A 72,089-nucleotide genomic window follows, 5' to 3' on the forward strand; every position below is an offset into this window, starting at 1 on the left:
ACCTGCCCCTCCCGACCTCCCTCGCTCGCGTGCGTCTGCACGCTGCTGCTGCAGGCAGCAGGCTGCAGCTCTTGCGACGTGCCGGCGGCCCCCCTCTCTCGCCTCGCTAGCAGGGCTCGCATCTCGCCGTGCGCTGCCCGCTCGCTGGCCACCCTCCCTCTGCTGCGTTGATTTTTGGTTTGTTCGATGACTGTAGTATCCTGTTCGGTTAATGGGCACGGGCGACCCGTGGGCGACCCGAGACCCGAATGGGCACGAGTCTGGGCATCAAAATGAACTCGTGACGGGCATGGGTTTTTTAGCGGGTCTAATTCCAACGTCGCGGGCATGGATCTGGGTGGGCAAACCCCGACGGGTTTGTGCCCGTTGCCAACCCTAGATCATGTACTCCATAGTGGTGGACCCTTTTCATAGTAGCCAATAGCTATTGCAAAGTCCACAATTTTCTTGGTAAAAGTAGGTAGTAGTGAGCTGACATGGAGAAAGAGAAGGAAGGAGAGAGAGAAAGGAGGTGGGAGTGAGATAAATTGATATTATATTTTTTTATGGGTAGCCCATATGTATATGGGTACCTTTAGCTATGAACTGCTCTAAGTATCACCTCCACAATGGTTGAGGTAGGTTGAATGAAATAATTTAATCCTTATATGAACTGTTTTTGGAGCATATTGTGGTCAGCCTAGTCGTTGCGCACTTTAGTGCTGGCTAGTGGCTCCAGCCGCTACTAGACAGCTCCCAAAGACACGGTTGCTTAGACATGGTATTAAATGTGAGTGTTAGTACCAGCTAAAACTGAACCTAATACTAAGGGCCGCAGATGAAACAGTACCATCGGACTCACGCACGCACACACTCACCTGCGTACACCCACGCACAACAACACAGCCCGGCACCGGTGCGACCCGAGCGTGCTACCACAGAGCCTCGTTCGCACATGAGTAGTGTACCGAGGAGAGAGAACGAGCTAGAGGGAGCGGAGCAACAAGGCGCCGTGGAGCCAAGATTCTCAGGTCTCTCTCTCTCTCCCTCCTTGCCTAGCTTGATCTTTCCCATGTTGATGAATTGAAACTGAAAGATCTCTAGTCCAAGGGCAGTTGATCCATCCTATGCCTGGCTTTGTAGCAAGTCCCGTCCTTGGGGTGCTTGATGGCGCCGTGGCACGCGAAGCAGTAGCGGGCCCCATCAGCACGGATGCGAACTTCCCACGGCTCGTCGTCGATCCCACCGACCCGGTCGTCCTCCGAGTCGAGGGAGCGGAGGCAGGTCGGGACCATGGTGTCCCTGTGCAGCTGCCCGTGCACCTCGGCGAAGAAGAGGCGCTCCTTGCCGGCGCCGCCGCATGGCCGGGCGACGAAGTTGACGTGGCCGTACCACTGCTCGGCCAGGATGTAGTTGCTTTCGGTGGCCTCGACGAGCTCGTACTTGATCGCGTTGCTCGGGTCCGCGTTGTAGTGGTGCAGAGCGTATCCGGCCAGCTTCTCCGCCTGGCGCTGCGCCGCGGCGGGGTCCGAGGGGAGCTCCTCGTACTCGTACAAGCCGTCCGGCCCCGCCTCGTCGTCGTCCGACGAGGAATACCCGCCTGCTGCGGCGTCCACCATGTCGTCGTCGCTGTCGTCCCAGATGGGAGCGGGACTGCGACTGTATACCGGCGAGGTCGGAACTTGTGGCCCGTCAGCTGCTGCGTACAAGGCCTTGTCCTCCTCGTCGTCCGACATGTGGTACTGCACCGGCGGCGGTGCCGGTTCCTCCCCGTGGCCTCCCGGTCCTCCGCCTGCCGCCGCCATTGCTACTGCTGCTCGGATCCAAATACCTAGCAGATCGATCGATAGCTTGATGGGAACTACTAACTGTGAATAAGATCTGTGATTGACGATACCGCGGCGGCAGACAAGACATCCTCTGCGTTCCATTAGTTATATAGGCCCCACGGACACGCGGGAACTGGGATCGATCGACGCCGAGTCGAAGACGAGTTCGAGTCCGATTCAACGTTGAAACTCAATTCTAATGTGAAATAGGGATTTTGGATGGACCGATGTTGCGGGTTAAAGGGATCGCGCGACCTCTTCTCTCACCTTCCATTTCATCTGTTCCTGTAATGACAAACGGACAACAGCCAAGTCGCTTTCACAAGTCAGGAGGCTTTCACAAGTCGGGCTGATGGGGAAGGGCGAAATTACTATAATACCCTTCGGTACATCAAATTAATTATATATCACGGAAGGAACCAAGATAACGAGGCATTGGTGTAAAAGAATTTTTTCATTTATCTATCTATCTATCCATAAAAAGTTGAAACAATTGAAATATTTTCTCATTAAAATTAGGTCCACCGTATTCCTCACGGAGGTGCCACTTATCAGGCCAACAAAAGGAAGGGGGAGATTGGTTTTAAATCACCAAAAGCTAAAACCTTTTTTTACCAAATCCTTCTACATACCCATCCCGCGTATTACTTTTCTTTAGCACATATTTTACTTTTCTTCGCACATGTATTCACTCATAATTCGTGTCATTATTTGTTTTGGAAGAATATTAATTGAATCATTATTTTATGGAAGGAAAAAAAGTCGTGTATTATTGTTGAAAGGAAAATAAATAATATCGTTGATTGATGGAAGGAACATTAAATGGCACGTAAAGAGAAAAAAGGTTTACAAGTGTCTGAACAAAAAACTAAAAAGACAATTATAACAAAGCATCTAGCCAGCAGTGTATAATTGCAAGAAGATATCTCGGTTTCTCCCTATGGATAACCATGGCGAACCCTTTTTTGAAGAAACTTTTTGCCCCTTGGATTGATAAACTTTTATTCTTGAATATAAGATTATTCTTTGAATTCCAGATAGTCCAAGACATTATGATCAGAATTCCCATGAAGAATATAGCTGAGTCGGGATTTGCTTGTAAGCCAATTGAATTCCAGCAAGCTTGAACAAAGAGACAAGTGAGGAAAAGGTGCTCAATAGTCTCATCACCTTGATAAGAGCACAAGGCACAGCTATAATCATCAAGATGCATTATTCATCTTCTTAGCATTCCTCGGACATTCAATCTGTCTATTAGAAGCAACCAAAAAAAGGCCTTATGTTTAAACTGACAACAGGTCTTCTGAAGCATTTAAAAGAGGGATGAATTTCTCTGTGACCTTTCATGAACTAGTAAGCCTTTTAAGATGTATAGTTAGCTGATCCCCAGATATATGTCCAGCTATCGTGTGTTTGCTGTAGATGACAATTATCCATATCATCCAGAAGAACTTCCAGTTGGGCATAAGCATCTGAAGAGATTGGGAGGTGGAGAAGGACATTAAGGTCATCAACTAGAAACACTAGTAGAAATAGTAGCTCCAATGATGTTTTGCTCTTGACGTTTCAAAAATTCATCATTGAATAGACCCTATCTATAAGAAAAAACAGGGTTTGTCATAGCTCTTCGGTGACGGTCCACAACCCCTGTTCAACTATGATGAAAATAAAACCAACATCACAGAACAACATCTATCTCATTATAGGGCATCATCGCATCCCTCATCCGATGCAGAACTGTGCCGAAAGTAAGACGCGTGTCGCAAAACATCATCTAATAGCATCACAAAATGGCTACCACATGTAGCGACGTGGACCCGCCGGTCCTCGTGCCACGCTTGTTGGTCAACTATGTCAATGCGGGTTCACTGGAGAGGTGTGGCCCGGGCATCCACGTATACGAGTGCAGGCCCAGCAGGCTAACGTGGCTCACACGTGCAAGTGTAGGTCCTGTTTGACTGGTCCAGTAGCAGCAACATGTGTTGACTAGACCCCAAGGTTGATGTGTCAGGGTTGTGGGTCAAATATGTCAATGAGGGTTGCACTGGATAGGTGGACCCTGGCCGTCAACGTGTACCACTACGGGCCCATTAGGCCGCCGTGGCTAACACACGTAACTGTAGTCCCCGTTGGGTGGGTCCCAGAGGTCCACGTGTACATGCAGTGGGGTCTAGTGGATCGTGGTGGAGGCCTCAGCCTATTTCAATGTTAGGCCCAAAATGAAATTGATGTTTTAGGATCCAACTTGATCCGGCCCAGGAAGACAAACACGTGCACGGTTTGTGCCGAACGAGCCCTAAAAGATAGAAACAATTCTTCTGCCACACGGGTTCGAACACGGGACAGGGTAGTTCGGCAGTATCTATAAACCACTGTGCTAGTTAATTGTTTTCGCACTTGTATTTTTTTATAACAGCATACGACATATCTTTGGTTGACGATATTTCGCCAGTTCCTGCGTGACGGTTCCTTTTCCCGTGCACCTACGTGCGCCTCCTGAACTTCCCGGCAACGAATTTGAATGGCGCCCCTTCCTCTTCTCCATCAATTCCTTTGTGGCTATAAATACAGATCCCAAGTAGAGCAAAGAAAATCGATCTCTATCTTCTCATCTTCTCTAGTCTCTCTGATTAGGAGCATGGGTAACAACAAGCGCCCAGCAGAAGGAGCTCCGGAAGGCAATCTGTCGCTCTGTGCCAACCTTCACCGCCAAGGGTAAGAAGATCTTTATCGTGCATGGCCTGATGCATGTTCGTACAACTAACTCTCTTCTGATCATATAGGGCCACCTCAATGGCGGCTTGGCATGCAGTGGTGCTCGTGGCGCCGAATCTACAGCTGTATCAAGCTCCTACAATAGAGACGACGCTCGGCGCTACCTCCGTTGGTGGAAGGGGACCCGCGACCACTACTCCGAGGCAATTCGTGAGGTTGGGCATCTCCGCCTCCGCTTGGAGGCCACCCTAGCAGCCGCCGAGGATGAGATATCTGCCGCTCAGGATATGTTGTCCGATGCAGATGGCATAGTTGCAAGTACGGTTCTTCTCTTTAAGCATAATTTGTTCTCAACCAACAAAGATTCCATAATAACTGTCTCTCTTTTTTCTGCATGGAAAGCCCTGGAGGCACAAATTCAGGTCCTCCACCAAGCGGTGAACGTCGCCGCCACCATAGTGAATGCCAGAGGCAACCTGCTCGTGGACCGACTGCAGGATATCCCCAACCACGCGAGGGACATCGCCACCCATAGGGTCCGCCAGGGGGCTGCAGCTGCTCTGGCTGTGGCGCAAACTTGTACCAGGCACAAGCTTCACCTTTTGGAGCCTGTGTTCCTTGAAGGAGAAGACCGAGCAGGCTTCAATGATATCGTTATATAGTTTCATGTTGCCTGTCTTCCTTGTTTGCACCGATAGTGTTGTAAAAAAAAGGTCTTCCTCAGTGAAGATTAGATTGTATTTGGAAGATTATGAATGAATAATCTAATCTTTTGCTTATGTAAATGTGTTATTCTTCCAGGACAGCATCATCACAGTGCAATCAACATTATAAATATTATTACAATACAACAACATAACAATAAATAACACCTACTTGTATTTGCATGTCTGAAAAAAGGCAACAACGACACACACAGCCAAAATCGATGCCCACTACTATAGATCATCATCGTCGTCTACAGCTACATCACCATCATCATCTACACCATTCCTATTGGTGTCACTGGCATCACTATAATATTGAAAGACAGTGTCATCTTCTTCATCTTCCTCAAAATCATTTTCATGGACTACCTTCTTTGTTTCATAAAAGGTCTTCTAAATTACCTTCAATGATGATGGTATCTTCTCCATTGACTACATGGTGCACATCAGCAGCATGTTCATCACCCTCATGGAATGTAGTATCCAAACAGTAATCGTGTTGGTGTATGACGTCATCATCCATTTCAGGCACATTGTACATGCCCCTATATTCAAATTTTTGCCTAAAGCATTATACCGCCAGGAAAATATCTTTGTGGATTGTGTTGCTAGGATAAAGGGGTCAGACTTGTAGATAAAGGGGTCAAACTTGTACCGCATTGACTGGATGTTGATGGACTTGAAATATTTATCATCTCTAATGCCTACAGCCTTTCCTTCTTGATTGTACCAATCGCATCAAAATAGGACCACTGACCGATGGAATTCCAATGTAGAGTTATATTGCAACTCAATTAGCTTTTTGAGGACACCATAAAATTCAATTTGGTGGCCTCTATGTGTCCCCTCGTCCATGACACCACTATTCTATGTCTTTAGGTTTTTCTCACGGTCAAGTGTGCTATATCGGATTCCATTGACACTGCAAGCTGCACAGGTCTTCACTAGGAGATCAGGACCACAAGAGAGTGTGTACAATCCATCGCTGACCGCATTAGGTTCCTCTTTGCGTCGCTGCTCGATCTACAGTAGTTGAGCCTAGTGTAAGATAATGTCAGTGACTTGCATAAATGATAGGATGCCATTAACATACATTTTGCTTAAACCACTTGGCAAACTTTGTCTTGTCCCTTCTCTCAAAATCACGTACCCCTGCTTGCGCCAACAATTCCTTGTGCTTCAGTCATGACAATGTTTAAGCAATAGCAATATATTAGCAGTGGCCAACATATGTGTGTCGATATAATAAATAGGGACAAAGTAAACAATACTTACTCCAAATACGGCTCAACATCTTCGCAGTTACTTAGTACATACCAAACTAGCTTGTTAAAGGTTTTCTTATCGATGTATTGTACTCAATCCTTGCCAAGTTGAACACTATGCATGAAAATAGAGGTATCACCATCTAACGGCCCTTAAAAATCAGGACTTTTGTCACCATCATCTTCCGTGCACATAGAACAAAATGGCAAGACTTCACTTTCTATGTAGGCTTTAGCAATTGATCCTTGTTGATGTTCACTAACGCCCCCGATTTGTATACCGCAAGCGCACGGTTCGTGGTAGCTTTTCCCTTAGAGTATTCCCCCAAGGTTTATCAATCCGTGGATCGACAATGAACTTACTAGGGTTTTCCATCTAATCTAACGGATCTATCCTAACATGAAGCATTAATTGCATATAAAAGGTGAACCTTTGATAGATATGAGTGATGTACGAAGGTTGATCTCATCCATGAACATTGGTAAGGATAAAGCATGACCGAAGGCATGACTAAACCTATCACACGCATTCTAGTTGTAGTTCTAGCTAAACGAGTAAGCTCAACATGCATCTCATCCAAAGCCTCTTTAAATCAAAACCTCCAATCCGATCCCTCGATACCCAACCTACTCTGTGGAGACGGTCTGTCACGACGCCCCCCCTTTTCAATGGGATACCCTGAAGCAAGTCGAACCCCCTTTGGGTAGATCCGGTATGAACTCCTAGCCACCATAGCTACAAGAACACCCCATGCAATCTATCTCGAGAATAGATCTAGGAATAAGCGCACCCAAAGCAAGAACGAAATCGAAAGAGGAGAGACATGATCGCTAAATAGATCGGATGACATGAAGACATTACTCACATAATAGATTTGTTTGGATCGCCACCACCGCGTATACACCATTGACGACTCCAACTAGCTCATGAACTCCACCATGACACAACCACGCAGGGAGGCCATGGCGGATAGGGATGGCCTAAGCCATCTCCTAGACAACTTCGAAGACTTGCGGCGGCCGTCGTCTCCCTCCGGTCTTGGCCCTAGGTTTTCGTCGAGTTCTGGTTGGATGGATGCCTCGAGTTGAATAAGGTGCGAGCTATTTATAAGCCGAGGAAAACACCGGTCGAAGGGGAAGGCAAACCGCCTCAGAAAAGGGCTGGGCCGGCCGGCCCCATGGGCCTAGGCCGGCCGGCCTACCCCTTTTCGGGCTCGCCTCGGTCTCATTTTTGGCGTGTAGACTCCTCGCATCTTCTAGAGTTTCTGTCCTTCACGATTGCACCCCTTTGGACGTTATTATCTTGGAGATATCTTCGAGGAAAGGATAGGATAGGGAATCCTTCCTTAAATCTTCATTTGCTTTGCTTAATCCCGAAGTATCTTGATCTCATCTTCGTGGGCTCGGTCCTTTGGGCTCTCTTGGAGGATGGATGTGCATGAATGTGCTTCGAATCAACATGGGCTTTGGTCCTTTCTTTGGGCTTTGGCCTTCGTCTTTCTCCGTGTTAGCGCTCGATCACGGGCCTCGTCATTTCATGCTCCAAAATAGGCCAAAAACCTGCAAAAATGAAGTTCCTCCAAAATATATGTGCATATGTGAAAATGACCAATAATTAGGCCGGGGTTAGGACGGTTAGTGATTTTGATATTGAATTCATGCCATTATCAAGGATAAACAAGGGATAAAATGGGTACTTAAGGAGCGCCAACATTCCCCCCATGCTTAAACCTTGCTCGTCCTCGAGTAAGTCCAGGAGCTTTGCTTATAAAGAAATCAGCGTTGCCCCTCAATGTCCTCTCTGCACTTAGTCATACATAACAAGACATATTGCTCTCTCAAGTATTTAGCATTTAAGTTCATGTTGTGACCGGCTACTTTTTCATTATGGAAGATAGACTAGCAATTAAAGAACAAGCCACAATAATAAATAAATGCAATGCTCTCAAACTTAAGCGAACTTCAAACCTTTACCTTGTTTCATCGTGAAAAGTTTTCAAAAGAATGCATATCAAACATAAGTGAGGTTCTCTTGCAAAAGATCATGGAAATATTCATCTCATCAAGTCGCTCAAAACTACATTAGATTGTCTTCAACCTATTCTACTCATATGTAAAAGTGGAAGGCTTATGTGGAGCTTGGTAGGTAAAAACAATCCTAGCAAAACATTATATCTAAAATATTGTCAAACTAAGAGAGAGATCTATTGGATTTACTGAGACTAGTCAAAAAGGCCATTGGAAAATAATGTTGGAGAGGGGGAAAGATGAAATACACACATTTAGATAGGTGGACATGTGCAAGTAGAAAATGGATGATCCCGAGACACAAATGAAGTTCTCGTTATCGGATTGCACATGGTTGGAAGATTTGAGTATGGAATAATTCTTGAAAGTAACTTGGAAAATTAATGAAACCAAAAAGAACTAAGGAGCATTTTATTCTTCTCTTTTTTTTCTTTTCTTTTCTCCCCTTTTTTTCATTTTTCATTTTTTTCTTTCTTTTTGCTCCTTAGAACTTTTGATAACATAGAATACTTACCCAGCCATCCCCCCATGCTTGAACGAATGCTCGTCCTCGAGTATGAATAGTGGGAGAACAAACTAGCTAGGGTAAGTATCTCAAATTCACCTTCTTCTTCGTAGAACCACTTGAATCTCGGGGAGCCTTGTCTCCCAAAACTTTTCTTTATATGATGCCCTTGATTCTTTTGATTCCGTCGAAATGATAATCCATACTCAAAGTGGGTTGTGGTCAAGGAGGTAATCACAAAAAGATATTTTTGGTTTAGGGTGGATATCCAGCGAGGTTTGTAAAATTTCCGAAGTAGAAACTCACAATGCATGGATAAATAGGCTAGCAAAAAGAAGGTTACACAAAAAAAAAAATGGAATGACCAGCTTCTTAGTCTCGTACCAAAGAAATCAATCTTAATCCAACTCATCAAAATATAAGTTTGCAATCTAAAGGTTTCATCATGAAAGAATATGCTTCTATAGGCTTTGGTAGGTAGAACTTTGCAAGAGATTCACAAATGTAGATAGCATAGGAATTAAGTTTTCAAATTAAACAACACAAGGTTTAAGGTCATCGGTAGACTTAAATCAAAGAGCAACATATAATATGTGGGTTTAGAATTTAGTCATTTAACCTCCACAAATAAAAGAGCCGGTATTTAATCATTTTAATTCCATTTAATTGAGAGCAAATGGTCAAGTCATATACAACATAGCGTAGGTAAAACAAAGCGGCAACTTCCATCATTTTTCCATAAGCATAAGGCATTGCCAAAATATATCAATGTGGTGAGCACAAAGTGACGGTGATCCTACACTTATTGAAAACAAAAACAAAACTAGGTTGTCCTCCTAGAAGCCATGTGATAGGTTGAGAGATATATACAAAGGTTGCATCTATGGTTGAAGGCATATATGTACAAGCATTTAGAAAAAGAGAGAGTTGAGGAAGAATTACCGTCCTTCTCGATGCTCGTAATGAAGTGTAGCGCGGCCTCCCCCATACTTAAGCATTGTCCTAAGCATGGAAGAAGAATCATGAGCATCTTGTGGCAACCGTGATTATCTTACTCCATGAGATCTTTCTTCTTTGTCCACGAAATCCTCCCCCATGCTTAGCATGATGTTAGGCGTGGAAGGAGAAGATGGACCATCTTGAAATTCTTGAAGTCCTTCCCTCATGTGTATGAATATCATCTTTAATGTATCTTCACCTTTGTTGCCTCAATTTCCTTCAACTTCTTCTTGTACTAAGTCATGGTCCCAATCATTGCTTCATGTCGTCGTCGCCTCCTTCAATTCCTCGTTGTCCCATTGCTGCCTCATCTTCACGAATTTTTTCTTTCAATTTCCAGAACAGAACCTATACTGAAACATTACTCCATTGCGAAGTGCACGAATTTTCCTTTCCAACGAGTCCTTATTCGCCCAAAATTGATTCCGAACAAGAGAGTTATGTTCATTTTATCCCAGCACTGCAATCTGTCCCGACGAATTTCAGAATGCGCAACGTCCAATGTTCTTGTCATATCTCCTTGTACGGGTCTTCAAATTCATTGATCTTGAATGCGTTGGAATGAGAATTTGATGGAGCTTCTGAATATCAACTTTTTGCTTTTTTGTACAGCTCTGAACATGTGCAAAATTTGATGAAAACAGCGGGGCTTGCTCTCGAACTTTGGAGATGTTGACGAATTTGATTTCTTCTTTGATCATGAATTCACGGGAACACTTTGTCATGCCTGCAAAACAATTCAAGTGCACAATCTACCCCCAAGGTGACAGTCGGGAGTAGAGACAATTGCCAACAAACCTACCATTCCTAAGATCTCAAATTGTGGCATAACTAGCTTAGCGAAACTAGTGAGTGTACGTGTGTGCTAGTGTAAATGCAAATGAGAGGAAGGTATATAAACAAAGACAATATTTACACCTAGTTCTAAATACCATATTTACAACTAGGTTGCCGAACTTCTCCATAGCCAAAAGGACTTATTTAACCAAGGTCAAAACACCATGTCTATCCCAAGATCAATAGGCCTTCATAGCACAAGAAAAAATAAAGCGCATTGCAAAGCTTATAAACCAACCAAATGCAACCGCATAGCTTGGTAACTAAATGATGATGGTCTTCAGTCATGTATAAACACCATGTTTACACAAGATTGCACAAAGGAAAATGCTCACGTGAAGCATTAACATGGATATGAAAGCTTTCATCAATAAAGTTGAGACCAAGCTAGCAAAATGAGTGCATGAACAATGGAATGGATGCAAAGTGCAAATGCAAAGTTAGCAAAAACAAGTGTTAGCACGGTTGAAAGGACCTTTTGATGTTGTTCCACAACTAGCTTATTCAAAAACAATTGCTAAGAGTGACAAAAAGCTTTCGCGACACTTCATAAGAAGTGAGGCTTTTGTCAATGAAAAGGTTATTTATCGAAAAAGGATCAAGCAACCGAGCTAACAAGGTTTTAGAAGTGGGTTTATGGGTTTCCTATATTTTTGGCTTAAAACAAAAATTTTGAAGAGAGAGAGTGTTGGGTATAGAAATTCTATCTAAGGTGGTTTCAAAAAAAACTAGAGAGAAACAAAAGTTAGATTTTTTTTGAATGAAAAACATAACCTATGGTTTTAGGATTGCTCTATGAGTGGTTTTTCTAAGGGTTTTAGGATCTCAAAAGCGAGGCTAGTCAATGTTTTTAGAAAAGGTTTTTTTAAATGCAACATGCAATGCAATGCAAGGGTGAGACGAACAACATGGTATGCAATGCAACACGGGGTGGGTGAACAAAATGATATGACATGATGAGGTGGTCTAAAACAAAACAAAAAGTTAGCCTAAGTTAACTAGCCACAAGTTTAGAATCAAAGGGTGGTACAATGCTTCATAAATCTCTCTAAAAGGGACACAAAGAAAAAGACTCTAAACACTAATAGGCACACAAAAAGGTCTACAAGTTTCCCAAGATCAAATAACAAAGTGCTCCTTCAATAACATTTAGAAAGAACAACATGAAGTTGTGGTTTTTATTAGAGCAATGGTACAATGTTACTTGATATTCCGATTAAAGAGTACAATGTAGACGGTCATATTAATATATATAAAATAAAAGATCGGGTTGCCTCCCGCAAAACGCTTCATTTAGAGTCATAGAGCTCGACTTTCTTACCTTCAAATTAATGTGAAGCCATAGTCCTTCATGCAAGAGGTGAAGGTGTTCCATGCAGCTCTTATTCCACTTCCCATGTTGGACATGATCAATTACGCTTAATGGAAAACTTGCCCAATCGTCTCTCACATTATCGTCACCTCCTTCTTTGTTGTCCTTCGTCGCTACCTTTCTTTTCACGGATTTTCCTATCTGTCCAGATTGGGAGTTGCGCCAACCAATTGATCCAATGCAAGGTGCACGAAATCTTCTTTCCAACAAGTCTTCATTTGCTCAAAACGCATTCCAATTGAGGGAGTTATGCCCCTTTTTCCCCGTTACTGCAATCTGCCTCGTGCTGATTTCAGCACGTGCATCTCCGATGTTTGAGACATAGCTCCTCCCGTGGGTCTTCAATTGTATCGATCATGGATGCGTTGAACCGAGGACTTGATGGAGATCCTGAATATTCAACTTTCTTGCATTGCAAATCTTGGACTTGTGCACAAAATTGATGAGGCTTAGCGACCTCCGTTCTTGAAACTTGAAGATGTTGATGGTGGTGTTCAAAATTTTGGGCATAGTTTCCCTCCTCATCATTTGAGTTTCATGTCCTGCATGGTTAGTGAAATTCGGGGCTTCTCCCGACATGTGCTCTTTTAGGGTCATGAGCTTGACCAAGCGCAAAGCAAGATCGAGATTTGCAATTATTTGTAAACATATGCAACATAATCACATCATCAATTAAATTTCATCAACAAGGCATGGTGTAACTAAATGCAGCATGTGTTTCTTGCATAGCGCAGAGCTCATTATTAGGCATAGGTTCTTTAAGCATGAAATCAACCTTCTCAAGAAACTCTAGCCTATTATCATGAAAAGAACAAGGCATAGAATTTAAACTTTCATTCCGATTATTGGTTCGAGCATGAGATTTTTAACGATTATCAACAAAACCAATAGAAGCTTGAGAATTCACTGTATACCTTAGCCTCAGAGCTTTTTCATACTCATTGGAGTCGTGGTGCTTTGTGCGAGATGTCATCTTGATGCACTCCTCGTGGTCCGTCGTGATTTGCTTCTCACGTCTCCATGTGTTGGATGTTGCGCTCTTGTAATCCGACGTGGTTTGTTTGCAACATCCTTGTTTGTCGAAGGTCGACCACTTATGCCTTCATTTTCCAATGTCATTGGGGTTCTTCCTCTGCTCCAAGCCTCTGAATTTTATCATGTACGCTTGATGAAAACATTGCCCAAGCTCCCCTTCATTGTTGTCATCGTCATCTTCTCTATCTCGTTCTCATCGCGTTGCTCCTGCCTCTTCTTCGTGAAATATCTCCTGTATACTCAACAGAACATATACCAAAATATAGATCTATTGACATGTTTATGAAATTACCTTTCCAACAAGTGGTCATTCGCTTTAATCGGAGTCCAAACGAGAGAGTTATGACCGTTTTACTTTAGCGCTGCGTGTTGTCCAGAAATTTCAGAGTGCACGACTTTCGATGTTTTGGCCATAACTTCTTGTGGGAAACTTCGATTGACTTCATTCTTGATTCGTTGGAATCGGAACTTCGTGGATCTTTTGAATATCCAAAAATATACTGCAATTTTCTTCTGAGGTCGAGTAGAATATTGATGAGAATAGTATCTTCTTGTGAATTCATCCGAAGATGTCAATGATCTCAATCATGTGGTCTTTGGAGCGTCTTGTCGTGCGTCCTTGGCTTCAAGGTCATCACCATTGATTCACCAGCGAGTAGCATGGCTCCAATGGTCTATCTCCATGGTTCTTGCTTTGCCTAAGGTGTCGGGATCGAAGGAGGCTCCCGTGCTTTGTGTCGATGATCAGAGCGGTCTCTTTCTTTGATTGCACTCGACTAGAAGCTTCTTGAGCACCCCATGGAGAAGATGGCTGGCATCATGGTTCCTCTAATCTTGTTGCCTCTAGCATTGGTCAACTTCAAATCATCAACTTTTGTGCACAAGGTTCTCCAAACATCTTGCGACATCGTCATCACTTTCTCCATTGTTTGTTGCTGCCTTTTCTTCGTTGAATTCCTTGATCATCCTGCACAGAACATGTACCAAAATTCTACTCCATGGAAATCCTTATGAAATTACCTTTTCAACGAGTGGTCATTGATCCCAAACGGACTCCGGATGAAGAAGTTATGATCGTTTTACTCCGGTACTACACTCTGTCCTGAGACATTTCAGAACGCGCAGCGTTGAAAGATTTTACCATAACTCTTCACACCGATCTCCAAAATTTATGATTCTTGATGCGTTGGAAAGTAGACATGATGGAGCTTCAAAATAATCTATTATTTTCTCATGGTACTTCTCTGATCTTGGACGAAAAACTCACTACAACAGTAACACTTTGGAGATGATGATGATCCAATCGCACGATTTTCTTCGCGGGCATACTTCATACCTATTGCTTGAGCAAACAAATCTTCCCAAAAACATTAGTCTTTAAAACTAATTGACACGGCAGCATACCTTGTTTATCAACTTTTTTTTCTTGGGAGTGGGGACTCGATAGCGGATGCTGGGCCACTAACAAAAGTTAGCACCTACCACTAAAGAGCGAAATTTGATGTTATTCACATCTTGTCGAAGTGGATCTAGGGTTTTCGATGTTGATGTCAAGAACTCCTCGATTGTCTTGTCGTCAATTGTCGAAGTTTGTTGGAGCGGGTTGTGGACTTCTCGAAGCCCAAGTTTGGTGTCTAGCTTTTTCCACCTGCTTTCAAGGACACGAACAAGAAAACAAGGGTATATGAAATAATAAAATTTAGGGTTAGCCCAAAAAATTAGATAGATCGCCCTAGGGTTCGAGTTGCTGATCCCCGGCAACGGCGCCAGAAAAGCTTGTTGACGTTCACTAACGCCCCCGATTTGTATACCGCAAGCGCACGGTTCGTAGTAGCTTTTCCCTTAGAGTATTCCCCCAAGGTTTATCAATCCGTGGATCGACAATGAACTTACTAGGGTTTTCCATCTAATCTAATGGATCTATCCTAACATGAAGCATTAATTGCATATAAAAGGTGAACCTTTGATAGATATGAATGATGTACGAAGGTTGATCTCATCCATGAACATTGGTAAGGATAAAGCATGACCGAAGGCATGAATAAACCTATCACACGCATTCTAGTTGTAGTTCTAGCTAAACGAGTAAGCTCAACATGCATCTCATCCAAAGCCTCTTTAAATCAAAACCTCCAATCCGATCCCTCGATACCCAACCTACTCTGTGGAGACGGCCTGTCACGACGCCCCCCTTTTCAACGGGATACCCTGAAGCTAGTCGAACCCCTTTTGGGTAGATCCGGTATGAACTCCTAGCCACCATAGCTACAAGAACACCCCATGCAATCTATCTCGAGAATAGATCTAGGAATAAGCGCACCCAAAGCAAGAACGAAATCGAAAGAGGAGAGACATGATCGCTAAAAAGATCGGATGACATGAAGACATTACTCACATAATAGATTTGTTTGGATCGCCACCACCGCGTATACACCATTGACGACTCCAACTAGCTCATGAACTCCACCATGACACAACCACGCAGGGAGGCCATGGCGGCTAGGGATGGCCTAAGCCATCTCCTAGACAACTTCGAAGACTTGCGGCGGCCGTCGTCTCCCTCCGGTCTTGGCCCTAGGTTTTCGTCGAGTTCTGGTTGGATGGATGCCTCGAGTTGAATAAGGTGCGAGCTATTTATAAGCCGAGGAAAACACCAGTCGAAGGGGAAGGCAAACTGCCTCAGAAAAGGGCTGGGCCGGCCGGCCCCATGGGCCTAGGCCGGCCGGCCTACCCCTTTTCGGGCTCGCCTCGGTCTCATTTTTGGCGTGTAGACTCCTCGCATCTTCTAGAGTTTCTGTCCTTCACGATTGCACCCCTTTGGACGTTGTTATCTTGGAGATATCTTCGAGGAAAGGATAGGATAGGGAATCCTTCCTTAAATCTTCATTTGCTTTGCTTAATCCCGAAGTATCTTGATCTCATCTTCGTGGGCTTGGTCCTTTGGGCTCTCTTGGAGGATGGATGTGCATGAATGTGCTTCGAATCAACATGGGCTTTGGTCCTTTCTTTGGGCTTTGGCCTTCGTCTTTCTCCGTGTTAGCGCTCGATCACGGGCCTCGTCATTTCATGCTCCAAAATAGGCCAAAAACCTGCAAAAATGAAGTTCCTCCAAAATATATGTGCATATGTGAAAATGACCAATAATTAGGCCGGGGTTAGGACGGTTAGTGATTTTGATATTGAATTCATGCCATTATCAAGGATAAACAAGGGATAAAATGGGTACTTAAGGAGTGCCAACAATCCTTCAGGTCTAGCCCTGTTCCTTACAAGATTCTTCAATGTGCCAAGCCACCGTTCAATTGGATACATCTAGCCATACTGTACATGACCTCTAAGCAGTGCCTTGAAACGACCCGGATTTTCGAAAGAAGAACCCGAATCCCTGTATCGTCGTGATAGTCCCTGGATCAGTAGCTATCACATACAGAACTCATTTCAGGCAATAAATCAGTTCATACTCACTTAAAATAGGTTCGAACATGGATTTAATTATTACAAGATCCGTAGGATCTGCAATATGAATTTATTACAAGCCCATTGGACTAAAAGGAACAAACAGAAAACGGAAGCGGTAGCGGTAGCTGGTCTTCATGCCATCCTTCATCTCGAACTTCAACTCCACAGGCAGCACTTGAGCGTAGCACGGGCTTCTAAGTCTTCAATCTTACCATCCGTCGTTGTTGGTGTCGAACTCCTGATCGGATCATGTATCTTGCCAGACTATCCCCAAGGACGGGATAGGTTCACATCACCATCCGTATGCAAGCTTTAAGTGGATGCAAAGGTATAAAAAGTAGCCAAGGATAGGCTGAGGTTTCCTATGCAAGCACAAGTATTTATATATCTACACACATCCATAAACATGTCTCTCACCCATCCCAGGTCGGTGCAGGAACTCCCTCTGCCTGCACCTCATCTAACTCCACAGGGGAAAGTGGACTAGAGAGAGGTAGAAAGCTGGGTTTACTACTCTAAATGAAGTAACAGAAGTGTAGGAAAATATACATGTCCGAGTACACGGCTATACGTATAGATTTCACCCTGCAGTGATTGTACACCTGTACCCACTCGCCCCGAATCTAGCCGGCAAGCTACTCCAACTGTCTCCGAAGCACCGAAACAAGACTAACCGCTACGGCACCATTCCTGTCCCCCCAGGTTGGGATGCAACCCCCTCGTGGTTGGGGTGCCCTGGAGTTGTGTGGCTCTCCGCCTGCCATCCGAAGTTCCACCAAGCGCCCATGCTCCCCCAGCATCGGGCCTCCCCCGCACTACCCTACTCCTGACAGGTCTGGTGACGCGCATAGCTAGCTCGAACCGGATCCACCATCACAGTGGGTAAGTGGCATGCACGAAAAGTCCTACAAATCACAGATACCACATATGTCCATAAGAAGCCGGGGCAAGCACTCATCGCAGTCCTCCGCAGTGGTCCGCCAAAGGCACCCATAACAGGTCTCGCCTCTCCTTGGGCACCCATAACAGGTATCGCCCCTCCTTCTCTTCCCGCACCCGCCACAGGTGCTCCCCAGAATGTGCCCAATACACATTCCCGGCTAGTAGCTTGTCCCCACTAAAAGCCCTATCTCTGGCTCCTCACAAAGTAGGTCCTCAAGCATGCAAGACTATCATATCATGGCATTCCCATACCCAATCACTCTCATAGTAGCCAAAGTGAAGCGTCCCCTCATAAGAGAAGACTTAAATGTGTTACAAACATCAGCCCCAGGAGGCTGATGACACATTTATTACATCAGATGGTTCATTACCGTACAACTCTACGCGGTAGTGAGCAGAGAAGCGCCACAATCGCGAGGATTACAATCCATACACACGCAACGATAGTAAATACAAAGAGAAATTCATCAGAGTCTTGCGCCATGCGGTATCTCTTGCGGGTGACCCTAATCCACAGGCAAGGCTGGGTGCAGGACGGAACCCCTACTCAACGTCGTCGGGTACAAAGTCTGGATCTTCTTCTGTAAAAATAAAGAATGGGGTGAGTACAAACGTACTCAGCAAGTCCAACCACACCCACGGAGGGGGTATAACAGAATATAATGCACAGGGTAATTCAAGGAAAAGGCTAGGGTTTTGCGAAAAGCAATATTCTATGCAGGGGTTCATTTGAAAGAAAGCATTTTCAAAACCAGTTTTCTTGTACCGAGTAACACGAGGGGTTGATCCATATAGGATCCAAGTTTTAAGTTGCTACCGGACTCCTCATCCGCCGTAGCACACGGCACAACTACCGGAACACATTTTCCAAAACAAGTCACGCCAACCCATCCCATAGTAAACACTAGTTGTGAGACCACACCGTAACTCGCCCAGTACCGTGGGCACGGACTATTCGAATAGGTTTTTAACTCTGCAGAGGTGTGCAACTTTACCCACAAGAGGGGTACCACAACAGGATCACCTTAGTGTCGGTGCAGATCCCAGCAAAGCCATTACCCACCTTAGCTAGACCTGACTAGCCATCACGAGATGCACCAAGGGGTCAACGACCGTTCACCTTGGTTTAACCGGGGCATAAGTCACTCGGGACTTATCCCTACTCCTTAGTCACCCGTTGCTCTCAGCTCTGCTGATGGCTATCAGACTAACTAGTGGGATTTATGCTAAGCCGTTGCCCATACAACGGTCGAGTGGTTTGCACGATTGTGGAGTTAGGTGAGATGTAACACCAACTCGGTCCTTAGGGGTGACAAGATGGATATCTCCCTTCCTTTCCCTACCACACCGGCACGAGCACACCAAACGGCAAATCACACTGAAATGCCATCTATCCCGTCTAGACTCATCTTTCGAAAATCCACTTCTATCCCTTCCCACACACACACACCTTTTCTTTATAAAACAAGTTGTATAGGTAGCAGATCCTAAGCGTTCAAATATCGATTAACGTCCAAGCAAAATCAGACATTAATCTAGGTGGTCAAGGAATGGTTATCACAAATCAAGGGGTGGCTATCCAGCCGTGTTTTCATGCAAGCAAAACATATGCAATTTTGTAAAAACAGGTCAATAGGTTGTGTTTATAAAAACTAGGACAAAAGCATGCATCAAAGGATGGGATTGAACTTGCCGTCTTCAAAGCCTTCGGGGAGGTCCCGGTCGAATCACTGTCCTTGGGGCTCGGGGTCGTGGAACTGGTCCTCGTTTGTGGGATCGCGGTACTGCTCGTCAACGGGCTCTCCTTCGTTCTCACCGTGGTCTACGACACGTACAAACAAACACACAATCAAGAAAAAAGAAATAAAAGTTTTATCGTTGAGCTCGAATCGGAAATAATTAGGATATGGAGTTTGGAGTAATATTTTCGGGCTGTTTTCTAATGGCACGGCCCAAAACTATATTAGAAAAGGCGTGGTGAAGTTTCGGGTCAATCGGAGATGTTTTGGCGCATGAAATGATAGGTCAATGGGGTTTATAAGGATCCAGGGGCTCATTTGTAATTTGTCTGGAATGGAAAAGGACTTAGTTGTAATTTCTAGAAATATTTGTGGCTTTCTGAAAAGTGTAAGGGCTTAATTAGTATTAAGTTCCTATGGTGGAGGGTTTATTTGTGAATATAATAAAGAGCAGGGATGTTTTTGCAAAAAAGCCAAAGGGTGGAGGGATTCTTTAATAAATATAATAGAAGGGAGGGGGTTATGGGCAAAAGTGCCCTGTCTCCTTCCCCCTCACGCCGCAAGAAACAGGGGAGGGGAAAATTGAGGGCGGCGGCGCTCGGCGGCGCCTGGCCGGCGGCCCCTGGGCCATGGCGGCGGCTGGAAGTTGGGGGAAGTAGGGCAGGGCGGCACTGGGGACCGATCTCCCCCTCGATTTGAGGGGTGGCGGCCCGTAGAGGCAGCGCCACGGCGGTGGGTGGTGGCCGGCTCTGGTGCTCGCGGTGGCGGTGCCACAGGGCTCGGCGGCGACCGGGGTTAGGGGAAAAGGGGAAGGGAGGTGTGCGGGTGTGATTCCCGTCCTCACCTCGGCCTGGGGCGGTGCGCAGAGGCGGGCCGACGGGAGCGGGCGGCGGCGGGTGGAGGAGACTGCGGCGGCGATGGTGGGTGGTGGCGCTAGGAGGTCGGGAAGGCGGTCGTGGAGCGGAGGGGCGGCGCTGGGGGGTCTTTTATAGGCGCGCTAGGTCGGTGGAGCAGCGCGGGGTGGGGTGGTTGCCGGTGGGGCGGCCGGCGAGCGGTGCGGGGCGGAGTAATGGCGCTCCGGCCGCTTGCTTGTGTTGGGACGCGGCGGCGCGGCTGGCGAGGGCGGGCAGAGGTGATGCGACTCCTCGGGCAGGTTTGGTGAGCGGGCCAGCGGCGCTGTGCAGGCTCTGGGACGGCCGGCGGCGAAGCGGGTTGGCGCGAGCGGCGAGACGGCGGCTCTGTGGTGGCGCGAGCAGCAGGGAGGTGACGCGGCGTGGGCAGGCGCGCACGTGGGTAGCAAGGGTGAGCGGGACCGGGGCGCCTAGTGGTGATGGCGATGTTTGGCGTGGCGGTGAGCGAGCATGGGGGTGCGTGTCGCGGCGTGGCGTGCCGAGCGTGCGCGCGTGCGTGCACACGCGGCGTCGCGGCGGTTCGCATGGCGCGGGCAGCGACGGGGCGCGAGCTGGGCAGGGGTGCAGGGGCGGGCGTGCTCACAGGGTGGGCGGCCGGTGGCGGGGTGCGGGTCAGAGGGCGAGCGGGCGTTCGGGGCGCGCGGGTAGGCGGCGCCGAGCTGGTGCGCGCGCGCGCAGCCGGGGCGGTGCGCCAAGCGGGCTGCGGGGAGCGGGCCGAGCGTGCGCGCAGGAGGCGAGGAGGGGCCGGGCCGGGCGTGCGTGGTAGAGGGGAGAAGGAGAAAGAGGAGGAAGGAGAGAGAGAGGGAGAGAAAAAGAAAAGAAAAGGAAAAATGGAAAAAGGGAGGGGGAAAATGGAAAAAGGGAAAAGGAAAAATGGAAAAAGGGAAAAGAAAATGGAGAAAAGGAAAAAAAAAGGGGGAGAAAATAAAAAAAAAGAAAAAAAAGAAATGGATAAAAGATAAGAAAAATGGGAAAAGGAAAAGGGAAAGAAAAAGGGGGCGAATGCGCGTCGGCGGCAATCGCGGCCCCGGTCGGCCTCGCTCGGTGTTGGGCACGCGTGCGTGGGCCAGGGGAGGTGGGGCACGCGCGGCGCTTGCGGCCAAGCGGCGCTCGGGTGCATGCAGTAGGGACAAAGGGGAGGAAGGAGAGAGAGAAAAAGAGAAGAGAGATTCGCGGCGACGATCGCGACGGGCGGAGAGGAAAAAGAGAGGAGGGTTCGGTCGGCGTTTGAAATCGGATGACAGGATAGCGGAAAAACTGGGAGGGAATTAGGGTTTAGGGATCACTGAGCTCAACGATGAAAAAGGGTTTTGAAAAAAATATTTTTAGCGTGTGATTTATTTGGTGAATTTTTCGGGTCGTTACACAAAGCATTCAAGAATCCATCAAGGAGTCATAGGGTACAAGGAATAGGATAAGTAAGTAGGCCGTGCAGGCTATATCACATACACACAAGTAGAGCACTAGCATTTCTAGCAAGCAATGCCTAAATAGGAATTCAAATCATAGATGGGCGTGAACCTGAGTGCTCCTCGTAGAACTCCTGGGCCTCCTGGTAGTCCTGGTCGTCGGTCTTCTCTTCAGCAGCAGGACCTAATCATAATTAGAGATTACTATAGGGGCCAAAGTGCAAAAATGCACAAAACTACTCAAATAAGATCCAACTCACAACAAAACCTACTCTAACACGTAGATCATGATTTTAGAAGAATTATGAAACTGGTTTCATAATTTTCGGAGCTCCGGTTGATTTATTATGATTTTCTGAAGCTTAAAACAATTTCTGGAATTGAATAAAGGTTTTCGGAAAAACAAAAACACACACAGCTTGACACGTACCTGAGAGTGCCACGTGTCCTGTTGACGTCAGCACGGGGTCCGCCAAATGCTGATGTCATCATGGCCTTTGATGACGTCAGCATTGACCGGGTCAATGTTGACCAAGTCAACGGTCAAACTGGGTCCACGTCCAGGTGGGGTCCACATGTCAGCGGCGCATGTCACAAACCAGTGGGTCCCGCATGTCAGGTCGGGTTAAAAGAAAAAGAAAAAGAAAAGCCGAAGCGGTACTGGGCTCAAAGAGGATAGCGGGCCGGCTCAAAGGCCCAACTACTCGGCTCGGTCTGCGATCTGGCTTCGTGAGTCGGCTCGGCCCACGGCTCAATGGGCCGGCTCGGGATGGCTCAGACTGGCTTGTGTAGCGGCTTGCAGGCCGGCTCGCGGACTGGGCCGGCTTCGGCATTGGCGGCCCATTCTTCCTTTCTTCCCTTTCTTCTTCCCTTCTTCTTTTTCCTTCCGTGGTCGATGACGACGGTACCTGGTGGCGGCGACAGCTGTGGGCTTCCTCCGGTGGCGACGGCGACAGGGATCTTGCGAGGACAGGGCGGTCTGGTGTGTACGGGCGGCGGCGACTGGGTTCCTAGGGCAATGCAAGGCGAGGTCGGGGATTTGGCGGCGAGAAGGGCAAAGGCCCGGCTTCGAGCGCTAGTGCACGCGTCCGTGCGCGGCGCACGCATGGCGTGGCCACGACGGCGCGCAAGCTTGGTCAGGGCAACGGCGGCGAGCACAAGCAGGCCGGTGGTGAGCTCGGCTGGGCAGAAGGGCGGCGGTTCGCGCAGGCGGGGCGTGTACGTGATGCTCCGTGTGTGTGCAAGGCGGAAGGATACAAACGGCTTCGATGTCCCGCGGGCAAAGGTGAAGGCCAGGCGGAGCAGACGCTCAGGGCAGCGGGGCGGATCCTTCCCGGCGAAGCGAGGCCCGAGCTTCGCAAGGTCAAGGCAAAGCAGAGCAGGGCTGCGGCTCAGCGGGCGTGCGCGCGAAGCCCTGGCGTTCCAGGCTCGCGATGGCACGGCGATGACACGGTGTAACGAACATGGCACCATTTATGCCATTTCGAGTGTTTTTGGTGATCGAATGACAACACAACACTTGGACTAATATGATTGTTAAGATGATCATTCTCAGGCTTTTAGGTTCAAGTGATGACAAAGAGAAAGAGAAAATAGGCGTAGCAAGGCCCGAAGGGCAGCCCCTACGGGGGTTCCGCCATGGGCATCGGAGCATCCGATGGTAGTCGGAAGAACCGACGCCATGGTACTTTGGTGCAGAAGCCAAGTCAGCCTATAGGCACCGGTTGAACCGACGGGTCAAAAAGGGGCATCGGTGCATTGGCCGTCCTTTGTACCAGAGACGATGTCAGGTGCCCAGGAGAAGTGTCTTCAGCACCGGTTCAACCGATGGGGCATCGGTGCATACCACCGGTGTAATGACGTCAGCGTCCAGGAGAAGATTCCTTCAGCACCGGTTGAACCGGTGAGGCATCGGTGCAAAGCATCGGTTCAACCGGTGGTCTCTGCGTCAGCCATCAGGAGTCCAACGGCTACTTCGTGTTATGAGTGACCGGATGAACCGACGCTACCCTGCCAAGAGGCATCGGTTCTTCCGGTGGTACGCAGATTTTCAGCTAACCGTTGGAGCAACGGCTACAAGACTTGGTGGCCTATATATACGCCTCACCCCGGCCATTTGAAGATTGCTGGAGTTGCTGGACATCCCACACACACCCAAGAACATCTCCAAGCCATACAAAAGCATCAAGATCATATCCTTAGCCCTTAGCACACTTTGAGAGTGTTGTGTAAAGGATTAGCTCTTAGTGAGTGAGTTTGCAAGGCTTAGAGCCTTTGTGCTGTGGTTCATTAGTGAACCAAAACAAGAGCTTGGTGCGCCGGCACCTTGGAGCGTGGAGCTCGCCGGCAACGTCATCGACCCTCCGACTTGGTGTGGAGCGGCGACGACACCTTTGTGCGGGGGACGTGGAGACCCCCATCCTTTGTGGAGAAGCTCCTTAGTGGAACCCGGGGCCAAGGTGACCGTGATTGTGTTCACGGAAGAGACTTGGTGGCCGAGTAGCAATACTCTTAGTGAGTGCTACAACAACGTGGATGTAGGTGTGCCTTTGTGGCTAACCGAACCACGGGATAAACACCCGCGTCAAGAGTTTGCTATCTCCTATCCCGCTCTTTAAGCTTCCGCATTTATTACTTGCAACCTTTGTGCCTTTACTTTCATAGAGTAGTTTCTTGTTAGAAAAGGCTATAGGGTGCATAATTCTTTTGGGATAGGGGTTTCACACTAGAACAACCTAGTTGCACATCTAGATAGCTTGTTTTAGTTAAAGTTTTGTGCAAACTAGTTGGAGCCATAGGTCAAAGTTTTTATTAGAGCCTAATTCACCCCCTCCCCCTCTTAGGCTAGAGCACCCGATCACTTTCACACGGTGCGTGTGCGGGTGACCTGGTGCGTGCGCAAGGTGAGGGTGAGGCGGCCATGTTCGTGCTCGTGCGCGGGCCCTCAGCGTTCCAAGGCCACGCACGGTCGTGCTGTGTGCGAGACACCGGTACCTCGGGCATGCATAACGACACAGCGGCGACAGGATCTGGGCAACGGCAAGGCCAGGCTCTGGCTTGGCACGGGAACGCACTCATGCGCGAGCTCCTGGGATCCCAGGGTCGCAGCGTGGCCGTGCCGCGTTCGCAGAACATCGGCGACCCAGGTCTGCGGTGCGACGCGGCGGCGTGGAACGGAGACGGTGGTGAGCGGGTCACGACAACACGATGGGCTCCTGCACACAAGGGGGTAGCTGGGCCCTAGGGTTCATACGGCTCAACAGCGGCGAGGTGGAGGACGGACGGTGGCCTACCGGGTCGGATTGGGGAAGAAGGGCGATGCCGTGGCGAGGCGCTGCCGTGATGGGTCGACGCAGTGCAGTGCCGCGCAACTACGCTGATGGAGTCGTACGGGGCGCAGGCTCGACGAAGTTCTGGCGAGCAGCGGCGTCGTCCTCCTCTCTTCCTCCTTCCTTCTCCTCTTGGGCTCCCTCCTCCTCTGTTCTGACTGTGGCGGCGGCAGAAGGGGAAAAATTCCCCACGGCTAGGGTTTGTGGCGGCCGCGGCGGGGGTTTATACGAGGCACGGTTAGGGTTGGGGCTCACGGTGGGCCCGGACGCCTAGGAGCGGCACGGATGGGATGGGCTCGGTGTGGGCGACGTGGAGCACATCCAGGCGGTCCGCTATGGGGGCTTGTCGCGCAAGCAAAAGGGGGACAGGGCAGCGCGGTTCACGGCGGGCATCGCGGCGCGCATACCGGGCAGTTGCGGTGCCCTGTCGTGGAGCGGGGGATGGGAGGTGCACGCGGCGTGAGCGAGCGGACGGCGGGATAAAGCAGAGGAGGCGGGGTCGTGCGGCGCCGTCCACGCGAGAGAGAAGAACAGGGGAGAGAGGGGAAAGCTGCGGTCTTGGTTCCGGGCTGCCAGCCAGCGTGGGTGAAAGGGAAAGTCGTACGGGCGGTGATGCTGAACTGAGCTGGGGTGCGTGGCTTCAGGCCGGCGTTAGCAGGCCGGAGCGGCATTTAACAGGCTGTGAGGGGTGAGCAGGCCGGCGTGGGATAAACGGGCCAACTTGGACTGAGCGGGCGTCCGCGTGCGTGGGTGCGCGCGAGCGCGGGTTTAGGCCTCATAAGGGAAGTCTGGGCCGGCTGGTCAGGGAACTAAGTGGGTTTGGTTAGCAGGTTTAGGTTAGCTTTTGGGAATTCATTTGAATGGCCAAATTCAAATAATTCCCCACACAATTTCAAACAAGCTCGAAAACAATTTGGATAAAATCCAACAAACAATTTTAAACAACGTAGATTCGATAACCCCAAATAAATCCAAATATTTCACACTAACAATATTGTCCTTATATTTAAATAGCTTTTAAAATCTAGGAATTTAGAGGGAATTAGAGGACAACCTTATATTATCCTAGCTATTTTCACATTCACACAAAAAGTTTTTGAAAACTCGTATTTTCGGAATATATAACATTGTGTAAAAATTACGATGTTACATGCCTCCTTAGGTAGATGGACTGCCAAGTGCACGATCACATCAAAGAAGGCAGGAATGACGATCTTCTCAAGCTTGGATAGAATCAATGGGATCTCTTTTTTGAGGTGTTCCATGACATCTATAACTGCTTCATATACATCAGCTTGCACAACCTCCTTAAGCCGGCAAGTATGATTCTTTGTAAAAGGGCATGACAAGAATGAGTTTTCATCCGATTATGGACCTTTGAACCATCTGGAGTGATGTAGCTTCCTAGGTTGGCTACATATCCATCTGGAAACTTTACACCTTTGAGGAACTTACAAATTACACTTCATTGTGCTGGTTGCAACACATAAAAAGTTGGTAGAGTTTTTACCATGCTACCATCCTGGTAACAGTGTAAATGATGTCTTATGCCCCTATCGGCCAAATCTAGCCTAGCATTCATTGTGTCCTTTGTCTTGGCCTCCATTTTCAGCAATGTGCATCACATCAAGATTGTGGGGCAGCAGCAAGAATTGTGGGGCAGCACCATGAATTTTCAATACAGCAGCTTCCACCACCCAGCTTTGCTGTTCTAAATTACTCGTTCCCCATTCTCTCCATGCTTTCTCTTGTTTCCTGCGTCTTTCAAACCTGACTGGAAATTGCTGATCCTCTCTAGTAGCTCATCAACCTCCTTTGCAATGAACTTTCCTGGTGCCTCCTGTTAAACGAACCAGTTTTCCATAAGGAGAACCCGACACCTTTGTATCTTCGTAATAGTCCCTGGATTAGTAGCCATCACATATAACTCATTTCAATTACATATCACAGTCATACTTCTTGACAAAGTCATTACAAGAATTTATTTATTACATAATCCAAAGGATTGTGATACGAGATTCCAGACACAACCCCTTGGGCTAAAGGAAAACAAACAGAAAGCGAAATGTAGTAGCTAATCTTCTGGGCCATCCTTCGTGAACACTTCTCCTCCACAAGCAACCTTGAGTGTAGCACGAACCGTCCTTAGTCTCTTACTTCTTTGTCAGGCTGGATCTTCAAGTCAGTACCAACTGAAACGTCGAATCCTTAGCTTCATTCCTCATCGTCAGACTTGATTTCCACGTCGGATCCTGCATCTATAAATCTATCCCCAAGGACGGGATAGGTTCGCGTCACCATCCGTATGCAGGTTTAAGTGGATGCAATAGTGAGAAAAGTAGCTAAGGATTGAGCTTGGGTTTTCCTATGCACGCAATAGCAGGAACACAAGTTTATCATCCAAACTTCCAGACTCGGGCTGTTCCGGCACCCCGGAGTCCCGGTCTACTCACACCTCCAGACTAAGTATACCCCACCAAGGCGGTCTGAGAACTCCCACTCCACGCACCTCAATTGCTATCCAAGTAGGCAGATGGACTACAGGAAGGTAGAAATCAAGTAACACTACTCTAGTTAGTGAAGCCAGATCAAGACTTGTACATGATCGAGTACGCGGCTATACGTATAATTTTACACCCTGCAGGGATTGTACACCTGGACCCACTCGCCGCGAGGCTAGACGGAGATCAGCCAACTAACTTTGAGGCACTGGTCTACAGTCATGAAACTAACGGCACGACCACCATCCTACTTTCCCGGGTCTGGGTATGATCTCCCACAAGAGATCGTCCTGGGACTGTGAAGCCTCTCCCTGCTATATCGAGGGGATCGTGAGGACCAGTACCCCTTCACGCTAATACTGGACCTCCCCCTCCACTGATATCTATCCTCATGAGGTTTGCTGCCGCGCGTAGCTAGCTTGGGCAGATCCTTCCTCATAAAGGATAAGTGGTGTGCATGCTGACATAGTTACTTCAACCGGTCCAGCTAACTCGGTCCTTCCTTGCCGAAACAAGCATCTTCATCACAAATGCATCTCTGCCGCAATGGTCCGTGAATGGCACCCATTGTAGGTATCACCCCTCAAACGCCTCCTCAAAACTACCACGGATCCCGAAGGATCGATTCCCCATAGGAAACACTGGTACCCGCCACAGGTACTCGCAGGGCGCGCCCAACACACGCCCCTAGCCCTCAATCAAACGATCGAGTTAATTCGCCCACTCCCGTTGGATAATCCTAACCACCAACTTCTCATATGTGGATCTCTACTCACGCCAAGACTATCATCACAACATCCGGCAAATACACATACACAGCAAGGCAAGATCTCTTGAACATTCATAAATGGTAGAGTAGGTGATCAAATGATAGGCAATCAAGTAGGTCATGCAGGTTCAATATAATAGTAAGTAAAGCGGAGATTGGCGTGAACCTGGAAATTCATAGTCTTCTCGGATCTGGCTTCTGATCATCCGGGATATCCACCTGGATCTCCTGGGTGTCGAGGTAGTCCTCCAGGGCCTTCGGAACGTCCGGGTCGTCGGTCAACTCCTTCTTGTAGGGACCTATTCATAATTTTGCATAAACACAAGGGGCAAAGTGCAAGAATGCACAAATCTGCTCAAATAAGATCCAACTCACAACATATGAGCATTTCGAGCTACAATTTTTTTTTATGAAATATGTTGTAACACCCTAATTTAAATTTCAGCTTTTAATAATAAATTTAATTGGTTTTGTTTAATTTTCTAAGGCTTATTATGTTTAGACTTGCATTTAATCTAATTTTGTTCCACAAGTAATTAAAATTTTCTCTAGGTTTAAAGTTTGTTGTTGCATTCATGCTGGTGCATTGTTCTTTTTGTTTGAGAGCTAGGGTTGAAATTTGAATTCAAATAGTTTGAGTGATGTTTAGAAATAGAAAAGAGGAAGGAAAAAAAAAAAGAAGGAAAACAACCCAACCCGCTCGGCCCACTCCTTCCCTACCAGCCCAGCCCGCCACCTCCTCTTCTCCCTTCCTCACTTCGCGGCCCAGTTTCTCGGCCCGGTCCGCGACCTTCCACCCCCTCGCTCGGCCCAGAGGGACAGCCCAGTACCCCACGCTGTGCGCACCCCGACCCGCTCGCGCGCGCCCCAACCTCCTCAGCCGGCCCACGCAGCAGCACGGAGCCCGCGTGCGCGCCCCGCGACCCGCTCGCTCTGTCACTGACCCGCAGGCCTACACGTCAGCGGCTCCCCTTCCCTTTCCTTTTGTCCCTGCAGCGCAACGCCGCGCCCGAGATCACTGGTGAGGACGCCGGGATCCTTATCCCGCTGCTCCACGCCGCAATCCCCGCCTTGTTTCCTTTAAACCAAACCGTAACACCCCTCCGGACCCTACCTCACTGCCGCAGCCGCCCAAACCCTAGTGCATCGCCCTGCCTTGCCTCCGCTCGGAACAGGACACCCCGCCGCCGCGGCCACGCCGCTCCACGCTGCGCCGCCATCCCCTTGCCTGCGCAGTAGCTTCGCTTCAGAGTCCACAACAACCCGAGCCCGCTACCCCGACTCTAAGCTACACCCGCGCCGGGATTTCCTCGGATCCCGTCGCCGCAGGTAATCGCCGACTCGAGCATTTGCTCGCCGCCGGTGGTCCTTTGTCCTCCCTAACCTCCGTAGCATCTTCGCAGGAGCACCATGAGCCAGCCCGAGGGATCCAGGCGCCCGGAGGAGCCAAGCAGCGCCCGGACCTCGAGCTCCGACCGTGCGCCGCCGCCGGTCTACGTCGACAGCCCTCCTGCACGGCTACGCTGTTCATTCCCAGACCCCGGTGAGCACCGCATTGACCTTTTACCCCAGTTACGCTAGATCTTGGAGTCGTAGGCCACCCCGTGGTCCCTGCACGCCGCGCTCCGGCGAGGTTCGACGCCTGCGCCGTCGCTCACGCCGCCCAGACACCTGCCAAGCCCCGCTTTTGGCTCCAGTGGATTACCCATGTCGCGAACCATCTCCCAGATCCAAACTCGAGTTGTTTTGGCACCTGGAACACCGGAATCGACCATCTCCGGCGAGGCGCCGCCGCGGGAAAGAGTTTTCCGGCGACCCGTGCCGCCGCCGTTGACCCTTTCCACCTGAACCGTTCGATTTGTTTTGGACGCATAAGATTAGATCACGGCCCAATCGTATCTGAACCGCCAGATCGCGATCCAGCGGCCGATATCTGAGGATACCGGTTCGGCCTGGTTTAATTGCAAAAGAGACCCCCGACTTTCCTGTTATCAACCCGCAGTCCCAGTCTTTTCAAAACAATTTCCAGATAGGCCCTGTTTTTATCGTTTAAGCCCCTTACCTTTTTAGAATTTGAACCCGCCGTCCAGACTCGCTGTTTTTGCGAGTTAGACCCCAGAGTTAATGTTTAATTATGTTTTAGTCCCTAGTTTTTACAAAAAAAACCCCAGAAACTTAGTTTTTCTTGCAGAAAAGCCCCTAGACCTTGTTTTTGCTCTAGTTTTCGCGTTCTAGCTCCGTTTTAGGCGTTCTTTATGTCCACGCGATCGTTGTAATGCATAGATTAGTTCTAGCCTAGTTTTTTTTGCTGTTTTCATGTATTGTTGTACTGTTTCTTAGTGTTTGCACTTATTTGCTTGTATGTTTATGTTGTGTATTGTTTTTGGCCATGTGTTCGTGAGTAGACGTTGATCCATCTGAGGAGCCCAGTACCAGTACCCGGAGCAGCCATTTTCATATCAGTTTGAGCAGCAGCAAGAGTAGTTTGAGGAAGGCAAGTATAACATGAACAACCTATCACTTTTAAATACACTTTCATACTGTATTTTAATACTGTATGCCTATAAGGATTTCCTAGCCACATTTATCCTTTATATAATTACCTTGGGTTGCATTGTGGCTAGTTGTGCTAGGTGCCGCGCTATAACACACTTGGTCCTTTTTAATTAATTTGATTAATGGTATGCAACTTAATTCTGGGAGTGGCCCGTTTGAGGGGCTCACGTCTCGTTATAAAATGGTTTTGTTAGAAACATGGTTTAGGAGGGCAGCACGGTGCTTAGTGCTTAGTTGGCCACTCTCCATAAGAACCGGTTCATAGAGCGACAACCTGGGACAATATCGCTACCACAAGACTGGAATAGGATGGTCTTGGCGTAATAATTAGGTCTTTTTGGTTTGGAGTAACTTACCTGCGGTGCAAGGGTGGTAAGCTTCTATGGCCCTCGTACTGAGTGGCCTCGTCTGTGGTATTCTTGACGCCCACTAGACCTGCTCCATAGTCGCCGATCCAACCCTCGCGGTTATTCCTTACCAACGAGATTCTTTGTAAAGGCCTCATAGTGTGCTTGCTAGCCATCTCACCTAAGGAAGTGTGATGAACAACTAGCGTAGCTCACGACTTGTGGGTAAAGATGTGCAACCTCTGCAGAGTGTAAAACTGGTATACTAGCCGTGCTCACGGTCATGAGCGGCCCATATCCTCCTTTTGATTAGTGGGGTTATCTTCCTTTGACGAGGCAGGTTTCCCCGGGTGGCTTGGTTTGGTTTGGTTCTCAGTAGTATCATGATTAATTTTGACTAATTACTATGTAACTGGGTTTATGGTAATTCATCAACTTGTAGTAAATAGCTTTAATAAAATTTTGCCAAGATTAAAAGCTAATGCAGTTGAGTCAGCCAACCTTAAAGCCTCATAGTTTGTGTTATACTTGTTGAGTACAAGTTGTGTACTCACTCTTGCCTACTCTACTCTTTTTCCTCTTAGGGATACTCTACTACTGCTCAGTTCCTGCCGATGCGAGGGAGTTCACCCGGAGCTACCAGGAGTACGAGGACTTCTAGGCATTCATCTCTCAGTCGACGTCCCTATGGCGCCTTGCTCAGCTTCCGACGAGAGTTATCGTTTATGTATTACGCTTCCACATACTCTGTACCAGACTTTTGTCAATATTGTAATAAATAACATTCGTATTCGCTTTAATATATCTTTTTACGTGATATGTGCTATGATATATTGTTCATTCTGTTGTATATACATGTAACTTGATCCTGGCACGTATATGATTGTTCGGTTTATGTCCTTTTATAAACCGGGTGTTACATATGCACACATGTATCACTTGGAATTCGAACCGTCTACCTCAAGCCTCGCGCGTGCCTTCTTACCACCACACCGCATAGTCACTTGTAACTCTATGGGGTATGCTATTATTTTATATTAAATCTAAAGTTGATTTGTAGGGCGGGTGACGCCATCAAACCTGCCCTTAAAATCATTTTTAGGGGGCGGGTGATGCCACCACCCACCCTTAAACAATTTTTCTATTTTATTCAAAAATTCATTTAAATCTTTCCATATAGCAAAATAAATTAAAAAAGTGAATATTCTACACTATGATTATTGTGAACTATAGAAATAAAAAATATAACAAGTATATTTCAGTGTATATAAAGGTTAAGATTGTGGAAACCTTAAAGTATGATTTAAGTTATATGAGATACTATATAGTTATAGCTATTAGAGAAATTATAATAATTTTTTGAACCATTAGCTGAAATTAAATGAAAAAAATTTCAATTACAAAATTTTAGATCTCGTCATTCTCTACAATTTCTATATAAAGTTTGACTTCATCTGCAATCATGTCACTACTACAGAAATCTTTCTGAGGCGGTCAAAATCAATTTTCCGAGGTGGGCAATCTCGTCCGCCTCGCTCTCAAGGTCGTGAAAAATCAAACGATTTACCGAGGTGGGCTACGTGCCAGCCACGGTTAATAAAAAAAAGAAAAAACCCGTGGACAAGCCCGCCGAGCCCATCCAAGTGTTGCCGCCGCCGGATCCACCTCCCTGCCGCCGGATCTAGCCGCACCACCGTTGGATCTGGCCTCGCCTGCCTCGGGATGCTGCCGGGGGTGCCGCACCCCCCACGCCGTCTCGGGCCACCCCCCGCCAGTGGAGGGGTCGCTCATCCCGCGCTATCACCGGTGGATGGGTTGCTCATCCTGCGCCGCCGATGGAGGGCCGCTCCCCTCACACCGCGCTAGGCCGCCACCAGAGGGAGGGCCGCAGTGTGCACCGCCGCCGGAGGGGCCGTGTCACCCCACGTCACGCCAAGTCGCCACCAGAAGGAGGGTCGCGGTGGAGAGGCACAGTGGAGAGGGAGGGCCGTGGTGGAGAGGAAGGGCCGCGCGCTCGTGGAGTGGAGATGAGAGAGAGGTGAGTTGAGAGGGAGAGCAACCCTAAGTGCACCTTATATGCATGGCTAAGTTAATGGGTCAGCTATGGGCCTCGGCTATATTAACTAAGGCGGGCTTTTATAAGTGGCCCGCCGCTAAAAATGGGGGTATTTTTTGGAGGCGGGTTTCTTATAAGGCCTGCATCGGTTAATAGATTTTAGGAGGTGGTTTTTTTTTCTCGAACACGCAGGAGAGCTACGAGGTGGTTATCTTTTAACTACCTCCGTAAATCGATTAATTGAGACGGTTTTTTGACCGCCTCGGTTAATGAAAAATAACCGTCTCGATTAATCCGAGGCATTAATTGAGGTGGTTGAAATTCCTGCCCGCCTCGAAGGTGTTTAAAAAAGGTCGTGGTTAATCAATTTTTTGTAGTGGTTATCAAAAAGTTATAATTTATTTTATGTGGTGCCATTTGAAGGGGCAGCTCATGCCATCACCAGCCCCTATAAATGCCACAATTTTTAGGAGCAGATGATGGCATCATACGCCCCTTAAAATGCTCTTTCTAGAGGTGGATGACGACATCACTCGCCTCTAAAAGTAACGCTCGTTTGTAGGGGTGGGTCAAATGCTACAATAACTCCGCCCCATTTGTAACAACAAGTTACATTTTGACTCGCTCCTGAAAATAAATTTAGACGTTGCTACAAATCATTTCTGTAGTAGAGGATAAAATTTAAAAGTTAGAAAACTCTTAGAATCGAGAATCTAATGGGGCCTTAGTCCTAAAACTAAAGGGCAGTAGTGATGGTGGCTTGCGATGTGGAGATAATAGGTGAGCAACAGAATGGCATATTGAATAAATAACTTTAGCAGAAGAGAGGTGTAGTGACTCTATGCCGTTTCTTAGTTTGCATAGTAAAAACTGAGAAAAGGGGATTTTTTCCCCCCTCCATAAGAGCTGGACTTTTGACCGCATCATCACAATTCTTCCAATCAAAGCAACTCTTAAGGTAACTAACCCCACATCTGCACATTTGCGTGAAAAATTAGATGAACACACACCGAGTACAGCGACGAACTTGGAGATGAAATGATTCGTCGGGGGATCAAGCCGGGCCGCCAGCTACGAAGACCGCTGCCGCTGGCGCCGGCGGCGAGCGCAGACGAGCTGAAAGAACTCGTGAAGGCAGTGGCGGTAGAGGGAGCCGAGGAGGTCGCTGAGCTCCGGCAGCAGCGCGGTGAGGTTCCGGCCGGACGGCGCCAGGGCGGTGAAGGGGCACAGCACGAAGCCCACCGCGAACATGGACGCCGCCGGCAGCATGACGATATATCCAGCCTCGTCAGGGTTGTAGCTAGGTGTGCGGGTGTTGCGTGTGCGCGCGCGCGCGCAGTGTCGCTTGCTCCTTGGAGAGGAGAGCGTTTGTAGCCGCAGAGGAAATCGTTATTTTAGTTTGCACGTGCTTGAGCAGCAGGTGATACAAATGATTGCTTTGGAGAGCTTCATTTTTCTTTGTTTCGTTTTCAGTCTTTGCCTGGTGATGTCCCGAACTAGCGTAGGTTCGGACTAAGGCTATTTGCAATGGGGTTATGTAAACCGACCTGAACCGGTATTATTCAGGTTTTCTCCTAAAAATCCAGCTGCAATGGTACCTGGATCCCGTCCTCGGTTGTCCAGGGCCGGCGCCGGCTCCCCCAAATCTTCAGGCGCGAGCCGCGTCCCCCAAATCGCCCGTCGCCGTCGCCTCCCCCTCATCGCCGCCTCCCTCTGGCCATCGCCGCCCCCCCCCCTCCTCGCCACCTCCCTCTCGCCGTTGCCGCCTCTCCCTCGTCGCCACTTCCCTCTCGTCGTCGCCGCCTCCCCCAAGTCCTCCACCCGCACCGGCCCAGCACCGCGCCCGTGCTCTGGGCCGCGGTCGCGGCCGGGATGGGAGCCGCCTTGGCCTCGGCGGCCACCACGAGAGCCAGCTCCACGAACACGAGCATGTCCGACGTGGACTCGGCATTGAGCCGCCGCTGCCGCTGCTTCCTGCCGGTCTCCACGGACTCCCTGACGGCGCGTGCGAGGAAGGCGGCCTGTCGGCGCTCCATGCCCTGCACGCAGCGCTCCACGTCCAGCAGCTGCGCGCACGCCTCCAGCTGCTCGCTCCGCAGCCGCGCCAGCTCCCGCGCCAGCGCCTCCCGGTCGCGCCGCAGCCTCTCGAGCTCCTCCTCCTCCCGGTCGCCGCCCCATTGCCGCGCTGGCCTTCGCCGTCCTGGATGATCCTCCAGCGGCGCCGCCGCGGCGCCGGCGGTGGATGTTGGTGAGGAGGTGGCGCTGGCCAGCGAGGAAGTCGGCGTGCGTGAACTCCCACGTGTCCGGGCTCACCTTGCGGAATCCTTGCACGCGTACGATCGAGCAGCAGAGATGAGCAACGCGTTAGTGAAATCAATTGATGAACCAACCAGCCGCATCGGTGATGGAGGAGGAGTTGGAATATTCTTTTGGGGTGGAAATTTAGAGGCCATTGTTGCAGTAGAATGTTATTTGAGGGTGAAATTTTTTAAAGGAGACTCTAAATATTGTTTTAGGGGATGAATTTTGGAGTCTACCGCTGCAAACAGGCTAAGGTTGTACGCACCGGAGGACGGTAAACCGTTTACAGGGCCGGCTCTATATTTTGGAGGGCTCTAGGGCAAAGTTAACACCATGGTTGCTATGTATGTCTATGTATGTTTTTTATAAGCATCGGACAAATATTGCTTCTTAAAAACCATTTTAACACCTAAATTATGAGAAAAATAAATGCATGGGAATAGAAGTTTAGAACTTTAACAATCTAGCATGCTAAAAAGACTGAAAAGCAATGGATTGAGCCATTGAATGATGACTCACTACGTACGTGAGGCCGTGAGGGCACGTCTGGAGCAAGCGACCGTCTACTCACTTCCTACTGTTTGAAGCAGTGATGGGGTGAGGAGGACGGTCGACTCGAGCTGGATGTGCACGGCTGCACATATCGTGACTGCCGCTATCGTCGAGTGGTCGTGCCGCGATGATCGATAGCGTGTGCGAGATGCGCAACACCACAATCGACCATGAGTTCAGATCAAAACGACATAGCAGGGAGCTGAATTTGGATTGACATTTGAAGTCTGCTGGTTGTGCAGCTATGCCTTTATTTGTGTACGGACTCATGGGCCCCCTGGTGGCCTGCCCCCCTGGCCGTTGCCCCTCTGGCCTAGGCTCTGAGCCGGCCCTGACCGTTTACCGTCCCCCAGTAGCGTTTACCGGATGGGAGGCCTGCAGCGAGGTACGCTAAACGCTACACTAGCATAGCGGATGAGCTCTCTTCCGCTATTCCTAGTGTGCTTGGAGGACGTCCGCCATGCGTACACACGCCCGCTCCAACCCCCTTTCCTGCGCGCCTGGAGATGGAAAGGGGACGGTGGCGAGGGTGAGGACAGCCGCTCGGTGCCGGAGCGGCGGCGCGCGCGGTGACCGTCGATGACGAGCAGAGAGGAGAGGGAGAAGCCGACTTGGGGCCGATCCAGTCGAAGGAGCCGGACACGGGCTGACCGAGGGAGCCGAGCAGCTTCCGCGCCCATACACGAGTCGAGGAGGAGGCGGCGGCGGCCGGCGAACTTGGATGCCACGAGGTGGGCGAGGAGGAAGCGGCAGCCGACGTGCTTGGATGCCACGAGGAGGGCGAGAAGGGCCGCTACGATGGAGGAGGGAGGAGATTCAGAGCGGCGTGTGCCCGATTTTCTCGTGACCAGAGTAGATTCGTCGGCGCTAGAGGCCCCTCGCCGCGCGCGGATCTGGCCAATGCACCGCAGCCGCGGCGAATCCAGCCAGCGGAGCAGGAAAAAGGGAGACAATCAGCCATCGCGCGCGGATCCGGCCGGCGGGGCGGAGTAGGAAGGGGAGAAGGAGGCTGAGGTGGTGGAGAGATGGAGGCAGAGAGAGAGAGAGAGTTGTAGGGAGGGAGGGCGCGAGGGCGCTACGGTGTGTAGAAAAAAGAAAAATAATTCTAACACGTAGATCTCATGATTGGTAGTTGGTATAGAGTAAAAATATAGACGATGGATGGGTACGGCAGAAAGTGGTATAGAATAGAGAATCTCGATGACCAGTATAAAATATTTTTTTTAGAGCAATGAAATAGAGGATGACGTGTGCAACTAGCCTAAGGCTATCCGTATTGGGAGCTACACCAGCATCCGGTAAAGTTCCTGCTATCCAAGTGGACGAACGCCCTTCCGCTGTTTCTAGCGTGCTCCCAGAACATCCGCTATTAGCAGGGCCCGCGCACTCCCAGAACATCCGCTATCGGCGGGGCCCGGGTGTCGGCCTAGGGTGGGATCTAGTGTGGCGACCAGATAAGCAGACGGTGTGTGTGTGTTTGTGTGCAGCAGTGTACTGGTGCCCACCAAATGCTCGGCCGAATGTTCGAAGGGACTCAGCGGCGTGTCCAGTGCTGTGCATGGGCAAGGGTACGTGCACGCGTGCCGGCGGGATGTTGATGACTCATGGCGGTGCGGCGAGGGCCGGCAAAAGCACAGCGAGAGGCTAAGTGTCGACGGCAGCGAAGGCAGCCTATCATGGCGAGATCAGGCTGGCATCGCAAGGCAATACAGACAAGCACATAGTACATAGTACGTAGAGTATTACGCACCTCGTGGCTCGAATCTATCTAAATCTTTGTGTTCCTTGCACCATCAGTTCCAGAACTAGTCGATCCCTTGCCTACAATCCTACTGCTTTGTGGTATCCCTGAGCAGACTTGGCGGCTAAACACCGACAGATACCGTGGGAAGGAACCGAGATCAAGAACACGATAGTGCAAACAACACAAGGTGTTAGATAGGTTCGGGCCGCGAGAGTTGCGTAATACCTTACGTCTTGTGTGGTTTATATTGCTTATGAGGAATGCTTTGGTGTCCCTAGAGGGTCGGTGGGTTGGAGGGGACCCTGCCCGCCCTTATATAGGCCGGGGGAGCAGGGTTACATGGAACCCTAGGTCGGTGAGGCGCCTAAAGTCCTTCCCGAGTGCTACTCGGGTGGTTTCTATCCGATCCACTAGTACAAGATATGATTCGGGTAGCTAGATGACATATATGTACATGATATTCCCTACCCTATATCTCGTATAGGACCGTGCCACATCAGGCATCTCGTGGCCCCGGGTCTGACAGTAATCAATCAAGTAGGCTTGATAATTTAACCATGTAGGTAAATTGACAAAACTATTAAAGTTCATGGTAATAGCAGCGCTCAAGAGTGTCAGTCGCAAAAATGGAAAGCAATAATACTACAAGATAAACAAACAGAATATAAAATACATTTGGGCGTGATGCAAACATATATACTAGCTAATTATTTCTTTTCAAAGATAGAAGCATAATTCCTTGTTGAAATGTTGAGCAAATTTTCTAGTTTGGGACATTAATCTAAGGACAGGTCCAAGGGGGAAATCCTCAGGATAAACTGGGCAAAGAAATGATATGAGAATGGCATAACAGGTAGTTGTAACTCTTGATCAGAAGCTGCAACTCTCCACATGGAAGTTTGCCATGCAAATAGGATGTTTGCAGCATGACACAAGGAAATCAAATAGAAAAAAAAAATCCTAAATTTCATTATCATATAGTAACTAATGATTCTTTGCGGATATATTAGTTATTAAGCCTAGAATTTAAAGCATGAAGCCAATTTAATTATCAACAACCATCAGGATCTGAAATGAGTTGCAAGCCTAACTGTATACTTCTTTCTTTTATATTCCATATGTAGCAAGTGACTTTCTAGGATTCACCTTAGAAGGATTCAATCAACACAAAACACAATGCCTGGTGAACTTCTTGACATAGAGCACTACCTCGAGCTGGTCATGTATTTGCAGTTCTGCACATAGGACCTTGAGTGATGTAATGATATTATCAGAGCTGCGATAACTTGAATATGGCCTTTGGTAGCCATGAGCATAATAGTGGATGTTCCTTGCGAACACTTCATCAAACACATGTAAGATGTTTTAGTTGACTGTTCTGGTAGCAAAACAATTGGCCGAGGTCATCATTAATTAATCAAGCTGCTGCAAGATCTAATAAAGGACTATGGTATTGGAATCAAAACAAATGAGACAAAAGGACCACAGTTATGTTCCGTCCAATGCCCGCTTCTTGTTGTGGCAGGGAAGAAAGCTCCAAGCATGCCTTGGAATCAAAGCATTAGAATCAATTAACCAAACTACCAAAGCAATCTCGACGGTTCTACCTGCCCCTTGGAGAAGGACGAAGGCGAGGCTGCCATCGTCATTATCAGGGGGACATGGGAGAGGGACACGAGGTTGGCCCCAGTGCCCCATGGTGCCGGGGAAGCGGAGCAGGGAAACAAAGGTGCGGTGCCATAGGAAATTCTGGTCGGTGGAGATGGGCGAGTACGAGCGGGAGGGTCAGGTCGGCCGTGTAGTGTGTGAGCCCATCGATGGTTGCAGCAGTGAGAGGGAAACGGCGACAGGCGGAGGAAGAGCGAGCCAAGCTTTGGCCCCTACCCCTATCACAACCTGTGAGCATTCAGTGATTCAAGTACGATCGAGGAGCAGTGGAGGAGCCGAGCTGCTCGCGAAGAGTTGGGAGAACGCTAAAGCTGGACGCCTGCCTAGACCAAACGGCCTGATTTAACTGAGCACCGGCCAATAAATCAAGGTGACGTGGCCCAATCTGTGTGCTCGAAATGTTCACCGTATTTAGGTCTTCAAAGATTTCAACGGCCTTCTGAAAAGTAATATTACGGTATTTTGCAAAGGAATAAAGCTCTGGAAATTTCTATTTGGAACTCCTCCACAGCTCCACTCCACAGATGTTCCAAAAAATGTATAGTAGAACCACTTCCTAGAATTAGTGAAGCAAACTTTGGGTTCAGCTGCACCGTGTGAGCTGAAAAAAAAACAAAGATTGTGATATAGGTCGTGTTTGGATTCAAGGGCTAGAGCTATTTGGGCTGGAGCTATTTAGCCCAAGTAAATATCCCTCCAATAAAATAGCTCTTGACATGTTTAGATCCAAGAGCTATTTAGAACTATTTGTACCTTCACAATCATTTGGATCCAATTAACCTCTCTTCCTGCCGGATCCTACGCCGCCTTGCTACACTGTGGCCTTCCGTGTGGCACATGAACGCCTCGATCAGGAACGTCCGGACCCTGCGCCGCCATGACCAGCTGTGTTAGTTAGCTAGCTAGCGATCACACCACTACTGAACTTGCCACTTCCATGGAGGAGATGACGGCGGACTCCATGGATGCGGCCACCGGCCTCCGGGTCGGCCAGCACGGGGAGCACGTCATGGAGGTCGACGGCCCAGCCAACGGCCTCCGCGACCGCGTCGGCCAGCACAGGAAGCACGCACGTCCTGGAGGTCCACGGCGCGGCCACCAGCCTCCGCGTCTGCCAGCACTGGGAGTGGCCGCCGAACTCCAGCAAGCAAGCAACGAGGAAAGAGGAAAGGGAACGAGGTGTTCAAGTGGTGCCTAGATGAACAAGCAAGCAACAAAGCGTTTGAATAGACCAAGCAGCGAATGGAGCACTTGAAGGTGCGGTGGAGGGACACGGCGGCGCGTGGGGGAGGGGCGGCGTGCGTGGGGGAGGCAACGAGGCGGGTCGCCGCCGGCGGCGGATCGGGAGGGCGGCGGCGAGCATGTCACAGGGGAGGGGGCGGGTCATGGTCGGCGGCGGCGGATCTGGAGGGTGGCGGCGGACATGACGCAGGGGAGGAGGTGGGTCATCGCCGGCGGCAGCGGATGGGGCTTGTGGCGGTGGATCAACGCGGCGGCTCGAGGTGACGCGGGGAGGCGGCGGCAGGAGGCGACGCAGCGGATGGGACTATGGAGCACCGGCTCGATGCGGCCACAAGAGAGGATAAAAAATGATTTTTTAGTGGGACCCACATCAAATAGCTCAAATAATCACCTCTTGGGTGGGCTAAATTTTTGAGATGGGCTATTTCCAAATAGCAAACTCTAGCCCTCATGTTTGGAGATTTTGGGCTAGTTTAGGCTATTTTAGGCTAAAAATAGTTCTAATCTTTGGATCCAAACATGCCTATAGTACTGAAAGGAATCGGGTGCTCGTAGCCTAAGAGGGGAAGGGGGTGAATTAGGCAAACTAAAAACCTTAACCTCAAACTCCAACTAATTTGCACAAAACGTAAAATAGATCATGCTATCTAGATGTGAACTATGGTTTAACTAGTGTGAAAACCCTCATCCCAAAAGAGTTATGCAACCTATAGCCAATCCTATCAGGGAACTACTCTATGAAAGTAAAGGCACACAAGTTGCAATATGAAATGCGGAAGCTTAAAGGAGGGATGAGAGAAAACAAACTCTTTGACACGAGGATTTATCCCGTGGTTCGGTTAGCCACAAAGGCACACCTACATCCACGTTGTTGAAGCACTCACAAAGACTATTGCTTCTCGGCCACCAAGTCTCTTCCGTGAACACAATCATGGTCACCTTGGCCCCGGGTTCCACTAAGGAGCTTCACCAAGAAGGGTGGGGGTCTCCACGTCCCCCGCACAAAGATGTCGTCGCCACTCCAATCCAAGCCGGAGGGTCGAGGACGTTGCCGGCGAGCCACCAAGACTCCAAGTGGCCGGCACACCGAGTACAAGATGTGGTTCTCTCCTAGAACCAAGGCACAAGGCACAAACCTTGCTCACTCACTCACTCAAGAGCTAAACTAATACTAAACCTAAGGATGTGATCAATTTGCTCTTTGGTTGGCTTGGAGATGTTTTTCAATGTGTCTAGGGTCTTTCTGAACTCCAGCAACTTCAAAATGGCCGGGGAGATGCGCTTATATAGGCTACCAACTCAGATTAGCCGTTGAGTAGCCATTATGCCTTTTTCTGCGTAGGCGTCGGATAATCCGACCTGTCCATTGATCAGGGCGTTGGATCATCCGACCCCACTGTGATCTCCACAATAGCCGTTAAGTTTTAAACCGTTTGCTGACATCATTTGTCTGACGTATTAGTCCGACGCTATTTGCATAAGCCGTCAGATTATTCGGTGCTTAAGGCTGAATTAAATTCTGAGCCAACGTCTCTGATCATTGCTCCTGTGCATTAGTCCGATGGTCCACCTTGACAGCGTCGTATCATCCGATCCTGAAGCAAGAAGTCCAACTCGAGAAAACATCCTCTCTGGAGTATAGTCCGACGTTGAATTTCCTAGCGTCGGATTACCGTCCCTGAAGGGATTCTGAGCTCTGTGAAACAGCCTTCTCTGAAGAATACTCCGGTCATTTGTCCGACCATTCTTCCAACCCGTCGGATTAACCGAGTGCATTGGTCGGATTAACCGAGTGCATTGGTCGGATAATCCGAACCTACTGAGATTTTTCTATTTCTTTGTTGCACTTGTCCAACTCATCGCAGCGGTCATTTCGACACTCCAAATATATCTCTACGGTGGGTTGGACACCTCGTCTCGATGGTGCATTGGACATCTCTTCTCGACGGTGCATTGGACATCTCGTCTCGACGGTGCATTGGACGTCTCGGATATTGCTTGGACTCTATCCAAGGGACCTAAAGAATCCTAAAAAGAAGATCTTGCAAACTCGATAGTCCCATTGATTGCATTGTCATACTGTTGACACAAGATTTTGGCACGTGTCAAGGAAGAGTGTTGCAAAGGAGAAAAGGTTCTGCGTCGTACGATCGGTGGATTTGGAGAAGTGGTCGCGTGCCACGATTGAAAATCTTGTTGACCGAAGAAGGAGAGATTGACCAGATATTTTGGCTTCGGTTTGGCAAGAGTTATCTTATTTTTAGAATAGTTTTTTGTTTCTTAAGATAGAATCGTGATTTGCCGTAATCGGCTAGGATTGTGTTACCGTGGGGTATAAATATGAGCCCCCCCGGCTATTGTAAAGATTGATACAAATCCAGCAAACACAACTTTACTACTTGCAATTTACTTTCTCGTCGGCGACTTCGCCACCTTTTTTTTCTTTTCCGCAAGTTCTTTCAAGGTGATCAAGGACGTCTCACATTCGAGTGACTTGGTTTGCTGGTAAGTGTTCGTTTTACCGAGCAAATCTGAGCTTTAGCTTCTGGGCGCATCGCTGTGGCTTCGTTCAAATCTATTCAAAATTTATCAAATTTATCTAAGCTTTGATCTCGGGCGTATTCTGTTTTCTCGTTTAGATTTATTCACAAACTACCCGACTTAGCGATCTGTTTAATCAGCTATAAGCTCCTTGTTTATCTTGATAAACCTTGTAAAGCTGATTAGATCGGTTGTAAGATTAGCTTTGTCCAGATCCATACATTTGTGGGTTTGTACACTATTATCTGGCATGTGTCGGCTTTAGATCTAGCCATCTAGCTGCATATTGGTATCGGCAGTTCATTGCCGATCCCACATAGATCGCTTTTATTACACGCTTTTCATACCCGATCTATTGTCGTTTCCCGTATCGGCAGAACTTTGCCAATACACTGTGTAAGAGTGATTCGGAAATCCAGTCGATACACTCTTGAATTTGACGGTTTGCTATTTCCTTGTCAATTTACAGGTTAAATTGACTGGCACGTCTTGGTTTGAATCAAGTGCAGTCCGAGCTTGGCGTACGGGGCTCTCGGGCTTGGTGTGTGATCGTTTCGCGTCAACACATCTTTTGGCATGTCCGGTGGGACAAGAAACATCAAGATGTCAACTGAAGAGAAGGGAAAGGTTTCTCCGCAGAACCAGATCCCGATCGACAAGGATAAGCTAAAGGAGGAGCAAAAAGCAGAACTTAAGGTGGCCACTGATGCCTACGAACAGAGGTGCCTTTTATCCTTCAGTACCAATAGGAGTGGAGAGATAATTAAAAAGTATGATTTTCCTACTCTTCCACCCTATGATGAGGCACAGAAGGAGGACAGGGTTATACATCTGATGAATCAAGCGATCGGACAAGCTTTTGTGAATCATGCTCCGGTCATGGCTAACTATGTTCACAATGTTGTGCACAAAACACTGCAAGATAGGGGAACACCTGGTTTCGTGGGACCGGCCTATCAACAGGCCAATCAGATGGTCTTTTCTCCTACTGGATCGGCTACTGGGACATCACAGATTGACCCTCAAGCTCAGGCAGATGGGAATGTCATAGATGCACAGCCGATTAGTATTGTGGCGTCAACTCAGTTTCCTCCTGTGTACACCAGTTCCACGCCAATGGCTACATATGCACAGGGAAGCTTCATGTCAGGATACCCAACTGGTTGGGATCCTACCACTGGATTTGGTATGCCTCCAGAATACATGATTCTGTCTCCAACAGGGCAACCAAGTACATCGGTTTCTCAGCCGATGAATCAGCAAGTCAATACGTCGGTTCCTCATGCAACCCAACCTCAAGATGCCGCACCGGCTTAACAGCCATCGGTTACACCTACATCAGTACATTCGCCAGCGAGCCCAAGCAACATGTCGGCCTCATGGCCGACGCCTCAACAACAGAACCTGGTGATGATACTGTAGCCCAAGTCTCCTACGGAAGTCCTGGCAAATAGAATTCCCCATACCAATGGAGTCACCTGGGTTTTCCATGATCCTGCGACTGGTTTCGTGCGTCACATGAACATGCCCAACGTACCTCCTGTGGCACAACAACCGCTTAGTCGGAAGACAGTGTAGATCAGTCATGGTAATGAGGTGGTGCTCTACCAATCACCGTCTACTCAATCCCCTCAGCAAGTCACACGAACCGCATCGGCTGCTCAGCCAACGACCACACCAAATGTCCAGCCAGCATCAGCAACCTTGCCGATAACTCCACCAGCGCCACAGGCAGCATCAACTGATGGTTAGCAGATTGATAGGGCATCCAAGATTGCTGAGGTGATGAGAGATCAGTTTGGTTTGATGCCAAAGCAGCATAATCTAATGTACAGAACTCTATATCCAGCTGCTTGATCAACTGCCATTGCCCCACAAGTACAAGCTTCCAGATTTCACCAAGTTTTCTGAACAGAGGGAGGTCTCCACAGTGGAACACATTAACAGATTCATCATGCAGTGTGGAGAAGTAGCTCAGAACGATGCATTGAAGGTGCGATTGTTCTCTATGTCTCTCTCTGGATTGGCCTTTACATGGTTCGCGACGTTGCTAGCCGACTCCATTATATTCTGGGCCGATCTGGAAAAACAGTTCCACCAGTTCTTCTACTCTGGCATAGAAGAGATGAAGCTGACCGATTTGACCAACTTGAGGCAAAGGAATGATGAATCGGTCGTTGCCTTTATTTAGAGGTTCAGGGATGTTAAGAACCGGTGCTTTAGTCTGGTTCTATCTGATCAGCAGCTTGCAGAGGTTGCCTTCCAAGGACTCCTGCCACACATCAGGGAAAAATATGCTTCTCAGGAGTTCTTCAGAATCAGTCAGATGGCCCACAGAATGATGGGGACGTGGGTTCCCGATCTTCCGTCAAGTTCTGGATAACTCTTATTGTAGGCGGAGCTAGACACACCGATCCGGCTTCAGATCCTAAGACCCGAATCCAGCAATCGCAATGAAGAAGGCTAATCCTCTGGTTATCAACCGTGTCACAACCCGGTTGACCCCGCCAAGAAGGCTAATCCCTGCAAGCGCAATGAAGAACACAAGCAAGAACTCGAAAGAAACGCAGCTCAAATGAAGTGACTCTGCAGATGAATGATTAATCTCACGAGTTGGGGTTTCACAAACCGATGAACGGCGACAACTGTTCTTGACAGAATGAATCTAATCAAAACCCGAACCCTAATGAGGGAGGCGGCTACTGAAATATAGGGGTTAGGGGCGTGGCTCCCCCCTGGATGCGCCCCTAATGGGCTCAACGAAGATACACGGCCCAAAGGCCAAATTACGATGTCGCAGCACCGGAACAGATTCTGGACGCCAACTTCCTCGGACAATTCCCGACGACTCAGAATGAGTTTTGGCCTGAAACCAGCGCCAATAGAAGCTCCATGAAATTATCTTTCCATCCATATGTGGATCGTCAAAATCGGACTTCGGATGTGGCCTGGGCGTCCAATTTACGTCAGGCTGCTCCTGGACTCCGAGGTGGACTCGAAGTTAAATTGTATTGGGCCTCCATGTGGCTTGGCGGCCCTTGCTGTTCCTCCACGCCTCCATACTCCTCTCCATGTGTTCCCTGGCCCTCTCCTTGGTTCCTAATCACATTGTAAAAATTAGGTAGCAAACCATTCTCACAATTATTAATAGAAACGCTTAGGAGCGAGCTCACCTCTAAATTTAATTGTCGCGCGCGAGCTCTTGTGATTGGACCTTGAATGGTTTGAATGTCCAGCGGAGGAACCTCTTGTATATCCATAGGAGTGATGTCCTCATCATCCTCCCCCTCTTGAATCAGAGTCGTCCTCAACTCAAGCACATCCTCTTCTCCCAAGTAAGGGTTCAAATCTGAAATGTTAAAGGTGGGACTAACCCCGAACTCGGGAGGCTACTCAAGTTTGTATGCATTATCATTAATTTTCTCAAGTATTTTGAATGGACCATCAGCTCTTGGCATTAACTTAGACTTCCTCAAATCTAGAAAACGTTCTTTTCTCAAGTGCAACCACACTAGATCACCCGGTTCAAGCTTTAATTCTTTCTTACCTTTGCTACCAGCAACTCTATATTTTTCAGTCATCTTTTCAATATTTTGCTTAGTGGTTTCATGTATTTTCAATATAAACTCAGCACATTCTTTAGCCTCACTATGAATTCGCTCACTAGTAGGCAAAGGTAAAATATCAATAGGAGCGCGGGGGTTAAAACCATACACTATTTGAAAAGGACTTACCTTGGTGGTAGAATGTGTTGCCCGATTGTATGCAAACTCCACATGAGGCAAACATTCTTCCCACATCTTCAAATTCTTCGTTAAAACAGCCCTCAACATGGTCCCCAAGGTACGGTTCACCACCTCCGTTTGTCCATCAGTTTGCGGATGACAAGTGGTAGAAAATAACAATTTTGTACCCAACTTGTTCCACAAAGTACGCCAGAAGTGACTCAAAAACTTCACATCATGATCTGAAACAATAGTAGAAGACATACCATGCAAGCGTACAATCTGTTGGAAAAAGAGGTCAGCAATATGAACAGCATCATCACTTTTATGATATGGAATAAAATGTGCCATTTTAGAAAACCGATCCACCACAACAAAAACGCTATCTCTCCCCCTCTTAGTCCTAGGCAATCCTAACACAAAATCCATAGAAATATCCGCCCAAGGAATAGAAGGAACAGGAAGAGGCATATAAAAACCATATGGATTCAAGTGTGACTTAGCCTTTTGACATGTAGTGCCACAATACAGAGATCAACTCAAACTTGATCGCAGTCAAAGGAATTCGAGGTGATACACCTGCACGTTCTCTAATCTAAACACAAAAAGGACCAGGCGACTACTAGAGATACAAGGAAACTAATATTCCATTCGTCACATGCCAAATTTTCTTTTCCTTTTTTCCCACGCAGCAGTCTTTCCTTTTCTTTTTTTACTCACCTAAAATTAGGAAAAGAACTACAAGACGACTCTTTCTCTTCCACGATGACTAAACTTGCCAACTTCTTTTACAACTTACTGCTTCCACCAAAATACATGCACCAGCAAATCAGCAAGCAGGCAATCGACACTAAGATCCTAGAACAAGATCTAGACACGGCAAACACAACGACACGGCGAGGGACCAAAATTCAGAAAAACAATATGAAAAGAAAAATTTCAGCGGCAAAACGGGCTAATGAGATGGGAAAACAGCACGAACACAAAAATTTCTAGGGCTTTTTGGTGGACTGTGGGACAAAGGCGAAATTGATGAAACTAAAGATAGATGTGAACCTGAAGGTATACTTGAAACTCTGATTACCAAATGATGGGGACGTGGGTTCCCGATCTTCCGTCAGGTTCTGGATAACTCTCGTTGTAGGCGGAGCGAGACACACCGATCCGGCTTCAGATCCTAAGACCCGAATCCAGCAATCTTAGCACCACAACTCCTCTGGTTATCAACTGTGTCACAACCCGGTTGACCTCGCCAAGAAGGCTAATCCCTGCAAGCACAATGAAGAACACAAGCAAGAACTCAAAACAAACACAGCTCAAATGTAGTGACTCTGTAGATGAATGATTAATCTCACGAGTTGGGGTTTCACAAACCGATGAACGGCGACAACTGTTCTTGACAGAATGAATCTAAGCAAAACCCGAACCATAATGAGGGTGGCGGCTACTGAAATATAGGGGTTAGGGGCGTGGCTCCCCCCTGGATGTGCCCCTAATGGGCTCAACGAAGATACACGGCCCAAAGGCCAAATTACGATGTCGCAGCACCGGAACAGATTCTGGACGCCAAATTCCTCGGACAATTCCCGACGACTCAGAATGAGTTTTGGCCTGAAACCAGCGCCAATAGAAGCTCCATGAAATTATCTTTCCATCCATATGTGGATCGTCAAAATCGGACTTCGGATGTGGCCTGGGCGTCCAATTTACGTCAGGCTGCTCCTGGACTCCGAGGTGGACTCGAAGTTAAATTGTATTGGGCCTCCATGTGGCTTGGCGGCCCTTGCTGTTCCTCCACGCCTCCATGCTCCTCTCCATGTGTTCCCTGGCCCTCTCCTTGGTTCCTAATCACATTGTAAAAATTAGGTAGCAAACCATTCTCATAATTATTAATAGAAACGCTTAGGAGCGAGCTCACCTCTAAATTTAATTGTCGCGCGCGAGCTCTTGTGATTGGACTTTGAATGGTTTGAATGTCCAGCGGAGGAACCTCTTGTATATCCATAGGAGTGATGTCCTCATCACAGAATGACATGGGAGGCCAGACTGTATGAGCAGAAGAGAAGCAACTTTCAGAAGAAAGTCAATTTTGTTGACTGTTCAGACAGTTCTGATTCAGATGATGACCAGATGGTGGGATCGACTGAATGGGTCCAGAACAACAAAAAGCCGATTTCATGTCCTTTTGGTAACAAAGAACCCGAAAAGTATGGGTTTGATATCACCAAAGCTGACAAAATCTTCGACATGTTGCTGTCAGAAGGGCAGATTAAGCTAAAGCCATATTATAAGATCCCGACAGATCAAGAGTTGAAGAATATCAAGTACTGCAAGTGGCACAATGTAACATCTCATAATACAAATGAGTGTAAAGTGTTTCATCGTGTTGTCGGTCAAAACCCACCGGCGAGTAGCGACAGGCAACACGAAGAGCCGGGAGGCTGCCGGGGCGCTGGCTGGCACCGGTCCCTCGGTCAACGGCCCAGATCCTGACACACGCCGACGCTTCCGGAGATGCAGGGCATACCACCTGACCTATACCCGATCAGGAAGGTGCAAACGTGCTTTCGATGGTTTACCTGCATGCACAAACACATGTAAACAATAGTCCGAGCCATGGTCGGCTCCCCGGGACGACTCTTGCAACGGCTTTAAAGAGCCGATCGAGTCCCGGTGTCAGATCAGATCTGCATATCTGGATGTTAATAGATAAAGCAAATAACTGCAAAAACTGTTTCAATTAGATCTAGTTAATCCAATCCACAACGGTAACACATGCTCCCCTGGTTTTGGCAATAATAATTCCAAAACCATCTCATTGCTTCATCTTCCTGTTGATGCTCATTAAAAACGCACTACAACCATCACGGAAGACTGCGTCTCTGCAGCCGGCTCCTCGCAAAATGTGAAAATGCCGATCCATCTTCCATTCTTTATTATTTAATCTCACCCTGAATCGACTCCTTTCACCACAAACTCACCTTCCTCCCATAGCCCACATCAGCCATGGCGATGTCCTCCTCCTCTGGCTCCAACTAAGAATTACCTTCCTTTGGCTTACCATCTGGCCCATGGCAACCGCACTAGCCTAGGCAAACTTTTTCTCGAAGAAACATATAGATGTCTCCATCTGATGACAACTAATTTGCTCAACCAAAGGAAACTCAGAACTGGAGGCCCTTGGTGGTTTATTCAGTTATGGGCACAACTCTAATTCCAGCATCAGATTCCAAACTTTCAAAGTCTAGCCAAGAATTCCTTCCCCGACGAGAATGGCAAGCCAATTAGATGCACTAGTTATGGCCAAGCCCTATTCAGCCTCCCTGGCAGCAAACTGAACTCGACAGATGCAGCAAACTGGTTTAGAGTCTTCTACAAAGGTCTAGACAATCCCCTCTACTTTTTATTCACTGAATCTGAAGCCTTTGAGAACAACCTTCAGGCTGGACAGCTTTGCCGATGACGACAGCACTCGGCATCTATATTCCCTGATGATCTGTTGACGCACCTTAGCGCCTCAATTTATATACCTCAAGCGCATGGGATCATGTAGCTTTTCCCTTAGAATATTCCCCCAAGGTTTATCAATCCGTGGATCGACAAAGAACTACCCAAGGTTTTCCATCTAATCTAACGGATCTATCCTAACATGAAGCATGAATTGCACATATAGAGTAACCTTTAATAAATATGAGTGTTGTCTAAAGGTTGATCTCATCCATGAACATAGGTGTAACCATAGCAAAACCAAAGACATGACTAGGCCTATTGTCATCTAGTTGTAGTTCAAGCTAACGAGCAAATAAATCATGCATCTCAATCAATGACATCTTTAAACCCAAAATCTCCAATCCGATCCTTTGATACCCCATCTACTTAAAGCAACGCCCTGCCACGACGCCCCCCTTTGGACGAAAGCACCCTGAAGCAAGTCGAACCCCCTTTGGTAGTTCCGCCATGAACCTCTAGCCACCATGACTACAAGATCATGCTAAGTGATCTATCTCGATAATAGATCTAAGATGAAGCAAACCCAAAGAAAAGAACGAAATCGAAAGAGAGAACATGGTCGCTAAAAGATTCGGAAGACATGATTATCATTACTCACATGATAGATTTGTTTGGATCGTCACCACCGAGTACATACCATTGACGACTCCAACTAGCTCATGAACTCCACCATGGCACAACCACGCAAGGAGGCCATGGCGGCTAGGGGCGGCCTAAGCCATCTCCTAGACAACTTCGAAGACTTGCGGCGGCCGTCGTCTCCCTCCGGTCTTGGCCCTAGGTTTTCGTCGAGTTCTGGGTGGATGGATGCCTCGAGTTGAATAAGGTGCGAGCTATTTATAAGCCAAGGAAGCCACCGGTCGAAGGGGAGGCCGAACCGCCTCGGAAACAGGCTAGGCCGGCCGGCCTACCCTCTTTCGGGCCCACCTCGGTCTCATCTTTTGCGTGTAGACTCCTCTCATCTTCTAGTGTTTATGTCCTTCACGATTGCACCCCTTTGAACGTCGTTATCTTGGAGATATCTTCGAGGAAAGGATAGGATAGAGAATCCTTCCTTAAATCATCATTTTCTTTGCTTAATCCCGAAGTATCTTGATCTCATCTTTGTGGGCTTGGTCCTTTGGGCTCTCTTGGAGGATGGATGTGCATGAATGGGCTTCGAATCAACATGGGCTTTGGTCCTTCCTTTGGGCTTTGTCCTTCGTCTTTCTCCGTGTTAGCGCTCGATCACGGGCCTCGTCATTTCATGCTCCAAAATAGGCCAAAAACCTGCAAAAACGAAGTTCCTCCAAAATATATGTGTAAGTGTGAAAATGACCAATAATTAGGCCGGGGTTAGGACGGTTAGTGATTTTGATATTAAATTCATGCCATTATCTAGGATAAACAAGGGATAAAAGGGGTACTTAAGGAGCGCCAACATGATCCGACCTGGCTTCCTCCCTGTTGGCATAAGTACTTCCAACAGAATCATCAAACCAGGTTATGAAACCTATCAACCAGTCGTAGCAGCTCGGCAATTTGGCTTAGGACAAGTCTCTCCCCACTTCCATATTCACCACTTGGTGGAAAGTAGAGCCGATTTACCCGATGGTCTTTCCAGCTCAAGATGCTACAGCATGTTTGACAACCTCCACATTCCAATACCAGCCGATCTGTCCTTTACTCCCTGGTCAACCGACTTTAACACATGGTGGGGAATGTGGAAAACTCATGTATTCAGAAGAGGTTTAGGCCCTCTACAGCAGCAAATTGATCCTGAATACGCAATCCCCGAGGAAGAGGTACTGAATCCGTGCACCACTTTACTTGGCTAACACTGCTCACTTTGCTTACAGCAACAAGATGATCCAGAACCCATGACCAGTGACGGGGAGCCATTCTACTTCCTTCCAACTGCCCCTGATGTTCTTTTTTGCAAGGAGTCACCGCCAATGAAGAAAGTAATAATGACTGCTCAGCCAAACTCACCCTAGTCGGCTTCGAAGCGGAGACAAATCTCTGGAAGTGCTGCCCCCCGAGTCCGGACTAAGAAAAGGAAGATCATCGCAAGACGAGTCATCAAGAAAACAGTACAACCTTTCCCGAATCTATCAGAATCCAACACCAACCAGGTAATTCATCTCTCCGAAACTTCTTTCTTACGCATATATATTCTGGTTGACTGTAATCCTATTTTCAGGACGCAGCTGGAGACACCCTCAGTACTGGAAGCCCAGCACGACAGGGAACCACCGTTCATGAAGCCGACACTGGAACAACTGAAGTCCAAGAACAGCAAGGATCAACCATCGTCTCAGCAGAAATTCGCAGCGAAGGAACTACAACAGCTGATGTACTGATGGAAGCTCAACCCGGAACTCCCGATGTTCCGATGAAGGTGTGTGACGAACAGGCTGACATAGCCGATGCCCCTGTTGTTGCTTCAAACCCAACTGAGCCGATCACACCTGGACCGACCATCGCTTCTTCCTCAAAACAGGTAACAGTACATGAGCCGATTCTAAGTCAGCCGATAATTCCATTGATGCACCTTGTTCCCAAAACTAACTCCACTATCTCCACAGGGCTTCAATATTTCAGCTTTGCTCTCCTTTGACCCAGCATCAATGGGACTGATTGCCCCTGGAGAGAAAGTACCATCATCACGGCAGCCGATAGACCTCGCGGATCAGCTACAACATATCAAAGGTCTGCTATCTGCTCCAATCAGTACCCTGGTTGACGATTCCAGCAAAATAAAGAAAATCCTCGACCAGATAGAATCCCAAATCCTAGAGTCACTTCAGGTCAAGCTCTGGCCAGCCGGCCATCTTCCCTTTTTTCGGGCAGAGGTGAAAGCAGCACAACAGAGACATCGCTCAAAGGTGCAAGATGCTCAACCAGAAGAAAGCAACTCTGGACGCCAAAGCCGATATCTCTGTGAGTACAAGGCGACTCAATCTCCTTGAGAAAGAACTGGTGGAGCTCGAAGAAAAGGTCCGCACCACCCAGAGACTGATCCAAGAGGAGAAAGCCTCGATTGCAAAATCCAAGCAAGAGGCCCAAGAAATGACCGAGCAGATACAGGCAGAGTTTGCATAGATAAGCACCTTGAGTCAACAGATAGTAACAGGCGATGACAAAGACGACGAAGCGATCATAGCAAGTGCCGACGCCATACGCGCAGAAGCCATTCATGCCATAGAAGGGTTCCTGAACTAGTAGAATAATTCAGAGAACATTTAATGTTGCTTGTTAAATCTGAAACTCGTACCTATTAATAATATCTTAAGTCGATGGTTACACATCGGCTGCCTTGCTTCTCATCTATATATTTTTTTACTGGCCAACTCAACGTGTTGGCCTCTCTCACTTTTTTTACTGGCCAACTCAACGTGTTGGCTTTTTATAATACAGCCAGATGGATTTCATCGGCTCTTGTTATTCGCCTTCCCACATGCTCGGGAAATATTTCTTGAGGTGTTGGCCATTGACGGCTACAGTAAACTTGACACTGTCCAATTCTTCAAGCATGTACGCATTTCCAGGCAGGACCTGATCAACCTTGTACGGCCCATGCCAAGTTGGAGACCATTTATCATACTTCCTATCTTTAGTTCCCAATGGTAGCACTACCTCCCAAACCAAGTCTCCAACCTAGAATTTTTTTGGCATGACCTTTTTGTTGTATGCACGAGCGACTTTGGCCTTGTTTTCCTTGATCTTCTCAAGTGACCAAAGCCTTAGCTCTATGAGATCCTCCACATTGTCGCTCATCAAGGCTGCATACTCCTCAGCCGACAGATCATTCTGGAACTCAACACGCCTCGATCCGGCCGTGATTTCCCATGGCAACACAGCGTCTTGACCGTAGACCAGATGGTATGGTGACGTCTTGATGGATCTGTGACACGAAATATGATATGTCCACAAAGCCTCTGACAACAACTCATGCCAGTGCCTAGGATATTCATCGATCTTCCTTCTGATCAGCTTGATAAGGCTCTGGTTGGATGCTTCAGCCTGTCCATTAGCCTGGGCATAATATGGGGATGATCTTATCAGCTTGAACCCCATGTCATCGGCGAACTTCCTAAATTCCTCCGATATAAAGACCGATCCTCCATCGGTCGTAATGGTCTGGGGAATCCCGAACCTATGAATGATGTGCTCTTTAACGAAACTGATCACATCTTTTGATGCCACCGACCTCAAGGGTACCGCCTCCACCCATTTCGTTAAAAAATCTGTGACAGCCAACACCCATTGGTGACCCTTGCTGGATGGCGGGTTGATCCGGCCAATCATATCCATGGCCCAACCCCTGAACGGCCATGGCTTAATGATAGGATTCATTACTGATGCCGGCACCATCTGAATCTTGCCGAATCTCTGACATGCCAGACATCCCTTGTAATATTTAAAGCAGTCCTCAAGCATGGTAGGCCAGTAATATCCCGATCGCCTAATCAGCCACTTCATCTTATGAGCCGATTGATGAGTACCGTAGGCTCCCTCATGAACCTCATGCAAAAGCCGATTCAACTCCGAAGGCCCCAGACATTAAGCAGCATTCCTTCCAAAGTCCTGTAGAACATATCGTCCCCTATCAGAACATACTTCATAGCTTTGAATCTTATCCTTCTGGGTGCCCCCAGAGCTGAATCATTCAAATAATTGAAGAAATCGGCTCTCCAATCTCTAGGTTCTAGAAGCTGAACCTCTACATCGACCCATCAGATGTTTCCTTGTATCCGGAAGCCGTCTGTGCCAAGTCATTGGCTTCATTATTCAAAGTCCTGCGTATCCAGTGGAAATTAATATACCTGAATTGTGACATCAACTCACGGCACTGCATCCATATCGGAAAAAGAGCCTCGCTCTCACATCTATATTCTTCCGTGAGCTGAGAAATCACCAGTTTCGAATCCCCAAATATTTCCACCACTTCTGCTCCAGCTTCCAGGAATAATTCCATCCCCTTGCGAACGGCCTCATACTCTACTAAATTATCGGTGCATGGAGTAGTCACCCTGATGGAAAAGGAATAAGTCGTCCCTCGAGGCGATACCAAAAGAATTCTCACGTCGCACCCATCATCACACGCCGATCCGTCGAAAAACATGGCTCAAGCACATATGAAAAGTGCGGCCACGTCAGTGTTGACCCTGTCTACGATGAGATCCGCCAGTGCCTGTCCCTTGACTGCCTTTGCAGGTGCCTTATGACATCCGACTTGCAGATAACGATTGTTTCCACCAAGAGCAAAATATGACGAAGCTTTGTGTATGTAAAGAACAAACAAAGGCAAAGCTTCTCAATTTCAGGATACCTGGTCTCAGTGTTCAACATACGTCTGCTGAGGTAGAAAACAACCCTCTCCTAATCGTTATGATTCTGAACCAGCACCGAGGCGATGGAAGTGTCTCCCACAGACAGGTACATGAAGAAAGGCATGTCTTGCTGAGGAGTAGCCAATACTGGGGGCTTCGACAAGTATCCCTTGATTTCGTCGAAAGCCTGCTGCTGTTCTGCCCCCCAGTGAAATTCATCCTCAGACTTGATCTTCACCAGACCCATGAACGGCTCGATACGCCCAGACAGATTGGATATAAATCGTCTGACAAAGTTGATTTTGCCGATGAGCTTCTGCAACTCCTTCGTAGTAGGCGGCCTCATCGTCCTTATAGCTTCCTGACTTTTTAAGCCGATCTCGATCCCTCGCTCATGTACCAGGAATCCTAAGAACTGACCGGCCGATACACCAAAGGCGCATTTCTTCGGGTTCATTCTGAGCCCAAACCTCCGAGTCCACTCCAAGACCTGACGCAAATCTTCCAGATGTCCCCCAGCCGATGTGGACTTGACCACGACATCATCAATGTAGATTTCTACCAGTTTGCCGATGAGATCATGAAAAATGTAATTCATGGTGCGTTGATATGTTGCACCGGCATTTTTCAATCCAAAGGTCATAACCAAGTACTCGAACAAGCCGACCGTGCCTGGTACTCTGAACGCGGTCTTACTTATATCCTCTGGGGCCATGAAGATCTGGTTGTAGCCGGCATTACCATCCATAAAGCTCACCATTTTGTGACCGGCAAATGCGTTGATCAATATTTCCGCGACGGGCATCGGATACTCGTCTTTTGGCGTTGCTCTGCTTAGGTCTCTGAAATCCACACAGACTCACCATCAGAAATCCTTCTTTTGTACAGGGACCACGCTGGAGATCCATTCTGCATACCGACATGGCCTTATGAACCCTGCATCCAACATCTTTTGCTCCTCTTTCTTGACCTCCTCTAGGATTTCGGCCTTCATCTGTCGCGCTCGTTGTTGAAACGGCCGAAATCCTTTCTTAATCGGGAGCCGATGTTCGACGATGCTTCTATCCAGACTGGGCATTTCAGTATAATCCCACGCGAAACAGTCCCGGTATTCTCTCAATAGTGCTATCATCGGCTCACGCAGGCTCGGGTCTAACTTTTTGCGGATAAATGTTGGTCGCGGCTTATCCCCAGGACCGATATCAACTTCCTCCAACTCGTCAGCTGATGTCAACCCGTACCCCAACTTGTCGTCGCCTGTAAAATCAACTGTGTACGCAGGCAACTCATCGTCACCTGCCACATCGACAGAAAATACGAAGAGATAACAAAAGAAAATTTTCGGCCGACCGCACGAGCTGGCCGTTTCTGTATTACCATTCGAAACTGAATACTCATTGACTAACCAACTGCCAGAGCAGGCTATTGTTTGTTCATAATGTAACAGTTTCAACTGCCAGAGCAGGCTATTGTTTGGGGCCGGTCGTTGGGACCGGCCTCTCTAAACCTGCTGAACTCCGTAGCGTGCCAGGATGTATTTATTCTGTGAGGCCAGTGGATAAGACCAGCCTCAATCCATTTTTTGTCGCTTCGATCCGATCACAGTCTTCCAGCGCAATCCCTGAGATCGGCTCTTGTCCTTCCGCATCCCAGGCGTTCATGTCTGCGAGCAAAACCTCGCTGGAGTCATCTGCACGGACCACCTCCACTTCGTCGCCATCCCATTGAACCAAACACTGGTGCATTGTGGAAGGAACACAACAATTGGCAAGAATCCAATCCCTCCCAAGCAGCACTGTGTACGGACTCTTACTATTGACGATGAAGAACGAAGTTGGGACGGTCTTGTGGCCGACTGTCAACTCCACATTGAGGACGCCCTTTGCCTCCGATGGCTGCCCATTGAAATCATTGAGCATTACGTTGGTCTTGATAAGGTCAGCAGCAGAACGACTCAATCGGCGCAGCACTGAATAGGGCATCAAATTAACTGCGGCGCCGGTGTCGACCAACATCCTGTTAACAGGTTTGCCGTCGATAAGACCCTTGAGATATAACCCCTTCAGGTGCTTGTAGCTTTTCTCCTTGGGCTTCTCAAAGATGATCGGCTGTGGGCCAAGATCCAGCTGTGCGACGGCCAGCTCCTCCGGATGAGGCGCTCGAAATTCCGACGGGAGCACAAATACCATATTCACATCAGCCGATGGTTTCTCATCGGCTTTCAAATGTTTGGGATGCCACTCCCTCCTTGGAGGGTGCCTTGCCACTCTTTGCAGGCGCCTGACTTGCCCCGCGAGATCCGGGTGCGCCTTCCTCAACACGTCGAGGTACCTTGCTTCCGCTTCTTCGAGATTGCGCAAGCGCTGCACTCTGCGCTTCTGCGAGCGACTAAGTCCATCAGGACACCATCGTGGACGATAATACTTATCCTCCCCTTCGAGCTTAGGATCATCCCTGGGTGGCCGCTCAACATGGTTGTTGTGACATGCTTTGGGCCCCAAGCATCGGAACACCGACGTCTCGCCTGACTGGCGTCCCCGTGGCCTACACTCCAGGCAATCATCGATAGTAGGCAATTGGCTCAAGCCGGAATTCCAACAGTACCTGAAGAACGGGCAATACCAGTGGTCGCGTACAGCCTGGCACCTCCCCAGCATTCTCCCCATGCGGTGCTCGTACTCCTCCTCTTCCGATTCATACTAGCGACGCAGCTTGTATTGATACTCGTATTTTTCAAGAAGCCGATTGGAAGCTGGGAGTTGATTGCGGATGTGACGCACTTGTTCTTTAGTAATATGTTGCTGCTCCGACTCGTCTTCATCCTAGGGCCGTTTGCCAGAATCGGCCTCTTTCCTCTGCTCCTCACGGCGGCGTACGGATCCCACCATGTTAATCCGGAACGCAAAATTCTGGCCCTCAGATCTAAGATCTGACAGCCCCACCATGTTAGCCTGTGGGAACGGTTGTCTGTCAACCTTCATCGTGTGTTGGGCCAGAATTAATCGGCCTTGCTCAATAGCCGATTGGATCTGCCGATGAAGCTCCTTGCAATCATTCGTGGCATGGGTGAACGAGTGGTGCCACTTGCAGTACGGACTCCCCTGCAGCTCTTGCGCCGTTGGCAGCTTGTGATTCTCTCAGAGCTTCAACTGCTTTTCCTTTAGCAGTAGATCGAATATCTGCTCTGCCTTGGTCACGTCAAAGTCAAAGGCCTTCACAAGCCCCTTCTGTTTGACCCACTTGCACGGGACGGGGTTTGCCCCCCGGGTCCACTCTGCCACAGCCACTTCTTGCTCCCCGCTAGAATCATCAGAATCATCTGCTTGGGCCATATTCACATGGCGCTTAAATTTTTCCTAGTACAGCTCAGGGTGATAGTTGTTGACGCTTCTTAGAGCCCCAATTTATATACCGCAAGCGCACAGGATCATGTAGCTTTTCCCTTAGAGTATTCCCCCAAGGTTTATCAATCCGTGGATCGACAAAGAATTACCCAATGTTTTCCATCTAATCTAACGGATCTATCCTAACATGAAGCATGAATTGCACATATAGAGTAACCTTTAATAGATATGAGTGTTGTGTAAAGGTTGATCTCATCCATGAACATAGGCGTAACCATAGCAAAACCAAAGACATGACTAGGCCTATTGTCATCTAGTTGTAGTTCAAGCTAACGAGCAAATAAATCATGCATCTCAATCAATGGCATCTTTAAATCCAAAATCTCCAATCTGATCCTTCGATAATCCATCTACTAAAGCAACGCCCTATCACGACACCCTCCTTTGGACGAAAGCACCCTGAAGCAAGTTGAACCCCCTTTGGTAGTTCCGTCATGAACCTCTAGCCACCATGACTACAAGATCATGCTAAGCGATCTATCTCGATAATAGATCTAGGATGAAGCAAACCCAAAGAAAAGAACGAAATCGAAACAGAGAACATGGTCGCTAAAAGATTCGGAAGACATGATTATCATTACTCACATAATAGATTTGTTTGGATCGTCACCACCGAGTACATACCATTGACGACTCCAACTAGCTCATGAACTCCACCATGGCACAACCACGCAGGGAGGCCATGGCGGCTAGGGGCGACCTAAGCCATCTCCTAGACAACTTCGAAGACTTGCGGCGGCCGCCATCTCCCTCCGGTCATGGCCCTAGGTTTTCGTCGAGTTCTGGGTGGATGGATGCCCCGAGTTGAATAAGGTGCGAGCTATTTATAAGTTGAGGAAGCCACCGGTCGAAGGGGAGGCCGAAACGCCTCGGAAACGGGCTAGGCCGGCCGGCTCATGGGCCTAGGCCGGCCGGCCTATCCTCTTTCGGGCCCGCCTCGGTCTCATCTTTCGCGTGTAGACTCCTCGCATCTTCTAGAGTTTATGTCCTTCACGATTGCACCCCTTTGGATGTCGTTATCTTGGAGATATCTTTGAGGAAAGGATAGGATAGAGAATCCTTCCTTAAATCTTCATTTGCTTTGCTTAATACCGAAGTATCTTGATCTCATCTTCGTGGGCTTGGTCCTTTGGGCTCTCTTGGAGGATTGATGTGCATGAATGGGCTTCGAGTCAACATGGGCTTTGGTCCTTCCTTTGGGCTTTGGCCTTCGTCTTTCTCTGTGTTAGCGCTCGATCACGGGCCTCGTCATTTCATGCTCCAAAATAGGCCAAAAACCTGCAAAAACGAAGTTCCTCCAAAATATATGTGCAAATGTGAAAATGACCAATAATTAGACCGGGGTTAGGACGGTTAGTGATTTTGATATTAAATTCATGCCATTATCAAGGATAAACAAGGGATAAAATGGGTACTTAAGGAGCGCCAACACTAGTGTTCATACATCGTGAGCTTCTGCACCATGTGCGCCAGAGAGGTGAAATCTAACTGAAAAACCAGATCCTTGTACGGCTTAGCGAGCCCCAGAACTGCCAAATCGACTGCCTCCTTTTCTGTGATGCGCGATGAGTAGCATCAATTCTTAACTTCTTTGAAGTGTTGCACGTACTTCGACACACTTTCCCCTCGTTTCTGCTTGACTTGGGCGAGGTCGGCAATCCCAGCTTCAGCAGCCTCTGAGTGATACTGGGTGTGGAACTGATCTTCCAGCTGCCTCCAAGTGCGGATCGAATCTGGGGCCAATGACGTGTACCATCCAAAGGCTGAGCCCGTGAGAGACTGGCAGAAGAACCGGACCCTCAGAGGATCCGATATTGAAATCATCCCGAGCTGCGTTAGGTATCGGCTCACATGCTCGATGGAGCTGGCCCCTTCTAACCCGCTGAACATAGTGAACTCCGGGAGCCGATACTTGGGTGGCAACGGGATCAAGTCGTAGTCGCTTGGGTACGGCTTAGAATAGCCTATCGCCTTTCTCTTGGGCAGAATGCTGAACTGGTCCCTTAGTATTGTGCTGATCTGTTCCACACTAAGAACTCCTGGGGCCGAGGGTTCAGCACTCGGCCCGGTAGCGTACTTCGCTAGCCATGCTTGTTTCACCACATCTGTCCTTGAAGCTCCTGTACTCGCCAACTGTCCCGCGCGTGTTGGGTTGATGTTCTCATGTATGTACACGCACATGTAGCCGCGTGAGATCTCCTTAGGCAGCTCGCTCAGGAACTGGCCCTCCCCGGGATCTCCGCCGATCTTGTAGACGACGTAGATCGGCAAACTCTGCGGCCCTGGAGTTGTGAGCGAGTATGGCAATGGCCGCCTAGACTGAAGTGGGGCTTCTCCCCTATGACTCCCCAAGAGTGGTTCCGATGGGGAGTACTGGTTCTTGATCACCTCCTGGATGATGCGATGTGCCACGCCCTCGAGCTCGTTCACCAGGCTTTCTGAGTGCCAATGAAGCGAGTGAGCCACCATGTAGTTCATCTCCTGGCGCAGGGCCCTGGTGCGCTCCTCTGATGGTACGGACAGGTCGACGTTGTCGAGAGCGCCTTCGGGTGAGAACCCCTTCCACCTGATGCCGTGGCTGCGGGTCCTCTCGAAAGAGCCGATGAGATCGGCTTCGAACTGAGCTTTAACCTCATCATACTTCTGCTGGTGTTCGGGGGTCAGCTCTTCATACGTGACAGGATTGGTGACCGGCGGAACCGGCGCTTGGTTCTGAGGTCCAGTCATCCCGGCGGTGGATGTTGTTGCTTATGAAGGTCCCACCGGGCGTGCCAGAATGTGTTGTCGGTCAAAACCCACCGGCGAGTAGCGACAGGCAACACAAAGAGTCGGGAGGCTGCCGGGGCACTGGCTGGCACCGGTCCCTCGGTCAACGGCCCAGATCCTGGCACACGCCGACGCTTCCGGAGATGCAGGGTGTGCCACCTGACCTATACCCGATCAGGAAGGTGCAAACGTGCTTTCGATTGTTTGCCTGCATGCACAAACACATGTAAACATTAGTCCGAGCCGTGGTCGGCTCCCCGGGACGACCCTTGCATCGGCTTTAAAGAGCCGATCGAGTCCCGGTGTCAGATCAGATCTGCATATCTGGATGTTAATAGATAAAGCAAATAACTGCAAAAACTGCTTCAATTAGATCTAGTTAATCCAATCCACAACGGTAAAAGTTTCACTGCTAGATCGGAACATCCTACACGTAATTAGGTCTAACGAGCGTAATAGAAAACCAAACTTTAACCAGAAAAGAGGCCTAAGAATAAGCGAAAGCCGATTCCCGGATCAATCCCTATTAAGATCAGAGCAAAGCATTTAATACGTCGCCGGATCATCCAACCCATTTGCAAGGCCTAACCTAGCAGATATTAAGCCGATTGTTAAGTTTAAGAACAAACCATAACAGATTAGATCTACTAGATAAAAAAAGAAGCGGGGTGTTATCTCTACGCGACTAATTCCTATGCAACGAGAAATAGCGTAAGATTAATACATGATCACGCAGAGATAACATGATATTCGTAGATGATAAACAACAAGAGCATGATAGATCTACTAAAGGTCATGCTACGAACATCCGGATAACTAGCATTACTCGCCATCAAAAATGCTTCAGTACGAGTAACACCAAGGTAAAAGCAAGAACAATGCTGCCCTGATCACAAGAAGTGATCAGGGCAGCATAGCGCTTACTTGGATGAAACCCTAGGATTAGGGGTGGCGGTGCGCCGAGAATTGTTATTGCAAGACGTGATGACGTTCTCTCTCCTTTACGAATATCATAGGGTACATATTTATAGTCCGGAGACTTGGAAAACAATCTAAACTAACGCGTCCAAATAAGACTCTATCCCTAACCCAAACTGAACTAAATCAAAAGATACATGGCCCACATGGCCCAAACACTCACGCAAAAGCCGATTCACAAGCCTTCTTTAGTTCCTGCTTTAAGCCCAACTTGCTCGCGACCCATTAATTAACCCTGTTAATTTATGGCGATAACACGTCGGCAAATACAATCAGCTATAGAACAGAGTAGGCTCAAGTTTGAGACGACCAAAAAGCCGATGAAGATTGATGGGCATCCATTTCCAACAAACATGGTGGATGTTGGAAAGAAAGGGAATGCACTACAAATGAAGGTGCTCACATTGCAATCAGCCAAAGAATCTGGGGCTGTTGATCCCAAAGCACAGACGACGGCCGACGAAGCTAAGGGTAAGGAGCCGCAACAGAAAGACGAAGCAGCGGCACCAAAGAAGAAGGTCACGTCTCAGATGTTGCTGAACAAGTTTCAACGTGATCAAGAAAGGAGACAGTATAGAGAAGAGTCTACACGACGTCATGATGGACACTGGATATGTCCTTTCTGTGTGTACTGTTGGGAGGAAGACTTGACTCTGCCGATAGTAGATAACTGTCCAGAGTGCAACGGTTTTTATCGTGAAGACCGATCGCACAAGAAGCCACGTTTCGACCAGAGGCCTCAAGGGCCGATCATCAGAGAGAGAGAGAGAGAGATGATAATAGACGCATCTCTATACATGATCAGCTGGGGAGCAGGGTTTCAGTGCTTGATCGGCTGGGGGGCAGGACCATGCTACGTGATCCTGCAGGAGGACGGATTTCTGCCGATGAGCCGGTTGAACGGGCTGCTGCTGCTCAAGTTTCAAATGAATACCCACATCGCAGGGATCCGGAAAGAGAGCCTGTTCATGATAACATTGATCGGCCTCGATGGTGCCCGGTAGGTTTGACCAGATCGTAGAAGAGACGAGTTCAGAGGCTGCGTCAGACAGAGGCGCTGGAAGAGGAAAGAAAGGAGGCTCCCAAGAAAGGGGTCAGGTCAGAAGTTTGGCGTGTCAAGCCAAAGGCCGATGATGTGCAGCAATTAGGATCATCAGCTGCACCTGTTAACATAGCTACCATGCTTCTACTGATCCAAGTAGTCGGTTTCCCTAATCATTCCTAATGGATGAGTTCCTAGAAGATGAAGGGAAGTTGGGGCATGGGTTCATGTCGGCCGATGCTTTGGAGGAAGTAGACATTGGAGAGAGATAGACCAAGGCCGACGTTCATTAGTTCCAAGTTAGATCCAGAGTATAAACAAGAGTTGGTAAAGCTGTTAAAAGAATATAAAGATTGTTTTGCTTGGGAATATTATGAGATGCCAGGTTTGGATCGATCTATTGTTGAACATCGGTTACCTATCAAACCTGGATATCGGCCACATCAGCAGAGTTCAAGGCGGTGCAACCCTAAGATTTTACCAGATATAAAGGCTGAGATCACAAAGTTAATAGAGGCAAAGTTCATCAGGCCGTGCAGATATACTGAATGGATATCCAAAGTGGTTTCTGTATACAAGAAGAACGGGAAGTTACGTGTATGCATTGACTTCAGGGATCTCAATAAGGCTACACCGATGGATGGTTACCCAATGCCAGTTGCCGATATGTTGGTGGATGCTGCTGCAGGGCATAAGGTGATCAGTTTCATGGATGGAAATGCTGGATATAATCAGATATTCATGGCTGAGGAAGATGTTCATAAGACTGCATTCAGATGTCCAGGGCATGTCGGTTTATTCGAGTGGATTGTCATGACTTTTGGGTTGAAGAACGCTGGAGCAACATATCAGAGAGCCATGAATTATATTTTCCATGAGATCATCGGCAAGATTGTTGAGATTTACATTGATGACGTTGTGGTGAAATCTAAAGGGTATCAAGAACATTTAGCCGACTTACGTAAAGCTTTGGAATGTACTAGAAGACATGGATTGAAGATGAATCCTAACAAGTGTGCATTTGGTGTGTCGGCTGGTCAGTTCCTTGGGTTTATAGTTCATGAAAGAGGAATTAAAATTAGTCAGAAGACTATTACAGCCACTAACAATGTAGTGGCTCCAGAAACAAAAGTTGAACTTCAATCACTGATCGGCAAAATTAATTTTATTCGGAGATTTATTGCTAATCTATCCGGTAAAATACAGCCGTTCAGTCCTTTATTGAAGTTGAAGGCCAATCAGAAATTTGTGTGGGGAGAAGCATAGCAAAAGGCGTTGGATGAAATCAAGCAGTATCTAACATCGCCTCCTGTGTTGGTTCCGCCACAAAAGCACAAGCAGTTTAAATTATATTTATCGACTGATGAGCGTGCTATCGGATCGGCCCTTATTCAAGAGTTCGAGAGGAAAGAGCGTGTAATATATTTCATCAGTAGATGACTCTTGGATGCTGAAACCAGGTATTCTCCTATTGAAAGGTTATGTCTTTGCTTATACTTTTTTTGTACCAAGTTTAGACATTATCTATTATCGGCTGAGTGTGTTGTGGTGAGCAAAGATGACGTTATCAAATATATGCTCTCGTTGCCGATTTTGAATGGGAGAATTGAAAAATGGATTCTTGCCCTATCAGAGTTTGACCTGATATACGAATCGGCTAATGCAGTTAAAGGGCAAGTCATGGACGATTTTATGGTTCAACATTGTGGGCCGGAGTTGGAAGTTGTTGATCTAGTTCCATGGATGTTATTCTTTGATGGTTCATCATGTGGAGTTGGGTTTGGTATTGGCATTGTCTTGGTGTCGCCTCGGAGGGCAACATTTGAGTTGTCTTTTTCGATAGAAGCTACTGCTACCAACAATCAAGCTAAGTACCAGGCTTTGCTTAAAGGAATTCGGTTGTTGCAAGAAATTAGGGCCGATGTAGTAGAAATATTTAGGGATTCCATGTTAGTGGTTAATCAGTTGATCGGCATATATGAATGTAAGGATGATATTCTACGAGTTTATCATGAGGAGTGTTGCCGATTGCTAAGAGAATTCAAAAAAGTAACCATAAAGCATGTAAGGTGTGATGGCATTGGAATTACCTAATGATGATTGGAGGAAAGAAATTGTAGACTATCTGGAAGATCCCTCCAAGAAAGCAAGCCGAACAATCAGATTTCAGGCAAATAAATATGTATTGCTTCAAGGAGAGTTGTATTACCGGACGATTGATGGAGTTTTGCTCAGATCCCTTGACAAAGAAGAAGCTAAGGTCTTAATGGGAGAGATACATGAAGACGTTTGTGGTTCGCATCAATCGGCTTATAAAATGAAGTGGGTGATCAGGAGAAATGGATACTTTTGGCCAACCATGTTAGAAGATTGCTTCACTTATTATAAAGGTTGTCAAGGGTGTCAAAAGTTTGGTAACGTACAGAGAGCACCGGCATCGGCTATGAATCCCATTATTAAGCCGTGACCATTCAGAGGATGGGGAATTGACTTAATTGGACAAATTTATCCACCATCCAGCAAGAATCACAAGTTCATACTGGTAGCAACATATTATTTCACCAAATGGGTTGAAGCGATTCTTTTGAAAATTGTGATGTCTAAAGAGATGATTGAGTTTGTGAAGGAGCATATTGTTTATCGGTTTGGTACTCCGCAAACTATCACGACCGATCAAGGCAGCATGTTTATTTCAGAGGAGTTTGGAGAGTTTGCTGCAAGTATGGGAATTAAATTATTGAATTCTTCTCCATATTATGCCCAAACCAATGGTCAGGCAGAAGCTTCCAATAAAGGGATCATTAAGTTGATTAAGAGGAAGATCGAAGAACAACTAAAAAGATGGCATACAACTCTTAGTGAAGTTTTGTGGGCCTACATAATGTCTTCCCATGGGGCTACTAAAATGTCTTCGTACCAGTTAGTCTTTGGGCAAGAGGATGTGCTTCCTTGGGAGACTCGACTTGGTTCCAGACGAGTTATGTTTCAGGATCAGTTGACAGCAGAAGATTATGCCGCGTTGATGAAAGACAAGTTAGAGGATTTGACTGGACATCGGCTGAACGCTCTCATCAATATCGAAGCTAATAAAACTAGAGTGGGCCGATGGTATGATAAAAAAGTCAAAGCTAAATCTTTTGACCAGGGAGACCTGGTGTGGAAACAAGTCTTACCGATAGGAATAAAAGATCCCAAGTTCTGCAAATGGTTCCCAACGTGGGAAGGGCCATACAAAATCAGCAAATGTGTTTCTAGAAACGCATACATTCTGGAGACACTAGAGGGAGAAGAATTTTTCAGTGCACTTAATGGCAAGTATCTGAAGAAGTATTACCCAAGTGTATGGGTAGATGCGTAGCCGATTGGATGAAACAATCAGTTGGTTTCAAATATAGCCGATACAGAAAAGGTATCGCCTTTAGTGCAAAATAAGAAGGGACTTGATCGTAGCGAGATGCGTTCAAGTGTTTTCATGGCCGATATGACATATATCGCCCTTAGGTCAAAAATACAATCCAAATGCGTGGTTCGAGTTTGGTTCGGATTTTCTATTCGACTTTGGATTGTGGGAATGTGTTGGTTCGTTCAGCGCGATGATGGTGGATTGCAAGACAAAAAATTAAATCGAAGCAAGATGAAGGCAAGAAACGAAAGGGGGAGGGGATTCGTCCATTGATTATATTTACAAAAGAGCCAGATAGGCTATTATATTTACAACCTAGTTTGACTCTGCTCCGAAGAGGTTGCTGAAGACTCCATCCAAACTCACATCATCGACAATGGCGTCGGCGGCAAGGCTGAGATCGTCAACCAGCCCGTCGAAGGCTTCCTGCGCCGCACCCCACTCAGGGAAGACCGGCTCCCACTGCCGGTAGTCCGCCTCGGACATGGTGGAGACGACGGCGATGGCTCTGGCAGCGCCCGCATGAACTCCATGTTCGGCGACTTCCTTGACGCGGGCCGGGACGTTCCGGAGGCGTGCGGCGACGGTGCTCCCCCTCGCATTCACCGAGTCTATGGCGACTCGGGAAGCGTCCAAGAGGGTCTGGACCTACGAATCCAAGTCTTGAAGATGAAGAGGTTAGAGTAAAAACTCGATGATGATTATAAGAGAAGAGATAGAGACTTACTTGCGACCTTGGTGTCGGCGTTGGTGAGCTGGCCGCGGATGACGACCTGATTCGTCTGTGCCCGGTCGAGATCACGGCGGGCCTCGGCAAGTTGGCGGAGGAGGTCGCGGATGAGCCCCTGGGTGCCCTCATCCAGGTCCTTGAAGTTGGCCGGGAGATCGGCGTCGACGTCTCTGCAGAGATGAGAAAGTGGTCAGATGCAGATCTAAGGTGCAGCATTGATAAGAAAGAGAAGCATCTTACAAGAGGCAAGGACGGAGCAGCGGAGGAGCGCCGAAGGAGCCTTCACCGGCACGCTTGTTGCTGGCCATGTGCTCGGGGGAAGGAAAGAAGACTGGGGTTTCTTGGAGGAGCTTGAGAAAGAAGAAGGCAAAGAAAGCTCTGGCCGATGGAGAAACTACAGTGTCGATGGGATAATTTATAGCCCAAAATGGGGGAGATGAATCGGTTGCGTGCGCCGGTGCAGCTTTTATCCCTGGGTTTAATTGAGGGACATATGGGCAAAAAGACGGAAGATGAATCGGCAGATTCCCGTTGTGCGGATGAGAAGGTGAAAGGTTAAGGGCAAAGAAGAGATTTTCGTTCGCCACCCGCACGGGAAGCGAGATGGCAGTAAATGAAAGGACCGTTCGGCAGCGTAATCATGACAAAGATTAATTTCAAAGTAAAAAGGACGTTTTACTCCGAAATTGGGGGCATGTGTTGACACCAGATTTTGGCACGTGTCAAGGAAGAGTATTGCAAAGGAGAAAAAGTTCTGCGTCGTACAATCGGTGGATTTGGAGAAGTGGTCGCGTGCCACGATTGAAAATCTTGTTGACCGAAGAAGGAGAGATTGACCAGATATTTTGGCTTCGGTTTGGCAAGAGTTATCTTATTTTTAGAATAGTTTTTTGTTTCTTAAGATAGAATCGTGATTTGCCGTAATCGGCTAGGATTGTGTTAGCGTGGGGTATAAATATGAGCCCCCGGCTATTGTAAAGATTGATATACATTCCAACAAACACAACTTTATTACTTTCAATTTACTTTCTCGTCGGCGACTTCGCCACCTTTTTTTTCTTTTCCGCGAGTTCTTTCAAGCTGATCAAGGATGCCTCACATTCGAGCGATTTGGTTTGCTGGTAGTTCGTTTTACCGAGTAAATCTGAGTTTTAGCTTCCGGGCGCATCGCTGTGGTTTCGTTCAGATCTATTCAAAATTTATCGAATTTATCTAAACTTTGATCTCGGGCGTATCGTTGTTTTCTCGTTTAGATTTATTCACAAACTACCCGGCTTAGTGATCTGTTTAATCGGCTGTAATCTATTTGTTTATCTTGATAAACCTTGTAAAGCTGATTAGATCGGTTGTAAGATTAGCTTTGTCCAGATTCATACATTCGTGGGTTTGTACACTGTTACCTGGCACGTGTCGGCTTTAGATCTAGCCGTCTAGCTGCATATCTGTATCGGCAGTTTATTGCCGATCCCTCATAGATCGCTTTTATTACACGCTTTTCGTACCCGATCTATTGTCGTTTCCCGTATCGGCAGAACCTTGCCGATACATTGTGTAAGAGTAATTCGGAAATCCAGCCGGTACACTCTTGAATTTGACGATTTGCTGTTTCTTTGTCAATTTACAGGTCAAATTGACTGGCACGTCTTGGTTTGAATTAAGTGCAGTCCGAGCTTGGCGTACAGGGCTCTCGGGCTTGGTGTGTGATCGTTTCGCGTCAACACATATATGTTCACCAAAATCAGTCGAAATGTGCTAAATAGAGTCATGTTCGTTACACGTACATGTGATTGTGGATGTTCGTTACACGTTCGTGTGATTGTGGAGGTCCATTGCAGGGCAACAGTCCGTTGGCTGGTGCTACGCAAACCCTGCCGCCGGCCACCTGCCAATGAGGCAATGAAGATTTGCCCGGCAATGCGCCTGCACTGCTTCTCGCTAGCTAGCTGCTGTTGCAGGCGGCAGCCGGCAGCCGGCAGCCGGCAGCTCTAGGATTCTTTTTTTTTTTTGGAACAAAGAATGAAGATGACCATCCATCCTGCCGTTTTCTTCAGCCCAAAAGAGTATCCTTAAACCCAACAGACAAAACAGCCAGAATGGCCTTAAGTCGCAAAAATGGATTTTACTCGCTTGAGCTGTAACTGTAACACGTTCTATCTAGACCACCGCCGTTGCATGTGGATGTATGCGGACTTGTTAGCTGCAACCGAACGGTCCGGTCGGTTCAGCTTATGGTCGATTTGTCGTGAAGCGTGCTCCGTGTGACATACTTCCTCCGTCCCAAAAAAAAATATAAATTTTATTTTCTGAGTCAAATAATTTCAATTTTAACCGAATTTATAAGTAATAGTACTGATATATATTACAATATAAATATTTTTATATTAGTCATGTAATATATTCCTATACTACGTCAATTCAGAAACACAAATGTTAGTAATTTTTTATATAAATTTGGTCAAACTTAAAAGTGTTTGACTTCTTGAAAAACGAGATTTATATTCTTTTTAAGAATGAGGGATGGCATTGGAGCGGTAATTGGTAAAAAAAAATCATTCACTCCAGCACCTTCTCACAGTACGTGGACAGCTGATAGTGGACAGCTGATTTATGGACATGGTTAGTTCTTCTACTGTAGATGGATAGTGATGTACGCTACTTGGAGACTTGCACCGGCACTGTATTTATTAAATATTAGTTTATTAGATAAATAATTAAACTATCTAAATGAGACTCATTTCTTTATGCACTCAAGAAGGATAGGGACCAGATGTACATGACTCTGCTTTGTGGAATATTTTTCTTTTACTTATTACAAAATATTACTTTTACATTATAAAATTTGTTTATGCATACAAGAAATTAATTAGATTTTCCGATCCATAATCGTATACATGTATTTAGGTATTAAAAAATAGAGATGCACATATTTGTATGCGTTCGTTCAATGTCCAAAAATATCGAGTAGCTAAGTATATACATATTCTTGCACATAGCAAATATTATATTGCTCAATATACATGATGCATGTATTTTTGTGCTCAGAAATTGGTTATTTTCTTCATTTGCATATTATTCTTGTGAACAAGATGAATCGGATTGTGCATAGAAATAGCTAAATATTCATTTCAGCTGCATGTGACAAGATTTTTTAAAAACCGGTTCAATAATGGTAATGCACATACTTTAGTGCACAATATATACATAAGGTGATGGATTTGTGCACCTATTTACAACTTTAGCTGATGATGCATGAGAACATATGTGGTGTTACGAGTGGGTTAGGTTTTATCGTTTTACCAAACATGATAGCACCAAAACCGGTGCACGTAAAATTATAATAAAAACAATAATTGATAGAGGATGCAATCATTTACATGCATGCAAAATTTAAGTTTGAACAAGATTTTATGCAAGAAGAAATTAATTAGATTTTGTTGTTCATAATGGTACACATGTTATAGGCATAAAAAAGTAAAGATGCACATGTATTTGTGCATCTATTGGACAATTTTGAGACTTTTTGCTCTTTAAAGAAGTATGTGTGCTCATATATTTAGTGTTTTGTATTTTAGCTAGGGTGCAAATATATGTGCCTAGGCTTCTCATTATGCACAAAAGCATGTGCATCTTGTTTTTTTTTGGATAATTCACATAATTTTTATATATAGAAAATTATTTGCATCTTGGTTTCGTAGAATGTGAATCTATTAATTGATTAGTGATGCAAAAACATAGGTGCATTGGTCAAGTCTTTGTATTTTTCAATGAGCAAAAATACATGTCAATCTACTCCAAAAAAAAATACACATCAATCTGATTTTTGTGTGCATCATTTATTTTTTTTATGCACACATATATGTTCTTCTTTAGTTATACTTA

This window comes from Panicum virgatum, chromosome 1N, assembly GCF_016808335.1.
Source record: "Panicum virgatum strain AP13 chromosome 1N, P.virgatum_v5, whole genome shotgun sequence".
Classification (NCBI taxonomy): Eukaryota; Viridiplantae; Streptophyta; class Magnoliopsida; order Poales; family Poaceae; genus Panicum; species Panicum virgatum.